General features: G+C 44.4%; 2 protein-coding genes and 1 long non-coding RNA gene across 4 annotated transcripts; 2 read left to right on the top strand and 1 right to left on the bottom strand.

Annotated features, from left to right (window-relative positions):
* Nucleotides 1–39,374: 39,374 nt before the first annotated feature.
* On the bottom strand, nt 39,375–55,211 carry SLC2A10 (solute carrier family 2 member 10). Its single transcript, XM_077335531.1, has 5 exons — nt 54,709–55,211; nt 43,726–45,114; nt 41,935–42,057; nt 40,962–41,097; nt 39,375–39,776 (listed from the first exon to the last, which is right to left on the bottom strand). The coding sequence occupies exons 1-5, from the start codon at nt 54,710–54,712 to the stop codon at nt 39,677–39,679; spliced, it is 1,752 nt and encodes a 583-aa protein (XP_077191646.1). The 5' UTR covers nt 54,713–55,211; the 3' UTR covers nt 39,375–39,676.
* Nucleotides 54,308–64,250, top strand: LOC143836346 (uncharacterized). Of its 2 annotated transcripts, none has more exons than XR_013230578.1 (4): nt 54,308–54,461; nt 57,874–58,008; nt 59,614–59,803; nt 62,631–64,250. It is a non-coding gene; the product is annotated as an uncharacterized LOC143836346 (long non-coding RNA). The 2 variants fall into 2 exon arrangements; XR_013230577.1 differs by lacking the exon at nt 54,308–54,461 and adding an exon at nt 55,191–55,420.
* A 4,159-nt stretch (nt 64,251–68,409) lies between these two features.
* On the top strand, nt 68,410–70,752 carry TP53RK (TP53 regulating kinase). The gene is made up of 2 exons (XM_077335530.1): nt 68,410–68,671; nt 70,190–70,752. Exons 1-2 carry the CDS (start codon nt 68,443–68,445, stop codon nt 70,666–70,668), a joined length of 708 nt encoding a protein of 235 aa, XP_077191645.1. The 5' UTR covers nt 68,410–68,442; the 3' UTR covers nt 70,669–70,752.
* Nucleotides 70,753–72,089: the final 1,337 nt, after the last annotated feature.

Genomic DNA, 72,089 nt, shown 5'->3' with positions numbered 1-72,089 from the left:
CCAACCCCTGCATTCACATCCCAATCACCCATCTACTGTAACCTGCCACCCCCTTGAGCCTTCACAGAATCAGCCTCTCCGTCAGATGGCTATCTAGCCTCTGTTTAAAAATGTCCAAAGATGGAGAACCCACCACCTCCCGAGGAAGCCTGTTCCTCTGAGAACTGTCTCTCAAACTGTGAGAGGCAGAGGAGCTTCCGAAATATTGTGACTGTCCATCTATATAGCGATAAGCAAAGTTTCTTACAAAGCAAAGTCTGCTGGGGCTGCAGGTCTAAATAAGCATCTTGAACAGCTGAGAGTTTTCTAGATAGCAGAATGGACTTCCTCAGTGGCGAGGACAAGCCTGGCAATTCACGACAACTGCCTTCCTTTGGCAAGGTGCAGCTGGAGCCATTTACATGTCATCATCACCCTAATAAAGGCTAGGGCCATGATGCTTGGGGGATCCATTGCCCATTTCCCCCTTGCTTCTTGGTGCTAGGTTTCAACGGCCTACCACACAGGAGCTATTAGGGAAGTGGTGAAATGTAAATGGCTGCTGAGCTGCAGCCACAAGGAAATGGAAACGGCTCCAAGGTGGGTATGTTTTAAGCTGGTCACCCAGCTGGCTGGCTAATTGTGACCTGGTTGCCAGGAAAGAACCAGAGAGTCATCTATATGGGATACACACACCTGCGTACATGCCCTTTATGCAAAGAAGGGGCAAGAAAGACCATATTTTCACACTTTTATGGGTTTGCTACATACACAGAGTTGCTAATTCCAGCCTGGAAAATTCCTGGGGATTTGAGGGTGCTACCTGGGTAAGTGGAGTCCAGGCAAGGAAGAGACCTCAGTGGAGATACGATCCCGTAAACCCACCTTTCAGGGCTGCCGTTTAATCCAGGGGAATTGATCTCTGTAGCCTTAAGATCAATTGTAATTCCAGAACTCCACGCTCCACCTGGTTATTGGCAACCCTCATCTACTACTTTTTCTTCTGAAATGATACAAGAGATTTGAACACTTGAATTGTGCAAACACAATCAATTACGGTTGTTTCAAAATCAGAGTCCAATAGCACTTTTAAGACCAACAAAGATTTATTCAAGGCATGAGCTTTTGAGTGCATGCCCTCTTCCTGTCATTGTTTGCAATCCCCCACCCCCACCCCCTGGTATTCTCAAACATTCAACAAGAAGCAAGATGCTAACAGCGTGGACTGCAGTCTGACTTCTTGCTGGCTGCCACTCCCCGTGCTGGTCCCCTCCTGCCAGAATCTCTTCCCTATAAAAATGGCATGCTGTGGATGCATTGCTTCTGCCTTCTCAGTCATGCCTGCAAAGGGATAACCCACACTGCATGAGGAACCACAAATGCAAACAAGCACATTCAAGCCCAGTCAAATGGTGGTGGAAACATTACTGGAACATTTGATGGGCTGGGGCAGAGGACCAAGGAAAAGACTGGATGACCCACACCTCCCCTCCAAGAACAGAATCATAGAATCATAGAATCATAGAATCATAGAATCATAGAATCATAGAATCATAGAATCATAGAATCATAGAGTTGGAAGGGGCCATACAGGCCATCTAGTCCAACCCCCTGCTCAACGCAGGATCAGCCCTAAGCATCCTAAAGCATCCAAGAAAAGTGTGTATCCAACCTTTGCTTGAAGACTGCCAGTGAGGGGGAGCTCACCACCTCCTAATAGGCAGCCTATTCCTAGAGTCGCCCACTCTGGGATGGGAAATACCTAGAGATTTTGGGAAAAGAGTTGAGAATGGGTGGGGAGAGGGGGACCTCAGTGTTGTATACTGCTACGGAGCTCACCCTCCAGGGGAACTGATCTCTTTACTGTGGAGATGATCTATAATTCCGGGGGATCCCCGGGTCCCACCTGGGGATTGGCATCCCTACCCAAGAATGATACCACCACTGAGAAAAACATGACCCACCATCTCCCCACCACCACGATCGTAAATCTGGGTAGTTAAATCTGTTCCATCAGCCCTCAGATCGTGATGATGGAGAGTGTTCTTATATAGTTATTTTAACAGAGATGGTTTTAAATGTAAATGCTTATATTTTTGTATGAAACTTTAAACTGTTGTTAGATGCCTTGAAACTGCCACTGGAGAGGGGAGGCCTTGAAAGATAAAAAATAAATCAATAAATGTATTGATTTAATTTTTCAAAAATGTGTATCCTGCTCCCTCTCCGCTGTATGGACTTTGGGTGGCAAACAGTATATAAAATACATCCAAAAAACCCCAAATGCAACAAACAAACTTACAAATATATAAAATGTTTAAAAAATCTATCCACTACCAAGCAGGGTAGGATGTGTGGATGGTCAAGAAACAGATCTGATATTATTGTTCTGCGAGAGGTTACCCAGCTGGCTGCATGTGTAGGAGAGGGGAATCAAACCCGACTTGCCAGATTAGAATCCACTGTTCATAACCACTACACCATGCTGGTTCCAAAAAGAGCAGCCTTGCATGCCCTGCAATACCTAGGGGGGTCCTGCAAGGCACACTCTATAGGCATCTGGTCCCACAAGATGGGGGGGGGCACTACTGAGAAGGTCCTTGCCCTTGTTGACACAAAGTGAACAATTTGTGGACTAGGGACCTTCAATAAATTCCAAGGTGAAGATCAGGGAAGGCAGAGAGGATTATGGTAGGACTGGCAGTCTGAAAGACACCAAGGCCCCAGGACATTTAAGGCTTTAAAGGTGAGTACCAATACTTTGAAGTTACACTGGAAACTAATTGGGAACCAGCGTAGCTGCTGTTGAATGGCTGTTATATGCACTGACAGGGACATTCCTGTCAGCAATCAGGCTACAGGGTTCTAGGTTCTGAAGCTTCTTCAAAGCTAGAAGTCCTATCTAGAGTGCATTACAGTGGTCCACTCTTGAGGTGACTGATGCATAAATTACTGTGTCAGGATCCTCGTGGGACAGATAAGGAGCCATTTGGCAGGCTTGGCGTGGAGGGTAAAATGCAGTCTTTGTTACTGAGGTCACATGTAAGAAACCCCCACTGCTGAACTGGGGGTAAGAACTAGGCTATAATGCACATAGCCTAGCAACCTCTGATGCAGAACTACATCGCTTGGTTGGAAGCAATGATCTCTGAACTGCCAAAGGGGTGGCCATCTAATGGTGTTCAGGTATGGCTCCCTCTCTCCTCCCCTGTTGGGAGTTATGTTGGGCAGAAAGGTATATGAGTTACACCGCCATGCTGTTTTTCCTATGTTCCCTGTATTTTTATGTCCTTTGTATTTAATTTTTAAATGGGGTTTTATTAGGGATTTTAGTGTCTATGGACTAATATTGTAACCTGCCCTGAGCCGCTTCCTGGGAGTGGTGGGAAATAACATCGAAATAATAATAATAAATGATAATAATAATATTAGCTTGGATCTGCAGTTGCCTAAAGCAGTATCCACCCCTGGCCTGCCTTCCTTTTATGAGTCAGGATGATAAATAGAGAATTATAACATTTATCCCTCTATCATGGCTTCCCTGCACATCCTTTACTTATAACTCTCTTGTTTTATTAGCTGTTAATACCGCATAGGGGAATTGGGCCTCCCAGAGTTGAGTGCGCAGAAGTTTGTGTGTGAGCAGTTCTGTGATGGGTTTGGCCCATTTCTGGTAATTATTCATCCTTAAATGTGGAAATCGTCAGGCAGCTCTGGTGTCAAGGGCTGAAACCAAAGCTCCATTAACTTAGTGATATTCCTGCATTGGGGCTGGCTATAGAACGGCGTCCTGGTAGAGCTCTGCCAGAGCCAAATACAGTGTAACAGGACTTCACAATTTTATTCAAGGGAGGGAAAAACTTAATAATCCCAAAGTATAAAATAAGACCAAGATAAAACCTTTGGTTCCTTGATTAATAACATACAATTCTGACAATTTCCAATATTTCTTAGGAGGCCCATAGAAAGGTCAGGAAAATATAAAAGCCAACAAAGCTTCTTGGGTGGATAATTAAACATGGTCAATAAAGGTTGAAGTCACTCCAATCTGTTTTGCAGTTGCAGGGTGGTAAGGCAGCCGACATGCTGTATGAAGCTGTCTGTCCATGAGGCTGGGAGTTCAGTCCCAGCAGCCAGCTCAAGGTTGACTCAGCCTTCCATACTTCCGAGGTCGGTAAAATGAGTACCCAGCTTGCTGCTGGGGGGTAAAATAGTAATGACTGGGGAAGGGAATGGCAAACCACCCTGTATTGAATCTGCCAAGAAAACGCTAGAGGGCGTCAACCCAAGGGTTAGACATGACTTGGTGGTTGCGCAGGGGATACCTTTACCTTTATTCCTTCCAAACCAACCTGGACAAAAATGGCATGCAAACTTTCTTATATATCTCCATAACACCGAGGACTAGAGAACTCATTTTTTGTAAGGAATGGGATCCAGAGAGGGGGCATGGTATATCATTGAAGGAGCATTGCCTGCCGATACCCACTAGGCACAACTCAAGCCTTTGTCGAACCTAGAAGCCTAGTGAAATAATGATGAATGAGTTGACGTATACAAAGTCTTCGGAATATTTGGAATGTTAAACAATTTCAGGTTTGTTACAGAGTGCTCTTTGTGGGGCTGCCTGTGAAGACTTTTATGAAACAATACAGTGAGAGCAGGATAATACATACCACACACAAATATATATAGCATGTATAAAAGTCATGTAGCACCCTAGAGGCCAACAAGAGTTTCATAGGATTTGTTTTCGAGAGTCAAAGCTCCCTTTGTTTGATACAAGTACGAATGGAGATCTCTGGGTCTTTATATCCTGAACAGAAGGTAGAAGAGGTGCTGTAAAGAAGGAACTGAGGATGCAGAGGTAAAATAAGCATAATAATTAATGTGATGGGAAACGCACGGGGACAGAAAATTAGTGCCTGTAGTGAGATAAGAATCTATGGTCCTCTTCAGCCCTGGGGGAGTCCATTGTTCTAAATTTATGAATGAACTATAGAATCATAGAGTTGAAAGGTACATCTAGGGTCATCCAGTCCAACCCCCTACACAGTGTAGGAACTCACAACTACCTGCCCACCCATAGTGACTCCAACTTCATGCCCCAGTGATCCCCCCACCAAAAATCTCCAGAATCCAGCCTGGCCTGGAGGATTTCCTGAATCGATGGGAGTCAATAATTTTAAATATATTTTAATTGGTTAAACATTTACTGGGTGATAAGACCATATATGATCATGTTGACCCCCCCTCCCAAATGGCTAGTGATGGTCTGCTCCTGGAGGGGATGGGAAGGGGAGAGGCACACCCAGGTCAGTGTGTCCACAACTCTGATTCCCAACCATATTCTGCATGATTGCACCACTCCTGGGTTCCCTTGAAGCCCAAAGAATGTTTCAGGGGTTTCTCAATGGTAAAAAAAGTTGAGAAAGGCTGGCCTAGTGATTTCCTATCTCCATGGCCCAGGTTCAGGGACTGTGCAGATCCCATCCTTAATTTTTATCCCAGCCCCCAGACTAAGATTCTTCCTGCCCAGTAACTCTTTGGGGAAATAGTGTTCTGAAAGCAGACGTTTTTACACCCATGGGGATGTTATTGGGAGGAAAAACAGTGTATACATCCTTATCCATGGTTCCTCAATATATTTGTGAAACAGCCTGGTGGGTGGAACGTGTCTGGCTGTCCAAGTTCAAATAGGGCTGCACCCTGATTGGCCCTCCCCCTGATTGGCCCTCCCCCTGCAGCTCCCGCACTCTGTCCCTGGACAGCAGCAGGTAAGGGGAGAGGGTCCTGGATAAAGGACTATGGTGGAGGGCCTGCGACCAAGGGCCTCCCATCCTGCTAAGCAGCCCTCACCCGCCTCACTTGATCCGGCTGTGACCTGTGGCCCAAAGCCACCTTAAGCTGCCTGGCTGGGGGCCAGGGGAGGGAACCCTTTCAAGGCCCGTTCTTAGGAACGGGCTTTGAAGCTAGTATCTAAATAAATAGCAAGTAAAAAAAAAAAAACACTGTGGCCTGGCAGTATGAGGGACACCATTCTTCAACAAACAATGACTTGTGAATTCAAACATCAAGAATCCACCACTGGTACAAACTGTACTTAGCTTACCTACTACAAACTTGAATTTTGAAGCTGAAGTTTAGTGCCAGACAATAAGCTCAGCTCTGAGGCCATCTTCCATGAGAGTTTGACCAAACGTAGTTTTATAAGCCACAGCTTCATCATTATGTCTGAATGCAGCTTGGCTCTTCATGTTATAGTTCCTGATGTGTACTTGGCCACTACTTATCACATCTGAACAGAACATGGTGACTGTAATAGCTTTCTGTTAAAAGTTAAGCTCTTTGTATTTTGTCTGTCTTTGTCAACTATCAGTGTCTGTCTGTGGCTGTTTATCACGTGGGCCCACCAGCTGACAGAGGGCATTTTACCTGAAGCCGTCTGTCACCAAACCCAACTAAGACAGAGAAGTTTGCATCTTCATAAACACAAACAGGAAGGCCCAGGCAGCTTACTGACAGATCTTTGGAGTGGTCTGCAGCCACTTGTTCTGTTTACCCAGCCCCTGATGAATTTGCTTCTTGCTAAAACGGATTGTTCATTGTGTCAATATGGGATAGCTTTCTGCTGGCTTTCCCCAGCTCAGTATTATTATGATTGTTTTAGCATAGTCACAGAACTGAACACACAGAAATGCCACACAGTTATTTTCCCGCCTAAAACAGACCAGATGGATTGATTGCAAAAAAAAAGCTTTTGGCCAAAGGTTTACAGAAAGGTATAAAGAAGAAGAAGAAGAAGAAGAAGAAGAAGAAGAAGAAGAAGAAGAAGAAGAAGAAGAAGAAGAAGAAGAAGAACAACAACAAGAACAACAACAACAACAACAACAACAACAACAACAACCGAGACCAGACGTAATCAACAGCGACCAAGGGCCCCTGCTCCCCCCCACCCCCCCTCAGAATCCCATCAACAAGCCCTGGACCTGTTTGTATCACAACTGTTTACTGTTATACTGTGTTGTGTTTGGTTGCAATTGTTGGTTATTGATGTATATGTTTTACAGACTGTTTTATGTAAGGTTCTTTGTTATAATGTAAACCACCCTGAGCCTCCGGGGAGGGCGGTATAGAAGTATGATAAATAAATAAATAAATATATAAATAAACAACAACAACAACAGACACCCTGTGAGGTGGGTGAGGCTGAGAGTGCCCTGACAGTACTGCTTGGTCAGAACAGCTTTATCTGTGCTGTGGTGAGCCCAAGGTCACCCAGCTGGCTGCATGTGGGGGAGCGCAGAATCAAACCCGGCATGCCTGATTAGAAGTCCACACTCCTAACTACTACACCAAACATTCAGCTGAAATATTCTGTCTCATATTAGGGTGTTCATTTGAGGATTGCTCTATTGGCTTCTTTCTGATGGAGCTACTGGAGTTTGGTCCTTTAAAGAAGCAGGATAAACTCTCCTGGTGTTTTTCCAGAGGCTAGCCTACCAAGGGGGTTCCAGGATGTCACGGTATACTTGTTCGCTAACACCCGTAGCACGGCAGTTTGCAATTGATTCGCTGCACTGTGCCCTCCTTTACAGTATCCATGTCATGCAGACATGGGCCCAGGCGGAGAGGAACAAGGGGGGGGGGAGATAAAGTACAACCCAAAGTTTCTGTAGCACCATTTAAAACCCAGAGACGACTGTATCATTTTACAACGCAAAGTGTGAACTGCTAGATAGGAAGCAAGCCCCTCTTCTCCTCCCCTTTCTAGGACTTTAAAAGATCCCTTTTTTCTGTCGGATTCACCCATCGCAAACTGTTTGGGCAGATTAAATGAGGTAATTGATTTTATATAAGAAGTGAGAAGAGGACTTAATATCTACATTGTTTATAGGCTCTGGCTACTGTCCAAAGGATAGCTCAGTGGTGGAGCACGTGCCCTGCATAGAGAAAGACCCAGGTTTCCTCTGTCTTCTCCAGTTACAGGGACCTCAGGCAGCAGGGATGGGAAAGGCCCCTACTCAAGAGTTGCTGCCAGGGTTTTGCTAGAGGAGCTGCCTCGGCATGAGGCAGCTTCAGTATGTTCAAAGAGTCTTGCGTGTGCAGGAGCATCCAAAACCTCTTCAATAAAAAAGGAGACTTTGGTAAATGCAGTGACACCATCTCTCATTCCTTGGGTCAAAGTTTCCTTTCTCAGTGAAAAGAACGGGCATGCTCAGTGAAGGTTGCTCGGACAATAGCCCAAGGGCAAGTTTGTTTGTAGGCCTGATACTGGGCCAAACTAGACAACACATTGACAAGAGTGAGGTAGGGGTGGCTAGCAGGGTTCCCTCTAACATGAGGAAGCCCCTCACATCTCTGCAGCAATCTGGTGCCACACAGGCTCTTGCATTGCCCACGACCGGTTTGAAGGTTACAGCATTAGTATTCTGCTAAGGATGCAAACTGCTCTGGACCTGTCAGGGAATTAATATTTCCAAGTGTGTCAGAACTTGAATTATCTCATGAACCCAGCACAGAGGGAGGACGGGCTTCAGCCTTCCCTCCCATGCTGTTTTCCTCTGCTGAATAACCTTGGGGAGCAGCTTATCCTGTTGTGGGGACAGTACGTGTACTTGGGATGCCAGCGCCCAGGTGGGACCTGGGGATCACCTGGAATTATAGCTCCTTTCCAGACTAAAGCAATCAGTTCCTCTGGAGAAAATGGCTGCTTTGGAGGGTGGACTCCATAGCATTATTCTCTACTGAGGTTCTTCCCTGCCCAAAATCCTGTCTACTCCCAGTTCTGCCCCCAGTTCCAGGTATTTCCCAACCCAGAGCTGGCAACTCTAACATGTACTGATTGCAGCACATTTCTCCTAATTGACTGGGAGGAACCTGAGTTTGAATTCAGATGGACATTTCTGGGGGTACATGGATTTCTGTCCACAGAGTTTGATTTTTCCCTCTTCTCTTTTCCTGCCACAGTCAGAAATGCCCCCCCCCCCCGCCCCCGTTTTCCGTTTTGGACAACAGGGATTTCCAAGGAACGGGCTTTGAGAGGGCATTCTGGGCTGCTCCAGAAGGAGAGAGGTGGAGGAATTGTGCTCCATGGGAGGAAACTGTTGGACCCGTGGAAATATTCATTGAGATCCAACCCGTTTTCTTCCAGGGATCATATCCAAAATGTTCTTTGACTCCAAGCCTTGATCAAAGAGGGGATTTAATGCATTAAAATTGCATTTGAATACAGAATATAAACTTCTTGCAATATGACCCAGAAAATATGTTAGAGGGTGGGTTTCGCTATTTAGAATGAAATCTTCAAAAATAATTTTCTAAACTGTTCTGATGTCAAGAGATGAAAAGGAAAGCTATGTACAGATATTATCTCACCCACTCACCTGACCAAGCTGAAGAATACCCCCCGGCATTCTTTAAATTTGTTTTGCAAGCATCACAGTCCTAGGGGTTCCCAAGACAGCAGCCACCGGTGCAACATCTACACCACTGGTCCTCAGCACTGGAACAGTCACAACAGAGATATGCTGGTGAAATGCCCTGTCATACTCATGAGTTCTTCTCCCTCCCAGATTGTGCTCAAAGTGTTTCTAAGTCCTTTACTTTTATTTATTTTTTATAATTATATTTGTATACTGCTTTGGATTTGTAAATCTTTTGACTGCTGCTTAGGATTTGTAAATAAAATTGTGGTGAGGCCAAGCATTCCAAAGAAGTAGCCCCAGTATTTCCTGTAGAAACTTAATACTATGTCAAAAATGTAGGTGCCAGGGTGTTTTTTAAAAATTTTTAATGGAGACTTTGGCAAGATGCTATAGATTGAAGCACAATCAAATTCCAGTTTTTTCCCATTTAATCATATTTACAAAAAGTCATATAAATAGCACATTTGTTTGAGTGTTCATGCTCTCAAGGCCCAGCTGACCTATGGTGAAGCTATAGGATTTCCAAGGCAAGAGACATTCAGAGGGAGTTTGCTACTCCTGTTTTTAGAAATGCAAAATCTTCACCTTCTTCCCATTCCTGTCCCGATGACAAGGGGAGAGAAAAGGGCACCTAAACAGCATATTTACATCAGAGTGATCCATGTTCAGATTCTGATCTGAATTCCCAATGGTGATGACTGCCGTAATGGGCAGTAGCTCCATCTGGCCCTAGGCTTTGTCTTCTGCTTTCTACAAATGCTTGATAGATGCCAAGAAAGGTGTTGGTGGGTGCCATAGCACCCACAGACACCATGTTGGGAACCCTTGCTTATATTATCACCCAGTGCTTTGAAGTAGACGCAGGTTGGAATGGACATATTTCCAAATGCAGTTTGTGTACTCCTATTAATGTCACTTGATGTGCCGTGTATCCCCTTCAATGGCTTCTGGGAAAACAAGGTCTTTCTCCTTTATCCACTTGACAAACACATATACAGCACTTCTTTCTCACCACGTAGCTAGATGCCTTCCTTTCTGCATGGTCCCAGCTCCCCCCTGCTGCACACTTTTTTTCCTGCTGAGAAGATTAGGAAGGATAGGAAGTCCCTGTGCTAAAGACATCCAAAGCCAAAATAAACACAGGTCAGAAGATTAAGCTGCATCAGAACTTTAAAGCTGACCCAAGTTAAACAAATGAGCTGTCATGGGTTTTTTTTTTAAGTGCAGTTGGAGAGAACTGGCACAGCGTCAAAAAATGGTTAAAGAAGCCAGTAGGTTCTGCAGTGTGAAAGCTTGAAGGTTTTGTTGTTTTAACACCACATTCTTCAAAGCCAATATTCAGGTCTAACTTTGCACAGGTTTTTCTGACTCCTTAAGTTAAAGCAAAAGAATATGGAGAGATTGTCCCACTTTTCAGGTCCCTTGGAATTTTTTCTTCTACTAATTCAACAAGGAAGGTCTGAAAGGTACTGTAACTAAGTGATTGCTGAGTACTTCCCCTACTTATGATGAATAGACAAGAATAGTGTGTAAAGAATACTGGCACAATATGTCCTTGGTATTGTGTATGTCTGTTGGGTCACTGCCTGGAGGCCATATTGTTCAGCCTATCAGCTAAGACCTTTGTCACAAGCCACATACTTTCTGCCCTTATCAAAGGTAAAGGGGGGGGTGACACCCAGATACAGGATTTTTTCAGTGGTGGCACTTCACCTGAAGAATGCCCTTTACCTTGAGGGTTAATTGGTTTCTATCTTATTCTCTTTTAGGCACTAGGCCAAAGCATTTCATTTTACTCAGGGTTTTAACTAAGGAATTGATCTTTTTGCCATTGTTTTATAGTCTGTTTCTAGCCTACTCATTTTAATCTGTTCAACATTATGTTATTTTTATGCTCTTTCAAACTATTATGGCTTTTTCATGCTTTTTAAAGAAATGTTCACAATGTTTATGGAATTTTCGGGTTTAGTTATGCTTTTGAGTTGTAGGAAGTCACCTTGAGCAGGGTTCTAGAGAGGTGGTGTAGAAATTTTACAGATGAAATAATCTGCAGAAATAATACAGATGACTCAGAATAATCAAAATGTAGTCAGCCTCCCCTAAATTAGGTGAATATAAGCCATCATTTTGTAAGTAGTAATTGACGGTACTGCTTGATCCCATTTTACACAGTTTCTACCATATATTTGCACTCGATATGTGGGAAGCACTTTCTTAGCTTTTAATCTTGACTTTGGATTCTGTGCCCACCTTATACACCATTCGTTTTCTTCTAGTGCAGGGGTAGTCAAACTGCGGCCCTCCAGATGTCCATGGACTACAATTCCCAGAAGCCCCCTGCCAGCGAATGCTGGCAGGGGGCTCCTGGGAATTGTAGTCCATGGACATCTGGAGGGCCGCAGTTTGACTACCCCTGTTCTAGTGTATTTATTCTGCAACTACAATTGAAAAAAAAAATGCATTTTTCTAAATTGGGCTGGAACATCACTTGTGACACGTAGGGAAAGTTTCCAAAATTTTGGTTTTGCCCTATCACAGCTGCCTAGTAGCATCCAGCAAGCACTTTAAATCCTCGTGGTTCAGGCCTGGCACATATCTTTTAACATTAATATGTTGAATGAAAGGGAACTTAGAGGAACAGTGATAGGACTCTTTTTTTTTTTAATTAATAAGCAGTTGTGAAGCCCTGTTTTCCATATGCAGAGCACTAGGGGATTCTCTGATGTGTTATCAGCTGCTGTGAAAAAGGGGAAGTGTCATGTAAACTCATAATATGGGGGAACATGTTGAGTGTACAGGATGCATGGCAAAAACCAGTTGACACTATCATTGCAAGCTGTGTTGTTGGCAATGTGTTGAAAATCCTCCCTTTATTTTGTTTGCATGCAGCACTGAAATCCTTTTGTGTGTGTGTGTGTGTGTGTGTGTGTTTGTGTGTCTGCTGGGGATACTGCCATTTGCCTCTTCTTTGCTTCCTCTCCAACCTCTCTTTCCAGTCAAAATCAGCAGTTAACTAAACCTCACACAGCTCCTTTTAAACTCCCCCATTTTTTTAAAATTCAGTGATCCGAGGCTAACCCTAGTCTCATATCATCAGACTCTTGCTGTTCGTCCAAAAATTAAAACATTTTAAAATGAGCAGAAAATTGAATTTTTACACTGATAAAGAGGGGAGGATGGGAGAAGGTGCACAGTGGACAGAAAGATGTAAACTTGGGCAGGGGAATGAGGTTCAAGAGGAGGCAAAAGGGTGGGGGGAAATCCAATGGAATCTGAATGCTTTTGCATTACCTTTGGCTTGGAAGTGAAATAAGGGGAAAATCTACACAAAACCACTCTCAGAAAATTCAGGGGAACAGACAAGCATGGTGAAAACAAGGGAAACCCCCATGCATAATAAATATGTCATAGTCAAGCTACTCCAACACTAGAGCTCACCTCAGAATAACTTAACCCCTTTGGCTACCAGTATCACTCTGCAACATGGAGAGTAGAACTTTACAGTGGTAAGAACATTACAGTGGTGGATGTAGGTTTTGAACCAATTGGCTTAATAAATAATTAATTTTAATTTTAAATATTAATTTAATTTTAAATATTAATTTTAGAATTTTAAAACCTAAATTAGTATTTAATCTCCCTGTGTATTTTAAATCTTTCTGTAAGCCACCCTGAGCTTCTGGAGAAGGATGGGGTAAAAATGCAACAAATAACTCAATCACTTCTCCTATTTTCTGCCTGGGAATGGATAGGTAATACAATTCTCCATGCCACTCAGCAAGATATTACTAATACCTGGCTTCCCGAGTTGTTACATGCACATTCTGGTAAGTAACTACTAAGTAAACAATTGCTTGTATTTAGCCACTGATGTAGGCTCCACCATATTCAGATGAGTTCATTCTTTGCGAGCTACCAATACATCCCAAACCAGTCAATGGGGATGTACAATGTGGTCTAGAAATCAGAAAAATCCAAATTGTGACAGAACCCATCCCATAATCCCTCAGATGCCGCACTGACACACCAGGTTCTGTGGGGTTTCCTCCATCCTTGGTGGTAGAAATGTCACCAAGTCCCATTTGATTTATGGCAACCCCATGGAGTTCTCATGGTGGCAGACATCCAGTGATGGCTTGCCACTCCCTTCCTCCCTGTCACAACTGTGGTCTGTCATCCAAATACTAGCTAGGGCCCACCCTACTTGGTTTCGGAGATCTGACAGATTTGAGCTATCCTGGGCTATCCTGCTGTATTCATTAGTGGCTCAACCTTCACTAGCACCTGATCAGTGAACCAGTATTTTGGAAACCAAATGCTGGCAAGTCTAAATTGTTACAATAGTAAACATCCTTAATTTGACTGCACTTAAACTCTGTGCCTATGATGCTGGGGCATAAACCATATAACTTGGAGGGCTATGGTGAGGATTTGTGAAACAGAAACAGAAACAGTGAGAAACAGAAATTTCAGTTGGTTATGTCCAATATTTATTGTTGATATACGTAAGGGGGAAGGGGGAGAAACACACTACAAACAGCTGCAGTGGAATGTATGCCAGACCCTTAATATTGTATCTGAAGACATTTCCAGTAACTGTGCTACAATGCTATCCAAAAACTCTTGTAAAAGTACAGGAGAACTGAGATACTTTTGAAAGCAAAACATTTATCCTCCAGAAAGACCTTGCTGTTTATCATGTAACTACATGGCATTTTAGTGCACTTTTAATTGAGTATTAAAAGTCTTTTTGACACATTCTTTAGCCTTTCACAGTATGCTCTGATTGCTCCTCTGAGGCCCTGTATGGGAGATGGTGATGAGAGCTGTTTGAAGGCAAGAATTTGACCTGAGAGAGTCATGAGTATTTGGGGACTTCTTATTACTCCATATTACTCGGGGCTCTTTTGTCGGCAGGGCATTTTATGGTTTATTAATGCTCACGGGGGGAAATGATGTTCTGATTACTAGCCATTACTGGCCCAGCCTGCTTGGTTTGAAAACACCATGTTGCTGTAAGAACATATGGCTAACTTGCCAGTTTTCCTGCCTAACTCAAAACAGCAAAGTCTGGAGCTCTTTGGGATTAATGGAGAGCACCAAGTTCTTTCCTGGGGTATTTGAATTCCTCTTTCAAAAGACTCAGGAGTTTTGTAACTGCATGGAGCAAATACGTTACATCTGGGAATTTGAGGCAGGGCACTTTGCATTAATGTTGGTCATAAATACCATGCATGGGAGAAAATAGCAATATCATGTGAGAGAAAGTTAATAACAGTCGTAAAAATAATTTTCAGCTGTAACTTGACATTGCCCCAGTCCAGAGGCTTCTCTAGAAGGGGAAATGGATTGTGTTCTTGTAGGAGACCACAAAAGCAAATAAGTGGACCTTGAACAAGAATCATAGAATGATAGAACTGGAAGGACCTCCAGGGTCATCTAGTCCAACCGCCTACTATGCAGGAACTCACAATCTGCCCACCTACAGTGACCCCAACTTCATGCCCCAGTGATTCCTTCCCCCACCAAAAATCTCCAGAATCCAGCCTGGCCTGGAGGAAATTCACCTACCATCCCATTGTGGCAATCAGCAATTCCCTGGATATGCAAGGAAGGGCCACAAGACACATCCCTTCCTGTTCACCCACTCACAATCTGCCTAAGTTCATAAAATCGCCATTTCTGTAAGATGACTAACTAGCCTCTGCTTTAAAACTTCCAAAGAAGGAGAACCCACCACCTTCCAAGGAAGCTTGTTCCACTGAGGAACTGCTCTGTCAGGAACTCGTTCCAAATGTTTAGCTGAGAATTCTTTTGAATTAATTTCAACCCATTGGTTCTAGTCCAACCCTCTGGGGAAACAGAAAACAACTCTGCTCCATCTTCTATATGACAGCCCTTCAGGTACTTGAAGACAGTTTTCATATCACCTCTTAATCGTCTTCTCTCCAGGCTAAACAGAGATCATGTCTCCTTTCACAAAATAGCATGTAAACTTGACTTGTGATTGAAATTGATAATTTCCCTTTCATGTTAGTTTTTTAAAAGAGCAGAAACATGTGGTGTAAAAGGCACAGTGGTCCTGCCTCACAGATCTTACAGCCCTTTCATTTGCTGTCCTCTCATCTATGCGGTGGTAGTGGACTTTTATTTTTATTTCTTCATTTATATATTTCTATCCTGCCCTTCTCTGAAGGCAGGAAGAGAAGAAGGGTGGGGCAACTGGATGGTAGAAAGAGATAGGCTAGGGATAGAGCTGGAATGAGAGGAGCACCATAGGCACAGATGCCTACACAGTCCACATTCTTTGGATTGGTTTGGAAGCAGAACTCTGTGGTCAGCTGATCTCGAACGCCTCCTTCCTGTGGAGTATAAGGTAAACATTTGGAATTCCATGGGCCTTAAAGATTACAGGGCCTATTCTGCACACAATAGATAATGCACTTTCAATGCACTTTAGAAGTAGATTTTCCTGTTCTGCTCAGGAAAATCCAGCTGCCAAAGCACATTGAAAGTGCATTATCCTATATGTGCGGATGAAGTGAGAATACCAGTTCAACACACTCAATGCCTGCGGTATTATAGACAAACAAATATACCTTTTGAAAACAGTCATACCCCTGTGATGCCTGCATCATCTCAACTAAGCCCAAGTTCTGCTGAAATCTGAATACAGCCGCTGTGTCCAAGCAATGTCTTCAGATTGGCATTCCACAATGCAAGGTCTCAATTACCATCCAGTCCAATTTCTCCCATTGCTGAATGCTAAAATACTTGTTCTGTCCACCAAATCCAATGTCCAACATCCAACGTCAGAATTATGTTCCTATTGTACTATTAAAATGCTAAAAACCAAACAGGAAGCTGCATTTAGAATACCGAATAAAAGACGGAATGGTTAAATGTTACTTTTCTCCACTTACCCCTGAGGCAAATTGAGGTTGTATGAACCTGCAGTTTGCATTGTATAACAAGCTATGGATGTGAAAGCTGGACCCTGAAGAAAGAAGACAGGAGGAAAATAGATGCTTTCAAATTATGGTGTTGGAAACGGAGGCTGCGAATACCATGGGCAGCCAACGTTATCAAGATAGTTTTAGAGAAGAGCAAGCCAACTATGTCATTAGAAGGGAAGGTATTACGGCTAAAACTCACTTACTTTGGACACATCATGCGATCAAACTCGCTAGAAAAATCATTAATGCTTGGCATGGTCAGTGGCAAAAGGAAATTTGGTCGCCAAAGGATCTACTGGCTTGACACGATCAAAGCCAATACAGGGATGACCATGAACCAACTAAAAGAAGCAGTCATTGACAGAAACATACGGTGAAAACCTTCCTATAGAATCACCAAGGGTCGGACATAACTGAACGGATAACATCAACATCAAAAAGAGAATTTTGTGATCTTTGTCTCATCAGTTTCTTAACACCTGCCAGTGAAAGGCAAAGATTTGTCAGGTGACGCGTACACAACTGTGACTTGTTCAGCACTGAGATAAACTTGGGTTTAAAACAATTATTGCTGCCTGCCTAGGCAGATGAGGAATTTAATGAACAAATCAGTACCTAGAGCTATTGACCAGAGTCAAAATGAAAATAATGTTGGTCACTTAGTCAAGGCCACCACAGAGAAAGCAGTATTGTCTGGCTCCAAGCTGGAGGGATTCTGGGGTCTGAAGCATTAAAATCAGGCCATTGATACGCGATAGGGTATATAGTTTGCCTGTAATACCTCACATGATCAGTGCATGTAACTGAATGGCTGGGAACTTAGTCTTGGGAGCTGGAGAACCAATACAAGACAGGTGGCACAAGGCTATGGACAAATGGTGTGACGAAGGGAAGTTTGTATGTTTATTTCAGAGTCAAATTCTGTGTTTAATGAAAGTTGATGGGATTGCAAATTGACTGTTTTCTGTCTCTCCCTGAAGCTATATGTATTTACTGTTTACAGTGTCAATTCTTTCTAGCCAAGTTCTCAAAAAGGAAATTGTGGACAAAGTAGTGAGTTCTTGATAAGGCAACTCTTCATGATTCCATTATAGCTGCAGTATACTTAGGCTAATCTAGTTTAAACCTTATATCTACTTACAACATGTGCCAAATATCTGGGGCTTTACCGAAAGTTCAGTTAGAGTGAGAAGCCATTAAAATGACAGTATGGTCCTAAGAAAGCCAAACTGGGAGAAAGCCAAACTGAACAGACCTCAGTCTGATTAAGCAGACTTCTTTAGGATTGCTCTGCAAATAAAACAAGTGGAAGAATCATATTTTGGATATTTGACACCTGACATCCTTAGTGTACTAAAAGTGATGTTTCTTAATATGTAGCAATTTGTGCATTTTGATAGGCAACTGTGTTGTTATGGCTTTATTAGCATCATTAGTTCTTTCATCAGCAGTCATTACCAGCATGGTGTAATGGTTAAGAGTGGCAGCTTCTAATCTGGAGAGTCGGGTTTGATTCCCTGCTCCTCCACATGCAGCCAGCTGGGTGACCTTGGGCCTGTCATAGCACTGAAAGAGCTGTTCTGACCAGTATCAGGTCTCTTGCAGCCTCACCTACTTCACAGGTGCCTGTTGCAGGGAGAGGAAGGAAAGGCAATTGTAAGCCACTTTGAGACCCCTTCTGGTAGAGAAAAGCAGGGTATAAAACCCGACTCTTTTTCTTCTACCAGTATTCAAAAACCTCCTTGAGTATTGAAAAGAAAGGAATAGAAGCTAATGTAGAATAGCCTTGATAATCCTTTTCTATCAAGATTATGTCCAGAGGAACCGTATCAGAAAAATGGGAGGTGGGGTAAGGTTAGATATAAATATTCCAGAAGTCTGAATGGAGAAAATGCATGAAAACTCTATTATGGTAGGATATATGGAAGAATTATTTTATCTTTCCACTATCATCTTTTGTTATATATGGTGCTTAGTTTGGCAAGCTGTCTCTGTCTTTCTCATAAATACACTGAGAATTATATAGACCACATCCTGCAAAAGAGTTTCTGTTTTATCCTATAGGCAAGAAATGTTACGGCACCAGAGAGTCTAAGGCTGGTGACAGGAGTGAGTTTTTAAGAGAAGAATGAAAAATGTGTACTCCCCTCACTTCTTTTGTCCCATTGTTGTGTTTAATCAAACACATTTTCCAGACGTTCAAAGCTTTGTGAAACTTTACAAAAATCTGTTTATTAGGAATGTCTGTGTGAGAACTGCTACCATACACAACTCTGTTTTAAAAAACAGTACTGTCTAGGTCAGCCTTTCTCAACTTTTATACCATCGAGAAAGCCCTGAAACAATGTTCAGGCTTCAAGAAATCCCAGAAGTGGCATGATGGTGCAGAATATGGTCATATGCACCCACTAGGACAGCTGGTCTGGCATTATGGGCTGCGTTGCCACTAATATGCTGATGACACCCAGCTGTGTCTCCTCATGGACAGCCACCTGGATTCTCCCCTGGATACATTCGTCAGATGTTTGGAAGCCTTTCCTGGATGGTTAGATTAGAGCTGCCTGAAACGCAACCCCTCCAAGATGGAGATCTTGTGGTTGAACAGGAAAAGGGCAGGACGGGAAGCACTTCTACCCATCTTTGTGTGGTCTCAGCTTAGCATCTTGCCCACAGCAAGGAATTTGGGAGTGATTCTGGATGCCTATCGATGGAGTCACCGGTCCCTGGAATAGCATGCACGGCATTTTACCACCTTCGCCAGGCAGGGCTACTAGCACCCTACGTGCCAACTTGGATTCTATGTGCTCCACACCTATGGACTGCATAGCTACATATGAAGATTTTGAATTGGGACTTGCTTTTGCATGCATCTAAAGTAGAGTCATGAGCCTCTTGTGGCGCAGAGTGGTAAGGCAGCTGACATGCTGTCTGTCCATGAGGTTGGGAGTTCAATCCCAGCAGCCGGCTCAAGGTTGACTCAGCCTTCGATCCTTCCGAGGTCGGTAAATGAGTACCCAGCCTGCTGGGGGGTAAATGGTAATGACTGGGGAAGGCACTGGCAAACCACTCCATATTGAGTCTGCCATGAAAACACTGGAGGGCGTCACCCCAAGGGTCAGCCATGACCCGGTGCTTGCACAGGGGATACCTTTACCTTTACTTAAAGTAGAGTCACCAGATCTAAGTGAGTAAGCATCAGGTTGTAAGCTAGTGTTTTCTTGTTTTGGGTTGTTTCTAATTATTTCCATAATAAATTTTGAATATTTTAAAAATAAAATGTCTTATTTATTTGCATCTACCACCCTGGGAACCAATGAGGTCTGACTAACCTAATCCTTGACCAATACATTCTTCCAAAAGTTGAACTCTTCATTAAGCACAATGGACCATTTATGGTTAACCTCTCAATTGTTTTGGTACAATTATTCCTCTCCCACCCCTTAACATGATGTGAAAATGCAGTAATATATTTCTGTGCTGTCCTCTGCAGGCCTTTATAATAAAAGCAAAGCTTTAACAAAAGAAGCTGAAGCTCATACAAGGGTTCGGATATATCAGAGAAGTTGCCACTGCTGAAATCTGCCATAATTATTTTGTGAGTAGGCCGATTGGTGTGGAGGGCAAAAGAGGAAGAAGATGGTCACCAGTTGATGCATGATATAGTAGTTAGAATGTCAGACTTGGGAGAGACCTGCTTTCAAAAACATGCCCTTTGCTTTAGGATGCTTTGGGCTGATCCTGCGTTGAGCAGGGGGTTGGACTAGATGGCCTTTATGGCCCCTTCCAACTCTATGATTCTATTGATTCTACCATGGAGCATTCTGGCTGACCTTAGGCCTCAGCATGACACACCTCACAAAGTTAATGTGAGGCTAGAGTGGAGAAGGAAGACCCATGTATGCTTCCCTTTTCTCTTTGGAAGGAAAGGGAGGATAAAAATATAGTGGATAGATGTAGCTTGTGAAAGGGCTCTTAAAATAACAAATGGGCTTGTCCAGATTCTCATTTTCCTTGCTTGTTTCTGTTTATTCAGGGTTCCCCCCTCCCCCGTTCCCACGTGCGTTTCACTCCCTGTAGTGCTAGATTCAGTATTACATCAGATTATGTCCAACAAAACAACCTGCAATTCAAGTCTGTAGGGGGATTTGCCAGACATAAACCGATGTAATATCTGATCGAACACTACAGGGAGCAAAACATACAAGAAAGAGAACAGCCCCCACAAAGAAACAAGAATTTACAAGTGAAGTAAATGTGTGTCGAAAAAACCTATGACTTGACCTAACCATTCACAAAAGCAAGGGATACATTTATCTGTTTATTTCAAAATGCCCCATTATCTATACAGAAACATTTCCAGAGGGTAACACAAAAAGGATTTTTTAAAAAAAAAATTGACACTAAAGAAAAGCACCCAAGAAGAATTCATAATAAACAATAAACATAAGAGTTTTTTTTAATGTGGCAGACAAAAGCAGAACTCTGACTACCCCTTCTTAGTCTCCATAGAAAATGACTAGTCTTAACCTGTCAAAACCCAAGCAGCAGAAAAAAAGCTTCTTCCATTATCTTATTCCCTGGTAATTTCTCCAGTTCTGTTGTTAGATTGGAACTGACATGGTTAAATAGAACAGAAACAAACATGCAAACAAAACTTCTCCTTTGCAGATACTGTTCTTGGATATTCGCTGAATATTCCCTAAACATTTACACATTGGCTGATATTTGTGTCTAGGGACTAGAACCATCATACTGGAGTACTGTAAGGCTGCAATTCAGGACAATCTTTCAAAACAGCCTCTATTTGACTTACTAATAACAGCTTGATTCCAGTGGTTTTGATTGCTGAGATAGGGAGTATTTGGAGATGTAGATCTTCCTCTCATCATTACTGCTAGCTACAATCAAATCTGTCAAGAAAGAAGAGTGAGTTGCCAGACTCCTAGAGACAGTGGCATTTTTAGCTGCCAACAAAGTCACAGGTAGATGCTAAGGGTGTTCTCAACAACCTAAAGATTAGGGCCATTTTAGGCCTTGGACATCTCATGAGCGCTCATGAGACATCATATATATAGGCTGCTACTCTTTATATCACAGGTAGGGTTGCCAGCTCCGGTTTGGGACATCCCTGGAGATTTTGGGGGTAAAGCCTGAAGAAGGCAGGATTTGGGGGAGGGGAGATTCTTCAGTGGGGTTTCATGACATACAGCCCACCTTCCAAAGTGGCTGTTTTCTCCAGGTGAACGGATCTGTTGCCTGGGGATCAGTTACATGGATGCATAAAGCTTCGTTATACTGGAAAAGATTGGTGGTCCTTCAAGGCAGTGGTCTGTCACAGGGGTAGTCAACCTGTGGTCCTCCAGATGTTCATGAACTACAATTCCCATGAGCCCTGCCAGAAAATGCTGGCAGGGGGTCATGGGAACTGTAGTCCATGAACATCTGGAGGATCACAGGTTGACTACCCCTGGTCTATCACATCACTGACTGCCTGGCCCTTTTAAGCTAGTTCTGAGCAGAACTGGAGAGTGGGGAAGGAGGGCTCTTGGAAATGACTTCCAGAAAGGACCTCCACCCCCATCAGCTGCATTTACTCGTATGACATTCTTATATACTTACTTCGGGTAATTTATTTTTGAAAAGTGACGTTGACAGTATTTGATGGCTGAAATTTAATGCTGCAATCTTTAAGAATGTTTGAGAGATCACATTCAATAGTGTAGTATTTGCCAGCTTTTATTAGAGATAGCTTTTGAGGATACTTATTTGACACTTGCCAAAATCAAAGCAGTCAGGAGACTCCAATGAATTTAACAAATTCAGCCTTCAAATTCTTAAGACATTTCCCCCAACGTTTGCATTTCAACGTGTTGCAGTAACAACAAAATGATCATTTCTGCTCCAGTCCTAAAACGTATGTCACTGTTTTCTACTCAGTCTCCCACAGATTATGTGGCATCCTAAGCAGGCCTATAGAAAAGCAAACCTCATGTTATTGAAAGGTACTACCAGAATTACGGATGCCAGTCCCCAGGGGGACCTGGAGATCACCCAGTTTTACAGCACAGGCAACAGAGATCAGTTCCCCGGGAGAAAATGGACATCGTGGAGGGTGGACTATATAGCATTCTATTCCACTGAGATCCCCCCTGTCCAAAATCTCACTGACTCCCAGACCCACACCCAAAAGTCTCCAAATATTTCCCAATCTTCAGGTAGCAACCCTAACCAGAATATGGGCCTTAGTATTGGAGCCTTACGTTACTCTTAAAAAATATTGTGGAAATCTCCACCTTATTCTCAAAGGGGTCCACAAAAATCAGATTGTGACACTGAGAGTGTGGTATAGTGCAGGGGTAGTCAACCTGTTGTCCTCCAGATGTTCATGGACTACAATTCCCATGAACCCCTGCCAGCATTTGCTGGCAGGGGCTCGTGGGAATTGTAGTCCATGAACATCTGGAGGACAACAGGTTGACTACTCCTGGTGTAGTGGATAAGACTTGTAATAAGACTTAAAAAACCTTGGGAGAAATGAATGACAAGTATCTGTCCAGCCACTGCTTAAAGACCACCGGTGAGGGGGAGCTCACCACCACCTTAGACAGGCAATTCCACTGCTGAGCTACTCTGACAGTAAATCCCTATGCCCACCTTCCCTTTCCCCCTGGATATCTAGCTGGTATCATTCTCCATGTAGTTTAAACCCATTACTGCGGGTCCTATCATCTGCTGCCAACAGGAACCTTCCCCTGCCCTCCTCCAAGACCGTTTATGCACTGAGAACTTCATTGCCCCAGCTCCCATGCAGGAGCACAAATCGGGGGCAGATGAGGTAACCAGGCCAAGTGCTCCCCCATGTGGGTGCAGGAAGAGGTGGGGCACGTTGCCACTCCAGACTGCAGCCTGGCATAAAACCTCCAGTGCATAAACGGTCCAAGTGACAACCTTTCAAATACTTAAAGACAGCAAACATGTCCCCTCTCGACCTCCTTTTCTCCAGGCCGAACGTTCCCAAGTCCCTCATCCTTTTTTCATAGGGCTTGGTCCCCAGCCCCCAAATCATTCTCCTCACTCTCTTCTGCACCCTCTCAATTTTGTCCATACACATATATAATCTCACCTCCCCCCCTTTCTGAGCCTTGGAGTCCAGTTGCATCAGTGTTGGGGAGTTGCTCCAGTGTTTGGGAGCTGCTGCTGGATTCCACTGTCACTAAGGCAGGACCCAAAGCAACACCATCACACAGGACTTTTGAAGAGATTTAAACTTTCCTATATATTTTTAATTTTTCGATTTTTCTGCAAACTTGGCAGGTTACAGTGGCAGGGGCAGGGGGTGGCAGGTTACAGTGGATGAGCAATAGGGTTGTGAGTGTCCTGCATTGTGCAGGGGGTTGGACTAGATGACCCAGGAGGTTCCTTCCAACTTTGTTATTCTGTGATTCCATGGCATGGCCTAACTTTGCGGAGAAATCTGCTTAGCCTCCTTGTGGCCCAAATCTGTGGATTGAGCTATCCATGGTGGGGTGTAATCAATAATTCTGGGGACTATATCAATTGGCCATGAGAAGAAACATTACAGCCCAGCAGTCATAAATGTAATGTGCAAGTACTATATCAAAACCCTGAGCTATCCTTGGAGAAAAATCACAAATTTCACGTGAGAAGACCCAGAAACAGAAAAAAGGAGATTCCTTACCGCTTTGATCCTAGTACATGAGGAGTGCTAGAGCTCCCCCTGCTGACATTAGCAGAATGTTGCAGCTATTATCCTGATGCAAAGGTAGATTCAAGTGGGTAGCCGTGTTGGTCTGAAGGAGCACAACAAAATTTGAGTCTTCTTCATGTACTACTGAACTGTGACAACACCCCATTTCTAGACCTAGAAACTGGGGAATTAAATTTCACTGCCTACTAATCCCCCTCCCCCAACTTTTTATTTTTATGATTGTGGCTTGGAACAACTTCTAGTCTTCTAGTCCAGGGGGTAAGTCAACCTGTGGTCCTCCAGATGTCCATGGACTACAGTTCCCATGAGCCCCTGCCAGGAAATGTGTTTTTTTGAACAGTAACAAGCAGCCAGCCTAATTGAGGCATGCAAGTCGGGTGGTATCAAGTCACCAAGAGGCCTAGACTTGCCTACTTGTCGGGCCTAGACTTGCCAACCTCCAGGTGGGACCTGGAGATCTCCCAGAATTGCAACTGAACTCCAGACAACAAAGATTTGTCCACCTGAAGAAAATAACTGTTTTGGAGTGTGGGTTTTCTCGCATTGGCTGAGGCCTCACCCTTCCCCAAACCCTGCCCTCCTCAGACTCTGCAACAAAATCACCAGGAATTTCCCAACCTGGAGCTGTAGTCAGACCTCGCTCCAATGAGTGCTCCCTCAAATCCCAATACAGGCCCTAAAAGAGCCCTGTCCCCCCTTCCCCCTTACTCACGTAAACCCAGCCTGGAATACTGTGGTTGCCTAACAACCACCACTGAGGGGGATCTGTTGTTTATAGCCACAGGTGCTCCGTTTATTACTTTTTAAAGCCCCCCCCCTGCTGTTTGGGGGTTTGGTTGAGATCCCATGTTTTCCTGAAAATCTGGGGCCATTTATAGATTTGTAGAAACATCTGTTCACCACTCCAGTCACCGGATTTATTTTTGTGCACTTCATTGTACAGCCAAATCCGATTGGCTAAATACCGTGTGATGTCATTCCCCGCACTACAGAATCCTAGATATGGCTGGGATTTAGCTCATCCAGGAAGAAACAGTAATCAAGTAGACATGATTGCCCTGACGAAGACAGGAAGACGGGGTGTAAATTCCGTAAATAAATAAAGTAGAAGCAGATGGGAGATAATTACGGCACCAAGCATATTGGAGGATAAAGCGAATGTTCTCGCAATCAAAATGTTTGGGAGAAAATACTTCTCTTCCCAGATTTGCTAATGCTTACCTCTCCCCTCCCCATCTCAATAGATGCATATTTTTTCATATATAGAAGGAAATGTACTTAATTTGTAAATATCAGTAAAAATAACAATAACGTACAGCAAAATGGACTTGCTGGAATGTATGTTCACTCGCTAGCAATGGCCTTCCGCCCACACAGTCCTAAACAGCAGTTGACTCAGTCTCACCCCCTCATTTGGATGCGTCCCAAGATAATTCCAGCCGTTTTGGACTGTGCGAGCACAATTCATGCCTCATTGTAATGCACCTAATAGAGCTATCCAAGTCTAAAACTTCTTGGGCCTATGTGTGTTATATCCTGTCTCTATAATGTGCAAAATAGCATAGCTGGAGGCGGTGGGGGGGAAGCGAGGGAGGGGGAGTGTCTGTTTGAAGTTGGGGGTGGATGGACGGGTAGGGCTTCATAGATTGTTCCCCAGTGAGGATTTGGACTTGACATCAAACCCCCATTACTGCAGCCCCCTGATATGGACAGATGTTGAGTTGCTGCTCAAAGGAAGTCCAAAATCCTTCCTTGGGAAATATTTGGCTCGGAAACTAAAGAAAATATTGTGGAAGGAAGGGAAATAAAAAAGCCCACTAAAGAAGATTTATCGGTACCTCCAAACACTTATGCAGCCCACCCCCTAACTTCCCACTCCCACTGTAATGGGGTTTCTGCCTCAGCAAAAAGAAGGGAAGCAGCCTCTGTTATGCTGATAGGTAGCAAATTTAGAAACTGGAGCAAGGGAATCTGATAATTGTGTTGGCTCACTTGGAAGGGACAATCAAAAAGCAGGAGAATAAAGGGCTGGATACTAAAAACTGCGAGCATAACACGTTCATAAAAGGGGGTCTTTCCCCTCCTTCAGGGGAGGTCTTATTTCAGCGGTGCCCAACTTGGTGGCCACGGCACTAGGGCACCTGCCAACACATTTTGTGGTGCCCGCCCAGTGTTTTCAGAAAGCGGGTAGGAGCAAGGTGGGGACTTTCCTCCAGCAACGTATCTGATTGGCTGCACAGATTTTTTAAAAACAAATGTTTTGCAGGCAGTTGCCACCACAGCACAAGCATCTTTAATGCTGGGCTGAAGGGAAGCTGGGGGAGCCACTTTGTGGCTGGTTCCACTCAGGCTGCTGGGTCATTCCTGGCCACCAGCTGGGTATGGCAGGTAGGGATGCCAGATCCAACCTGGGAAACTCCTAGAGATTAAGAGATAAGAGCCTGCAGAGGTCAGGGATCTCCATGGTATATAATACCATACAATCCACCCTCCAAAGCATCCATTTTCTCCGGAGGAACTAATCTTTGTAGTTTGGAAATGATTCCCTGGAAATAATTCCAGGGGATCCCCAAGTGGCACCTGGAGCCAAGCATCCCTACGGTCCATCTCTGTAGCTGCCATTTTGAAAGAATTCCAAAGGTGATCACAGGCTTTAAAAGGTAGGGGACCCCAATGGGCAACAGGGGCACTTGCCCTGGGCCCCAACACTGGGAAGGGGCCACATACTCCTACCCTCCTAAGGAGGGGGAGAAAGAAGAGAGCTGTTCTTGTGCCCCACTTTTTACTACCCAAAAGAGTCTCAAAATAGCTTATAAACATTTTCCTCTCACCACAACAGACACCCTGTGAGAGGGAGGCTGAGAGAGCTCTGAGAACTATAACTGGCCCAAGCTGGCTGCACGTGGAGGACTGATTAATTGAACCCAGTTTTCCAGATTACAGCCACTGCTCGTAACCACTACACCAAGCTGGCTCTCTTCAAATACAGCAGACTCAGCCTGTACATCTCAGCTAGCTGAATCAAGTCCAAATCGGTTCAGGCTTCTCTTATTCGGTTGGTTTGACCTCATAGGATGTTTAATTCAGCTCGGATAAGCCCAAAAAGTATTCAAATCTGCATTGATTCCAGTATTTTCAGGTTTCTCCAAGCCAAATTGCCCATCCCTATCTAGGGCTTGGGTAGTTGGCTCTTTCTTACCTTGCTGGGGCATAGGACCACCCCTTACTTTGCTTGAGAGGGGTGAGTAGACAAAGGCAGGTCAGTCTATGAAGTAAAAAACGAAGAAAACCAACCAAATGGCATTCCAGATGAAATAAAAAATGTTTTAATATGCAATGGTTTAATGTTCTGTTTTTTATTATTCCAAAGTTCTTGTAGGTAGCATAGGGTCAAGCCAGAACGGTATCTAGATAGTTATGCTGTTTTCAAAGACTAAGGCTTCCTCAGTGGCTTCCCCTCTATTGTAGTTTTCAAACAATGTACACTCATTCAAGATATCTGAGTAGAAATTGTATTCAGTATAACCTGGTCATAGGCTCTTAGAAGGTGCTGAGGATCCAGATCACTCAGATCCCCTTAGAAGGTGCTGAGGATCCAGAGCAGTGTTGTGTAGGTGGGCAGTGATTCTGGAGACCCTTGCTCAGAGCTCCAGAATCATTAACCCCACCTTCCCCGTCCTCCAGCACCTTGAGACAACACAAAAGTAGATGCCAGATTCGACAAAGTGTCATGAAAAGCACAGAGGGACAAGCTTTCCGTTGACTCCAAATTGTCTGTGTGTGTGTGTGTGTGTTTGATTTTTCTCCATTCTCCCCTATCACTGTAGCCCCCTCCCCCACCAATACTTCAGAAAATTTGGTCACAGGGATTCTGAAATCCCAGGTATTGACTTCCTTGGAATCTTAAGTGGTTGATGGGAGAAGGGAAAGGCAATGAAAAATGTGTTAATACAACCACATTCTCTCTTTAGGCTGTAGAAGGAAACCTAGTATCTTCATTAGGCTCAAATTGTAGAAAGCTGTGAAAGGAGCAAACCTTCAGATGCTAGTACCATAACACACACAAACATTAACATTAATATAAAAGCATATAAAGACAATAGGTAAAAGTCAAAATTCAGATGAGGGCATAAGAACAGTTTAAAAACAGGTAGAGGTGTGGGCAGAATTTTTGAACTACCTTTCTTAAAAGCTGGACAATTGGATGCAACAACAAATTTCTCAAGGTTGGCACTCCACAGACTTAGAATCATAAGAGTTGGAAGGACCTCCAGGGTCATCTAGTCCAACTCCCTACAGAATGCCACAAGAACCAAGCTCCTACACAATCCCTTCTGTCCACCGATTTACAATTCACAGAATTAGCATTTATGCCATATGGCTATCTAACCTCTGCTTTAAAACTTCCAAAGAAGGAGAACCCACCACCTCACGAGGAAGCCTGTTCCACTGAGAAACCGCTCTGTCAGAAACTTCTTCTGGATGTTTAGTTGAAATTCTTTTGAATTAATTTAAGCCCATTGGTTCTGGCCCGACCCTCTGGGGCAACAGAAAAGAACTCTGCTTCACCCTCTATGTGACAGCCCTTCAAATACTTGAAGATGGCCATCATATCACTTCTTAGTTGTCTTCTCTACAGGCTAAACAGACCAAGCTCCCTCAAGCTTTCCTCATAAGGGTCTCCAAACGCCTCACAATTTTTGTTGTCCCTCTCTGGACATGCTCCAGTTTGTCTACATCCTTCTTCAATTGTGGTGTCCAAAACTGAACACAGTACTCCAAGTGAGGTCTAACAAGAACGCAGTAAAGTAGTTCCATCACCTCATGTGATTTGGACACTGTACTTCTTTTGATGCAGCCTTTTTAGCCACTGAGTCACACTGCTGATTCATGTTTCGCGAATAGTGTACTAAGACCCTAGATCCTTTTCATACATACTACTGCCAAGACAGGTCTCCCCCATCCTATAAAGATGCATTTGGTTTTTCCAACCTAAATACAGAACTTTACCTTTATAACTATTGAAATAGTGAGAGCCAGTTTGGTGTAGTGGTTAGGAGTGCGGACTTCTAATCTGGTGAGCCGGGTTTGATTTTGCACTCCCCCACATGCAGCCAGCTGGATGACGTTGGGCTCGCCACAGCACTGATAAAACAGTTCTGACTAGGCAGTGATATTAGGGCTCTCTCAGCCTCAACCACCTCACAGGGTGTCTGTTGTGGGGAGAGGAAAGGGAAGGCAACTGTAAGCCGCTTTGAGCCTCCTTCAGGTAGAGAAAAGCAGCATATAAGAACCAACTCTTCTTCTTCTTCTTCTTCTTCTTCTTCTTCTTCTTCTTCTTCTTCTTCTTCTACAACAACTACTACTACTACTACTACTACTACTCATTTTAGCCCAGACTTGGTGCCACCACAAGACAGGCCTTGCCATGTGTTGCTCTCATTGAAAGGTGGAAAGTTCCTTCCGTCATCTGTGAAACTGCACATCACTATAGGGTAGCACTGACCATCTGTTCTGTGCATGCGCATGAGTAAGGACATGTGATTCAGGTCCCTTATCTGCTCAGATCAGCACTTTTAACAGTTGACCACTAGTAAGAATGAAGCCTCCCAAATTCAAATCGATCAAAAGATGCCAACAGTTCTAAAGGCCTGGAATCTGAAATTTGAAGTTAACTTTGTGTATTCAAAATGGACGCAATATTAGAACTCGGCACTTTGTATTCAAAAATTTGAATGCGGGACCATCATTTCAGCTCTAACAGCATGGATCTGCAATGGCCAATAGAATAATAGAATCATTGAGAATGTCGAGCATCTCTCCATGTTTGAAGTACGTTGAGGGCCAATTCTGGTATTGTCAGCAACAGAACACGGGCTGTTATAGAGAGCTGGCAGTGGGTTTTTAATTTTAATAAATATTAATATTTAATTCTACAACACATTTTTCCCTACAAAGCCTTGAGCATACTTTCCCTATTTTGACCCTTTTTTGGGGTGAGCTGACAGTGATGTCACTGGACACCACCACAGAGTGTCACCCTCACTGACAGAATCCTTCAAATATTCCCTCCATTATTACTGGTCTACAGAGAAGGTTGCCACATCACAGCACCTGCCATGTTGTGGAGGAATGGGGCCATAGTATTGTGAACAATGGGGTTTACATCAGCTCTTTAGAAACCAATGGGATTTGCACCTGTAGCCCTCGATTAACCAACCAGTTCAGGTATCAGGCCCATAAGCCCAGAGGACTTACTTGTTCTTACTGAGGCAAACAGATGTGTGGTGAGAATTTATCTTTCTTCCCATAATGGTTTATGGTTTTCCTGCTTGGAAGAGCCTCTCTGGACCCCATTTTGAAAACCACTTTTGAAGAGGAAGCTGGAGGAAAATTGAACTAGAATTATTGCTTACCCCTACCTATTATTAAGTTACCACTTTTGCTTACTGCTGCCTGTTATGAAACAATTGGCTGAGGTCCAGGAAGTCGCGCAGCCAGCTCAAAGCACCCCAGGGAACTTTGGTCTTGTTTTTCACAAACCAAGGCCCCTCCCAGCACCCTTGGGCATAGTAAAGAGTTTTTGAAACGTCTCACAAAAAAAGGGCTTGCGATCTGGCTCCATGGTCAACTGTTTGTTTTTAAGAGGCCAAAAGTTCCAGCAGGGGTCAAGCTTGAGGGCATGCTTGTAGTAGAATTTTAGGCCCTGGCTCCTTACTTGTTTACGGCTATGGATCCCCACAGAGAGTTTTCACAATAGAAAGCTGCCTGACAACAAGGGGAACAAACATTCAAAAGACTGCACCCAGATCTGTGGGAGGAAACTGCACTCAGCCCATTGCAGTGTCAAAAAGACCAGGATGACTTTGCCCAAGTGCTATGAGGCCATGCAAGGGGAGGGCTGAGAACTGCCCCCTTCCCTTCAAATGTTGCTATCAGGGGTACCAGCATTTCCAGCCAGCTCACTGGTTTAATATAGAATGCACAACAAAGGGACAAATCCCTTTAAGAGAAAAGGAAGAAAGGGTGGCTGCCCAGCATTGATGACATGGCTACAATTACTGCAAGGGATTTTTTAAAAGTGAAACATTTGCAATTTGCAATGCTAAAATACTTCTCATTTGATCTGGAAATGAATGCTGAAACAGACCTACAAAGCCCCCGGAGCCATTCTCTCCCACACACAGACTCCATATCATTCCTTCCTTAGTTGCCCTTGGAAAAGATATCTCTAGCCTTTTGACAAAAGACTCAGAATCTGAATCTCATCTTGTTCTTGTTGCTGTTGAAGATTGATTTCATTTAACCCATTAATATCCCACCTTTCTCCTCAGTGGGGGGTTCAAAGCAGTTTACATAATTCTCCTTTCTGCCATTTTATTCTCTCAGCAACCTTGTAGGCTAGATTAGGCTGAGAGAATTATGTATGGTTTGAGGTCAGCCAGCAAGGGGGGAGGAATTAGATGGTTAGGAAGACTTGGCAAGCATGTTGAAGCATATATTGCTAGAGATGGGCACAATCCGCATTTTTGCAGTTTAGTTTGTGATGGAACCACAAATTGATACACTGATTCACGAACCAAACTGGTTCATATTGGTTCATGAGACATTTGACCCCCTGATTTCTGCTCACTGCTGCTTTTCATGGGGAGCAGAAAGCAAGGGGTTAAATGATCGAGAAATTTCACCCCTCCACACACACACACAGACTTTCTGCTCCCTGCTAAAAGTGGCAACAAGCAGAAAGTAAGGGGTTAAATGGCTCCAAGCAGAAAACAGGTATTTAAATGGCTCGAAGCCATTTAAATCCCTGCTAGCTGCTCTTCATGAACCAACACAAACTGCATCAAAATTCATGCAAGTTTGTGGCAGCTTTTCAGTTTGTGAACATCATTTCATGAACCACAAACCACCCAAAATTCGTGATGACCGTTCGTTTGTGAGCTGGTTCATGACCAACATTATTTACTGGTGGTTTGCTTGAGCCAGCTGCTTGTTGGCTGTATGGCCAAAAGAAATTGGGTATGCTCCTTTGGTGCTGATTAGCACTTAATTGAACCCAGGGTGCCATACAGCAAGGGGGGGGAGTGTTGGCAGAGCTCATCTTTGCACAATTCTGTGCCGAAAAATTAATAACATGCCAAACAATTTCCTCTTGTAACTCTCATTTGCTAAACAGCAACAACAATGAGCCCCTCCCCCCCTCCTAAGGCTAAAAATGGCATAGGAAGAGGATTTGTGGTTACCAAAACTCATATAAGGGGAAAGAGTTGTTCACCTACTCCCTTTATACTAAAGTCCTGGTCCAAGCCCTGCAGTTTCTATTTACTGTTCCAAAAACAAACCCCACCTGGGAAGGTGCAATCATGGCTCTCTCTATATATAGAGACAAAGCAAACCAGAATACATATGCAACTCATAAAAGCTACCATTCTTTATTTCAATCACCAAGTGCCATCTAGTGGCAGCATTTAAATTTTGTCCTGGAGAGCTGTCCAATAGAGTGCTTTGGATCTCAAGCTAATACTGCAAGGTTACATTAAGGACAACACAACAACCACCACCAACAATGGAAATTAAGCAAAGAATTCTTGGCCGCTGTTAGGTTGATCAAGAAAAGCTGTTTCCCCAATATCCTTATGCATGCAAATGTTTGAAATTGGACAATTTCTCATTCCATGACACTGTGCATTACTTTGCCCATGAAGTGCAGTTATTGTGAGACAGGAGCCAGGCTGTAGTAGGGGAAATTAAATGCACAGTTGCCATTTTGGCTATGCATAGTCTGATCTTCGGCAAAGAGTGGTTGATTCAGCATTCTGTGTTTGGAATAGGTATGATTTTGTGTGTCTGTAACTGTTACTAATACATGAATCAAACCACTAGCAGCACAAGATCCTCACTTTTTTGGAGCTGTAGATCTCTCAGTCTGAAACTGTATAATTCAAGCTCAAACATTATTTACTGAAACAATTAACTCTATCTTGGCTATCCAATTGCACAGAATGCATAAGATCCCCCGAATGTCAAATCAGTGGCCACTGAGGGGAACCTCCTCATTCAGAGGCACTAAATTTCTGAATGCCAGCACCAGGAGGTAACATCAAGGGAAGTTCTTGGCCTCTGTGCCTTGTTACTGGCCTTCCAGAGGAACTTGCTGGCCACAATGAGAGACAGGATACTGGACGAGATGGACCACTGGTCTGATCCAGTGGGAATCTTCTAAATTCCAGGATTACTGGTGTGCAACTGAGAAAGGGGTGAAATCTGCTTACTATCTTGAGTGTTTCTTGGAAGAGGAGACTTGGGAGTGGCCTACCTAATGCTTTCTCAGATTGTGTGATTTTTAGGGCTCAGATGATTCTGTGCCCTGAGCTAGTTCAACCAGGAGAAACCACTTTCCTAGAATATTGCTTTATGTGGATGCTTGAAACAGCAGCTGCTGAGTTCTGGAGCTCCTCCTCTGAAAATGAATGTCTGCCAAAGACTTCCCAGGCCTTAAAGGGAGCACAATTATCTGATTGAAATGTTGCTGCAGATGGTCTCCTGAAGTGGAGATAAGAGAGACTGTAGATCACTTATCTTCTGCTGAGACTTTTCCAAAGAATGCTAGCCTAGGGACAAGATGGACCTTGGCCTAATCCAGAAGAAGCAGTAGTTCAAATGTTCTGTTGGCTTGAGTGACAATAGCTGCTTCTGTCCGACTCCTCGCCCTTACTCCTGGGCTCAATCTGCACTTACTCTTCATCAAACTCACATGCACCTCACTGTTAGTGTTCTGCAATTGCACTGCTATGCTAGAAATGTATAAATGTGTATTTCTCCAAAGAACTGCCCAGTAACGTCTGCACTCATCTTCTTTCTCATCTCATCAATGGAACTCCATTAGTCATGATTAAAATACCTACCACACCTAAACCAATTTTCTGTTTGGTGTAGTGGTTCGGTGTGCAGACTTCTAATCTGGCATGCTGGGTTCGATTCTGCACTCCCCCACATGCAGCCAGCTTGGGTTCTCCAGGATGCTGATAAAGCTGTTTTGACCGAGCAGTGATATCAGGACTCTCTCAGCCTCACCCACCTCATAGGGTGTCTGTTGTGGGGAGAGGAAAGGGAAGGCGACTATAAGGCACTTTGAGCCTCCTTCAGGTAGGGAAAAGCGGCATATAAGAACCAACTCCTCGTCCTCCTCCTCTTCTTCTTCTTCAAATCCCAGGGTCATAAAGGCACCATTTGCAATTTCTCCTAGTCAATGTAACTGCATCTTTGTCTTTTGCCTGGGAAACTCATCAAAGATCCAACCAGGGAAATCACAGGCATTATTTATGCCCTGGGACACCTCTGGGACCTTGCCTCATGTTTTGTCCCCACCAGACGAGAATATCACCTGCCTCCTAGATTTATTTTATCCATGCAACCTCATAGAGCTCTCTGTTCTAGGGGCCACAGTGCTCAACCTTAGTCTCAGCATACAAATCTGGCTACTTAAGGCAGAGTCCCTCTGTGTGTAGGCATGTCTTCTGGATAAGCCGCATACACCCAAAGCGCTGGCTGTTTTTGCAGTTTTTTCTTAGAGCTCCCCCATTGCATCATCTTGCCTGTTTTTCTCTTGTGTTAATGCTTAGTTTAATTCATGTAAAAGTGTGTTAGTTTTATTTTTTTCAGTAAAAATCATTTTCATTTTATTTTAAACCAGTCAATGTGCAACTTTCTAAGGAAAGGACCCTAGCATAAATAGGTGGAGAATCTGTTGTTACACCTCTCAGAAGCTAAATTCCCCAACTCAGTCTGAGTAACAAAGTTTTGTAGATGGAAGCACTGGAAGACCACCTCTGTTGGAGTCACTGTATGTCAATTGTGACTTGACGGCACCTATATACATAGGTGAGGAGGTAATGGAGGATTATCTCCTCTGACTCTTGTGGTTGTCAGTGAGGGAACAGGTAAACCATTGGCTGGCTAATGATGATCAAGGCAGGACGATGCTGCCTGCCAAAAAACATGACCTCATTACATTGTCAGCCCTATCCAGAAGGCTCTTACATGCTTAAGCAAGAGAGGATCCTCAGGAGTATCCTCAGGCTTCTCAAGCTCAGGAGTATCCTCAGGCTTCTCAAGCACTGGTGCCCCCTTGAGGGCAGGAGCTGAAACACCATGGCTGGCTGCAATGGGAGAGAAGATACTAATCTTGGTTATTTTGAACTCAGCCACACAAGATGAGGCTTAAATACATAAAACGAGTACTTCCCACTCCATGGTAATTCCTGCTCACTAATGTGGTAAACAGGGCCTCTTGTGGCGCAGAGTGGTAAGGCAGCCGTCTGAAAGCTTTGCCCATAAGGCTGGGAGTTCAATCCCAGCAGCCGGCTCAAGGTTGACTCAGCCTTCCATCCTTCCGAGGTCGGTAAAATGAGTACCCAGCTTGCTGGGGGGTAAACGGTAATGACTGGGGAAGGCACTGGCAAACCACCCCGTATTGAGTCTGCCATGAAAACGCTGGAGGGCGTCACCCCAAGGGTCAGACATGACTCGGTGCTCGCACAGGGGATACCTTTACCTTTACCTAATGTGGTAAACATTTGAACAGGATACTATTGATCATGAAGGTAACTAGTAACTCAGTAAGTGGTAACTGAGGCTCACTTAGGTCACTCGGTCAACTGTACCTGCAGAAAAAGAAACAGCAGGAGGGAGCTGTAACCATTATTTGGCAAGCTATATTCAGAGTCTGGAAAACGTACTTCTGAGCTTGATCCCTGTCAACCAGGAGTCGCTCAGCATGGTGTCTCTGGAGGCCTGCCTTTTGTGCAAATGCCATATACAGATAGTTGCTACTTTTCCAATAAAAGTCCCACCTGGTTATATCCCCATCAATATTTATTCACTCAGTTTGCAACAAATGGGGTCTCCTGTTACCATCTGGACAAAGATGGTGACTTCATCATCTCTCTCGCATGCACACCCTTAAATCACAAGGCGTAAGGCGAGAATACCCTGGCTGCAAAAAAGCCAGTTAACAGATGCTTTGCAGCGATGATGACTGGCTGCCTCTGGCTTCCCGTTGCTCGTCTTCAATTACTCTGTCATTATAGGAAGTGCTATTTTAGGGGTTGCAAGCCCCACGTGAAATACTTTTAACACTGTACATCTGCTGAATCCAACCTGAAATGCAGCATCTTCCACGGCTTGCACAGGAGTTGTTGGTTGGCCTGGTGTAAGCATTCAGCACAAAGGAGTAGCTATTAGGGCAGGGGTAGTCAAACTGCGGCCCTCCAGATGTCCATGGACTACAATTCCCAGGAGCCCCTGCCAGCATTTGCTGGCAGGGGCTCCTGGGAATTGTAGTCCATGGACATCTGGAGGGCCGCAGTTTAACTACCCCTGTATTAGGGTATTGGGTTAATAAATAGTATCAAGGACAACGGAGTCATAAGGATCCTGCACTGGAAGACTAGTAAGTGTGGGACTTAAGGCCCTATTTGCTGGTCAGTGGAATTGGCTAAGGAAGGTAGTACCTCTTTTTCTAGTTCCCATTATCCACCACTGGCTCAATTACCCCACTCATTAAGTATTACTTGTAGTCTAGGCCCCGTTCTGGCATTCCTAGAGCTATCTGGTTTCCTGCTGGAGCACTTGCAGTTGGGATTTTCTAGCCTGAAGTTTTCATCATCTCACTTCCTGCAGGTCTCATTGTCCAGATGGAAATCCTTGATTTCGGAGCTTTCAGGCTGCTGGATTTCCTTAACAATCTGGAGAATGGCTGCAACCCAGGAGGAGGATGCTGCAAGGCCTCAGGGAGGCCTGAATGTTCCGCATTTAAAAAGCAAATTCCCAGGTTCACGTGGCAACTACAACTTTCCACAGATTGGGCAGGAAACACAGCAGGCTTGAAGGCTTTTGGAGGAGTGATGCTGGATGTCCCAGCCTGCCTCCTATAGCAGGGGGATCACAGATTGATGGGGCAGGGCACCTTATGCATGGGGCATTGCCCCAAAGACAGTCTGTTTGCCATAGCAGGGCTAAGAAAAAGGAATACTGCCATCACACCAATGTGGTACAGACAAGTTCAGGATTAGGGTTGGGAGCTTCAGCCGCCAAAGCGCCCAACCCTATTCAGGGTTGTGCATACAGACTGGATCTTCCAAGGGATTATTCTAACATGCAACTGGATACATTTTATTTAGTGAGGGGGAAAAACCTGTCGGAACTACAGTTTTTGTGCTAACTGGGTCGAATACAGAGCTAAGTTGTTTCCAAAAAAGAAACAGTCATTTCCTGCTATTTTTCTTCCTTCCTTTTAAAATGTCCTTTTACTTATCCACCTTTGTTGCTCTTTTGTCTTTTCTTTCCTTCCAGATAAAAAGGTTCCAGTTTGTGCACCTGCAGATCCAGAGAGGCTTGTGTATCTTCCTCACAACAGAAGTCTGGAGATACTGAGACCACATGTATGGGCATGTGAGCGTGGGGAGAGTTAGCCAAGAAAAGATAAACATTAAAAGAAAAATAGGTAGATAAAAGATGTTGTCCCCAAAGAAAAAACTCAGAAGAACAAAAACAGAAGTTCTGGGTGAGAGGAATGGGTGATTAAGCCTCCCGCTTTCTGGCAATAGTCTCCTCAAATCCTCCCTCTTCTGAGCTGAACTAGTATTATTTCAGGTCCTAGATCACAACTGGGGAAAATAACAGGTGAAGAAGATAGATCAAGACGGATAGATCACTCTGGTGGATCGTGCCTTTTAGGTTGGTGAATCCACATTTAGGGATTCCTGAACTCACGTTTTAAAATGGAGGTTGTAGTGAGCTAGCTGCTGCCCAGACGCTGGATGTAGGTGATGTCATGCAGAGCGGCCACCTACGTTTGGCAAACATTTCACTGTATTCATCACGTGCGGAAATGCCCTAAGCATTCCTCTACCACCTGAATTTTTTCCCCTATCCTGCATTAGTGCTTCAAGGTAAACAGGACTGGAACCTCTTAATATGTTGTCTTGTCCTTAAACCACACATACTGTGGGACAAGTACTGTTTCTGAAGTCTATCAATACAGCTTTGCATGTTTTTGTTCCTATGATCGGCCCAATGTGTCTGACTATAGCCTTCAAAGAACAACACAAAGAACCCAATAATCACTCAGTTATAAGATCAAATGCACGATAAGATTCATATCTCAGCCAAACCTACCTCTCATGATTTTTGTGAGGATAAAATGGAATATGGATATAGTATAACCAATCCTTAGACTTTCCGCAAGCCGGAAAAGACATACAAACACTCACTTTGGCAAGAGAAATTATGGCAGAATTCTGATGTAATTCCAGAAGGTAAGAAGAGCTTTTACACTTCTGGACTCCTGGCTGTTTTGCATGCAATTTTAGCACACCACAGATCCATAGCCAAGATAGATATTACATTAGTATGCTAATGCTGCACTGGCGGCAGCAGGGCACGCAAAACAATGCATTTTAAGCAAGTGGCCAGGTGCATGCAAGATTGCATCATTACATTATTCTTGACAACAAGCATCATGCTTAGATCAGGCCTAGGTTCCAATGAGGAAAACTTGCCCCTGTCAAAACTAGGGTCTTAATGAATGCATAATTTATTAAAGAAATTCATGACAGATGCTTCTGTCCTGCGCATATCTTGGTGCACACATTGGAACATGGAACAGTTGGCGTGTCTTGAATGGATCTGTGGGTGCAGTGGTAGAAGACCAGCTTTCCTTGCATGAGGTTTCTGCTTCAGTTCTTGAAGTTTCTGGTTTAGCAGGATCCAAGAGGATAGGCAGTAGGAAAGACCTTGTCCGGAGGCCTTAAATATTTGCTGTTGTTAGTAAAATGATCTGATATAGCATAAGTTAGATTAATTTGTCTCTAATGGTTTTAGAAGCAGTTGAGTCTGGTCTAATGATCCCTAGTTAAAGTTGGCTAGTTTCATGCCATTAAAGGTTGATTGATTGAGATGACTAGTTGCTCTGGTCAGGATGACCCAAGCTAACCTGATCTCATGAGATCTCAGAAGCTAAGCAGAGTTGTCCTTGGTGAGTATTTGGTTGGCAGACCACCAAGGAAGTCCAGAGTCTATACACAGAGAAAAGCAATGGCAAACCACCTCTGAATGTCTCTTGCCGTGAAAATCCTACGGGGTTACCACGCATTGGCTATGACACGATGGCCTTTTTCACCACCACCAATAAATATTCATCCCTTTCAGGAGAGCTGGGTGTATATAAGGCCACAGACCATTATATTTTTTCACACTGAGAAATATACAGAGACAGAATCTGAATAAGTTATGCTGTATTTATCAAATACTTAAAAAAGAAATCTATTTTGCAGAACATTGGCTATAGCTCCTCTTTACAGAAACTTCTCAAGGCAAGGAAGAAACCTGGGCCTCGATTCTATGTATAAACGGAGTAACATATTTAAATAAGGTAAACTGTATTGTCACCCCAACAAACAGGGCTTGAGCAGAACAGTCCAGATTCCTTAATTGTGTAATTCCTTACTTCCAACACTAAAGTAGTAACCACTGGCACGAATGTTGCCTGTCCACAGGTGGCAATGTTCACTGATCCTCTCTCAGGAGGCACTGGAATGGTCTACTCTTTGGTAATGAGCACGTACGTGGATCTCTCTTCTGTTCCATATTGTTGGACAGAATGCATCTCCTTGAAAAAACCTGCAAAAACAATAATGGAGCAAATCAGCTGCAATTTTATTTGGTGCTTCAGGTTCCTCCTGTCAAGCCAGTGGTTCTCAACCTGGGGGTCAGGACCCCTTTGGGGGGGGGGGTCGAACGACCCTTTCACAGGGGTTGTGGCAGAGCAAGCAGCTTGATTGGGGAGGGGCATCTACACAACAGCCTTGCAGGGTAGATCAAGATACATCATTCGTCTGTCTGGAGCAGCGGAAAAGAGCGAGATCAGCATGGTGGGACAAGAGGCAGAGCTGAACTGAGAAACCCCGGGGGGGGGGGGATAATTGATATACAATCATGAACAATGGATCTGCATGCCATTGGTCAGTTTCAGTTTAATTTCTGTGAAAGGACACTTGCATAATTTTATGGTTGGGGGTTACCATAACATAAGGAACTGTATTAAAGGGTCACGGCATTAGGAAGGTTGAGAACCACTGTGTCAAGCTTTCCTCCTGATGATGGCATTCTAACTTCACGGAATTGAGACAGTAAAATTTGTTAATGTATACAAAATGCTTTGATCTATCCAAAATGGATCTTCCCAAGAGACCAATATCTATTCTATACTAAACAGTAAGGTAAAGGTAAAGGTATCCCCTGTGCAAGCACCGAGTCATGTCTGACCCTTGGGGTGACGCCCTCCAGCGTTTTCATAGCAGACTCAATACGGGGTGGTTTGCCAGTGCCTTCCCCAGTCATTACCGTTTACCCCCCAGCAAGCTGGGTACTCATTTTACCAACCTCGGAAGGATGGAAGGCTGAGTCAACCTTGAGCCGGCTGCTGGGATTGAACTCCCAGCCTTATGGGCAAAGCTTTAAGACGGCTGCCTTACCACTCTGCGCCACAGTACTTCAGCATAAATTGGGTCATGTGAGGTCAAAATTTTACACCAAGAAATATTTAAACAGAATGTTTAAATTGTCAGAATGTTTTTGAAAAACCTGCTCTGGAGCTTAAACAGGATTCCGGACAAGAAGAATCTGTATGGTTGCATCGTGCAAGAATCCAAACATTGTTTTATGTAACTCAGATCTGGGGAATATTGTTAGGTCAAGCAGTTCTCTGGAGAGGAGGCATATAAATGGTCTAAAATCAATCAATGTTATATCGCTGAGACGATATTGCCAGTTAAGCTACCCCATAGATGCCGCACTGAGACTTACCGTTTCTTTGAGAACTGATGGTCTATTTCTTCTAGAGACTGTCCTTTGGTTTCTGGTACAAAAAAGTAAATAAATATAACAGCCACCACTCCCACTAGTCCATAGAGAAGGAACATCCATGATAAGCCAATGGCTTCTGCAGGCAGAAGAAAAGCAGAACAAAGTTTAACAAGGCTTAAGTTTTAACCTGACAGAAGTTAGTATATTTATCAAATCTGAATAATCAAACAAGGCCAACACAATACTGTTTCATAGACAAAACTACAGAGGCTGGAATTCAGCTCTATAGGTGGAGAGTTCCCAGCTACTAAAAGACAGTGCTAATTAATGACTGTCAGCTATTAATGGAAGGCTTCAGATCCAGCAACAAACCATGGTTGGGTATTATGGCTTCCTGGGTGAGCAGAGCTCTACTGGCAGAAAAGTAGGAAGGTACTATTTATCTGTCTTTCCCCTCCCCATTACAGTATCCTAATTCACACAGCTTTTACTCCATGGGCGTCCCCACAACCTTTGCAACAAACGTTCCAGGGTCAGAAAAAGCTGCTGCAAGAGGAGGAGATAGTGGGCAAGACCTACATCCACCAGTGACTTCTGCTGACAGATTGAGAGATCCAACCCAAAGCTTTGGCTTTGTTTGACTGTAACATCTAAGTCACTCTTGATTATATTCCCCCAATCAAAATTTCAGTGCAAACGTTTAATTCATTAAAATGACACAACAGTACTTTTAAAATATGTTTAAGTCAAAACGCTGTGCTAAATCAGAATAAGGACAAGGTCACATTTTCTCATTTTCCCGGGAAACCCTTATCGCTGGCCATGCCATCGCCTTGGCAAACGCTCTACTGCTTGACAAAAGAAAACCCGGCATATAAGAAATGTTCCCATTCACACCCCTCTGCATCCGGCCTGATCAGGCTGGCTGTAAAGCAAACAGGTACAAGAATGTATCAACGCTCCCCGCACCTACCAATGAGGTCAAGGAACGTGAGACTGATCAGCAGATTAGCGGCCCAGCTGAAGCTGTTGCAGAAGGCAAAGGCTCTTCCTCGTATTCCGGCAGGATAGATCTCGCTGAGGACAAGCCATGTCACTGTGGCAGGGGAAAAGTCAGGGGACAAGGTGAGGAGGGGGAAGGAAACAGAACACACTGACCAATATCACTGTGCAACTGCTGACATGTGAAAATGTTGCTGTGTCAACTGGAATATCAGGTTGCCCTGGACTGGGTGGCTGAAAACACCTAGACATGAGTTTATTCAAGGTAGCTTGAAAGATGGGGGGTCTCTTCCTTGAAATCCTGCAGGCATTTGTTTCACATTCTGTTTGCCTCTGCAGGACAGATCTGCAGATCTCTGTACAATTCTTCAAACATACGAAGATTCCAAACGGGAGAGCCAATAAAAGTGAAGGCTCCATTGAGAAATGATGGGTCTCTCAAACAGCTCTTTTAAAATATTTGTCCACCTTCAGCCTTACATAACCTAGAGCTTGACTTCAGCCCGCTAATTTATGATCTTGTTGTTGTTTTTTTCCAGGAGGGAAGCCAGGAAATAAATGTAGAATTGTCGAATGGCTTCCAGACCACAACCTTAAATTGTGTTGTGTTCTTCACTGCCCCTTTATGTTACATTTCTGTTCAAGTGAGGAATACCACTAAGCTCTCACTCAAAGCATAGAGGTGGTGTCCAGAGAAAAACAAGGGCTGTCCCTTTTAGACATCACACTGGCAGCTTAGTTGAAGGTAACAATACAGAGTGCCTCTACTGACTGCAAATAAAATGAGAAAGGACACATGGTTCTGTTGCTGAACCTGCAAAATATGTGCCCCATGATATCCCAGAATCAAGCCTAACGTCTCCCATTCAAAGATCTCTAGAGCACAAAAAGGATTCTGCCTAAGATCTGGGACAACAACCGCCACAGAAAGTAATACAGGCTATATAGAGCAATGGTGTGCATTAGCATTAAGGCAGCAACAGAGGTTTAAAAGAAACAAAAAACAACACGGTTCTAATGATCATCCATGGGGAAAAATCAAGCAGGAAATGGCTCAGGGATGACAGGTGATGCTTCTTGTTTCTAGCAGCCAAAACAAGCTTCAGTAAGTTATTGAAAAAACTCTTAGCCTTTATCTCCTGAACACTTCGCCTGGGGTGGGGTGGGGTAGAAAAGGAGAAAACAGGATGGGTCACTTCAGAAACTCTGTAGATTCCCTGATTACATTTGTGTGCATCTATGGGTTTCAGAGGTACCAGTGTAATTATTCTGTTACTAGATTCAAAGGGCGTTCGTGAGAACGGGCTTTGAGAGGCCCCCCCCCATGGCCGCCCAGCAGACACATAGAGGCGGCACTGCCCCCAGGTGCGGTGTTTTTGTGCCTGGTGTGAAGGCCTGCTTCCCCCCTCCCCCTGGCAGCAGCGTGGCCTTCCCCTTGGGCCTAGAAGCATACACGGGCCTCGAGGGGAAGGCCTCCTTCTTTACTCATGATGTCCAGCTGCTTCCCCGTCGCTTTCTGGCCTGTCCTGGTGAGGGCCTAGATTGTGCCCTCACCCGATTGGCTAGAACTGCTGTCTGCGCCTTCCGATTGGCCCCTCACGCGGACTGGTCCCGCCCACTCTGCCCTTAATGAATTATGAAGAAGGGAAAGATGAACCAACACAGCTGACTGGGAAATGTGGAAGTTCAGAATCCCCAACCAGAGTCACACACATGGATGACTCTTGATGTGCTAGGAATATGAAAGCAGATGTACACTTACTTGGCCCAAATCCAATGGAGAATGCGCTCACGAAAGCCATCAAGCTTAGTAGCGTAATCCAGTTGAGAACCATCCGTTCCTTAGAAAGGGCCTCAGTAGCAGATGAGCCAGAGCTGCGTGTCTGACCTTCAGTGTAGGGAGCTAGCAGGCCTGCTTTTTCAGTGTGAGAGGAAACATTTGCCATTTCACTTCTGTGTTTATTGCTGGGAACTGTTTTGGTAAACCCTCCTGGCCTTGTGATGGCAAAAGATGGCTCTGTTTGAAACCCACCGGTGCTTGACGTCCATGGGAAGTATGACCTATTTTGCTGGGGAGATACTGGCTTTGTAGGGAAAGGATCTGAACCAAACAAAGTTCTGTTTGACCCTACTAGCATTTCGCAGTCTTTGGCCGTGTCGAATGGAATGGTGCAGCTGGTCAAGCCAATGGCTATCACTGAACAGGCCATCACTGTACACCCGGCCATCAACAGCACCCTCCGGCCGGCCTTATCTACGAAAACCATTGCAACTAAAGTAGCTACCACCTTCACCACTCCTAAGCCAACAGAAGCCAGGACAGCAGATGAGTCACTCTGAAAGCCTACAGAGCGGAAGATTTTGGAGGCATAACCAAGAATATTGGGCTGCCCTGTAAACTGCTGAAAGAGCACTAGTCCAAGGCCCACCAGAGTTCTGCTTCTCATGTTGTCCCTCGACCTCAGAAGGTCCACAAGAGAGTAATGCTTCTCTTTTGGGCACTGCGGCATTACATCTTCACCCTCTTCATTCTTCTGTAGCCCAATGAGGTTCTTGCGAGTCTCGCTGCGACATACGTTCAACGTAACCGAGTTCTTTGGGAGGAATAGGGTGCAGAAAAACTGAACTGCTGCTGGACCCACAGCCAAGCCAAACATGTATCGCCAGCCCTCTGTCATATCCGAGAAGATGTAATTCAAAGCGTATGAAAGTAAGATGCCCACTGTGATGCCGATCTCATAGAGGGAAACCAGCACACCTCGCTGATGTGCGGCCACCAGTTCAGAAACATAGATGCAACATGCTATGGATGACAAGGAGATTGCAAATCCTACAGTCATGCGCCCAAAGACAAGACAAACAAAGGACTTGGATAGTGTCAGGAGGAGGCTTCCGCACAGCAAAATCACACTGCTGACTAGTATGGCTCTCCGTCTTCCTTGTCGGTCAATGAAGATCCCGCCCACTAAAGAAGCCAGGAGAGCTCCAATGAGCAAGGAACTCACTAGGACTTCCTGTTCAAAACAGCCAAGATGGAAGTCCAGCTGCAACTGCAACAAAGCACCGGATATAATTCCGATTTCATACCCGAACATCACCCCGCCAAGGAGGGAGACGGTTGAAGACAACAGGAGGACCATCAAGGCATGCCCTACAAAAGGGGGAAAAAACATGATGAGATCTCAGCCTGCAGTTCATTCATCTTTTACATAAAATCTTACAGGAAAGGAGAACCAATGTGTTTATTAAAGAATAGTTACATCATGGGGGTTTACTTTTGTCCACACATGAAAGAATGATGGAGCTTTAAAGGAAAAGCACAGTTAAACCAGGGAATTGGGCATCTCAACCCTGGTAACACAGGGTAACACAAGATTAATGGAGAATGGACATCTGAAAGGGAAAACTGATGCAATAATTTTACACAAAGTGACCGAATAATTGATACAGCACAGTTCAGATATGTTTGTTGGCACTAAGCCCTGTTAAAATCAATTCATTAAAGTTAGCAGTGATTGACCCGACTCCCAGAACATTCAGTGGGACTCAGAATGCAACACTAAGCAGAATCATACCCTCCAAAATCCACTGAAGTCAATGGGCTAAGAAGGGCATCTCAGAAATATACTGTAAGTGACAGCTAACTTAAACTGGGTTTGCACCTTAGCCTGAGACTGACCAAACCAAATTAATGACCACCTTTCATGCGGAATGGTAGCACACTCTGTCAAATAAACTTTAAAATGTTGAACTTCAGATATTTGTTATATCACTCTTCAAATATGAAATGATGATTACTACACCATTGAGATGTCAGTGTCCTGCATAGTCCAGGGGGTTGGACTAGATGACCCATGAGGTCCCTTCCAACTCTATGATTCTATGATTCTATTCTATGATTCTACACAAATAACCTAACATCCCCCTCTGCCCAAACAGAAACTCCAGCCTTAAGTAAAAACTCAGCACCTACAGGAGTAATGAGGACCCTGGGTATGGCCTCAAAGTCTGGGTTCAGTCCTCATCTCTGATGCAGACTGGCCTTAGCCAAGCTTTATCCATGGCATGATTTCCTTACATGGCTGTGGTAAAGATAACAGAGAAGCAGCTCAACTCTGAGGCTGAAGAAGAATAACTGTTTTTATACTCCACTTTTCACTACTTGAAGGAGCAGCTTACAACTGCCTTCCCTTCCTCTCCCACAAGAGGCACCTAATTAGGGATGCCAGGCCCCAGGTGAGACCTGGAGATCCCCTGGAGAAAATGGCTGCTTTGGAGGGTGGACTCCATAGCCATATCCTCCACTGAGGTCCCACCATGGCTCCACCAACTCCTGGCTCCACCTCCAAAGCCTCCAGGTAGTTCCCAACCCAGAGCTGGCAACTCAGTGTGAAGTAGGGGGGGGGGGGATAAGAGAGCTCAGAGAGAACTGTCTAGCCCAAGAGAGACGCAAACCTGGTTCCCCAGTTAGAATCCACTGGTCTTCGCCACTGCACTAGCTCTAAGGCTCTGCTCCCAGATCATTCTCCCTTGCTGCTCTTTCTACCCCACTGCATGCCACCACCCAAGAGCTAAAGCATTTTACGTTCCTTACCACTGGCCAAGCATCTTTAAACACTGCATGCTTCCATAGGTACCATAAGGCAGTGGTCCCCAATCTTTTTATCACCGGGGACCACTCAATGCCGGGGACCACTCACTGGGGACCACACAACGCCGGGGACCACTCAATGCCTTTTACTGACGCCCGGTGGGGGGGTAGTTTACTCCTCTACTCTCAACCACTGCCCTAGCGCTCTCTGATCGCTATGGTAATGTTTAAACATCCCTTCAAAATAAGATACAGACATGCCACAACAATAGTGTTGTAAAGGGCTGGGGGGATGAAGTAAAGGGCTGGGGGGGGGGGGGGAAGGCGTCCTTCGGGGCCCACCTCCAATTAGTCGAAGGACCACATGTGGTCCGCAGCCCACAGGCTGGGGATCGCTACCATAAGGCACAATTCCTAGTGGTGTGTGGAAGAACCACCACCAGCAATGTTCTACAGGACGAGGCCCCATTCCAAATGACTCAGGAGCTTGAAAAGCTGGGGACTTGACAGACTTTGCTGCCCCAAGATCAGTTTCAGCCTCCGTGGGGCATTGGCCTTATCAACTCGTCACATTTTATTTATGGCCATTGAGACCAAAGTTTAAAGACACAATTAAAATATTGAGTGACTACAAAAGAGAAATATTGAAGCAGTAGCAGAGTTGGGTTTTACACCACACTTTTCACGGCCCAAAGGGGTCTCAAAGTGGCTTACGCCTTCCCTTTCCTTCCCCACAAAAGATCCTGCGAGGTAGGTGAGGCTGAGAGAGCTCTGACAGGACTGCTCTGTGAGAACACTGCTATCAGGGCTGTGACAAGCCCAAGGCTGCCCAGCTGGTTGCATGTGGAGGGGTGGGGAATTAAACCTGGCTTGCCAGTTTAGAAGCTGCCGCTCTTAACCACTACACCTCTTTAGCAAAAGGGGTACTTAAGGTCAGAAACATAGAACATGTGATGATTAAAACTCATCATTAAAACAGCATTGGCTACATATAAAGTCATTATGCTATTCAGATAAATCAAAGAGGAAACTTTCTGTCCTTCAGATATATCACTCAATTTAACAGCAGCTGCACAAAATTTAGCAGTGCATACTTGGCCTTATCTCCCTTAAAAATGTCTCCTTCTGCTGTGAAAGCTCTCCTCTTCTAGTTTCAGCCTTATAAGGTTCTGGGGCCAACACAGCTTCCCCCCCCCCCTTCTAAGTGGCAGTGATGAACTGCAGACCAGCTATTCAAATGCCCTTTCTGATGTTCCAGCTGGACTTTAAACTGTCAACAGCCTGCCAGCCTGAAATATGCTTTTTGCTAGTTTGCATTACTGTTTCAGCCCCCCTGCCCCAAAAGAGCAACATCTGTGATCCGTCCTCTTAGTAGCTAGGAATTCTGCAGGTAAACAAGTGCTCAGTGCTGCTATTCCACAGAGCAGGAAAAGGGCCTCTGGGCATTTTGCCATGTTTACTTCCTTTGGCTTCTCTACCACAATGCTATACTCATTTCCAGCACCACACCTCGTCTTGCCTGTATATTGGTGCACCTGTTTCATCATCTGAAGATATTTCAATGATCCAAGAGTTGCACAAACACCAGATGGCAGGCAGCAAGGCCAGTTCAATCAGAGGGAGATGGATGGAGTACATGATACATTTGCCACAGGGATGATCCTTAAAATGATATCTTGGCCCATAAGCATTCCTCCACCTACCCACCCAATATGGAACTAGGATCATGTTTTAGGTCCATCTATTCTGTTCCTGGGAATGGCTAACAGAGTTGGGGGGAATCACACTGCAGCAGAGACATTCCATATATTTCTAAAATGTTATATTACATTGTATATATTTTGCCTTTGTGAGCCACCCTGAGCCGTCAAGGAAGAGTGGCATATAAATGCAATAAATAAATGCATTTAAATATTGCAGTGGGGATAAGCAAGCCACAAAAAGAAATGACTGTTTTTTTTAAATAATTTTTAATTTTGTTTTTTGAGAATTGCACAAATGAGATATATTTGTTATTTCGAGTTACAAATTTTGAGATCACCCCGCCATTATAATATTATTGTCCAGATATATTTCTTCCTGCATATTACAAGGGGATTTTTCCAGATCTAATCCTCTCTGATCTGGATGCAGATATTGATCATTCTTCTTTCTGTTCTTTGGGGGAAAAGAAATGACTCTTGTTGTGTGACAACCAGACTTGAAAACTAATCTTTCTCAGGGTTTGATGTGAAATGTGATTTTGTTTATTTGCTTTCATTTTCAATGTAAAACACGATTTTTTAAAATTCCAAACCAGCAGCTTTGCATGTGAAACTGATGTGATACCGTCTACATATGTCTTTGTTCGTTTGCATTACTATGTCACCCGTCAAGACCCAAGACAGCTATTACTGAAGTGGTATTGAATCAGCTCTTGGCATCAAGATTTTTACAATCCCAACATGGATTCATAGACCAATGCTGTTAATCTAATCAAATAGTCTTTAACTTTCCAGTTCTGGAGTCCACCTTTAATGCTTAGGTGACAGCACTGTATTTGCTGACCTGCAACCATGTGACAGTCATATGAAAGGAAGAGAAAGAGCCAGAGTTATAACTTCAAGTGGGATGAAGGGCTGACTCTTCTCTGCACTTGGAGCATTCAAGGACTGACCAGGATGTGGCTAGGCCATTAATAAACATTTTACATAGTGTGGGGGTGGGAGCTGAAAAAAAATATCGCTCATCTCTCCTAGTATATTAACACCAATTCAGGCCATTTAAGGATCTGCCAGTGTCTTGTCTAATTTCTTCTTGATTTCCAAGTTTTCCTCCTATGAATGTGCTTGAACCACCATAGCAAAGTAGTATAATCTTTCCCCTTTGTCTTTATAAGACCAACCAGTTGTCACAGCAATACCAGCACTGATGTCATGCTGGTCGCTGAAGTGCCTATAGGACTGCTGAATGACCATCAACCACACCTTTGCTTTATCTTTTCCACTGGTAGCAATTTTATAATGTTGTGCTGTGCCATCCTATCGTATCTGGTAAAGACACTAAAGGAAGGGCCGTAGTTCAGTAGCAGAGGATCATCTTCACATGCAGATGGTCCCAAGTTCAATCCCCGGCATCTTCAATAAAAAGGAGGTGAAAGGTGTCTGCTTGTGACCTTGGAGAATCGCTTCTGTTTGACAGTACTGACCTTGACGGACCATTGGTCTGACTCACGCATTCAAGCCAGATTTCCATTTTCTGCACTGATGTGCATGAAAGGAACCATAATGACAATGTAATACTGCAACCATTTATCAGGATTCTACTCTGCCAGTGGCTAGGAGGAGAAGCACTCCGGGTCTTCCAAAATGCTACAAATTAATTATTTTTATTTTGCAAAAACACCCTTTTAACTAAAGAGGTTTTCTTTTTGAAATGCTTCAAAGGGGAAAAATTGTATAAATGAACATCTAAAATCCACAAACCTTTCCCTGCTGGACCTTTTGCAAAACCTTTTTAGAGTCAGATCTTCATATATAGTATTTGTTTTTTGCATTTAGCCAAGCTTGTTGTCTCATACTTTCCGTTTGTGAAGAGCTGTATTGATATTTGCATTCATTAGACCCAGTTTTTACCCTCTGGCTTCTACTCGTTATTCTAATCACAACATACACTGAAAAATCTTGCTGTCTACACAGCTAACTCTGTGCTGGCATAAATGATTCCTGCAATGTAGGTTAGGCAGACAATTAGCAACAATATTTATTCAGGAAGAATAAAAGAGCTTTGCCGATAACTGCAAAGGCTCATTAGTTTCCATCTGCAAACTCTATTAGGCACATATGGCGTGGTGCTGAATGCTGCGGTTGATCCAATTAGATTCTCCTAAAATTCTCATCACCTGTAGGGATGCTAATGTTTTATGAGCTTTGATTATTATGCAGCTTGCTACTCAGACAGTTTAATAAGAGAAAGCAGGAGAAAAAGATTATTTTCCTCAGCGGTTAAAGTACTGCTTCCATGGAATATCAGTGGAGATCTGTGGCAACAGCCTACTTTATGTCACTAAATGAGCATAACCGTCTGTCACAGATTCATCCCACCCCTTTCTCCACAGGGCAATTATTTTGTCCTCAGCCGGCATGGTTAACCTGGAACACCGGGTTTGATTCCCCACTCCTTCACAGAAAGCCTGCTAGGAAATCTTGGGCCAGTCACAGTTCTCTCCCAACTCTCTCAGCCCCATCTACATCACCAGGTGCCTGTTGCAGGGAGAGGAATTGATATGACTATAAGTAAGGTAGAGAAAAGTGGGGTTTAAAACTTAGGCCCCTTTCATATTACGATTCTAAAGTTATACATTATGGGCCTGATTTCAGGTAAAGTGGTGCAGGGACAGCATTTCATACAGCAAATATCATTCTGTTAACGAGCCATCTCTGAAGCCATGCTTTCCCCGCACCCTTGTTTGCCATTCCATCTTCCTCAAACTTGTGCTGTAGTGCTTGACTAATATAGAAGAAGAGTTGGTTCTTATATGCCACTTTTCTCTACCAGAAGGCGTCTTGTTAAATCTATGGATGGATATCCAGCATACATCCCTGGGTGGAACCTGGGAATCCACTGAAGTATAAGTCCGCTTTAGACTACAGAGATCAGTTCCCCTGGAGAAAATGGCTGCTTTGGAGAGTAGACTCCATAGTATTATACAACACCGAGGTCCCTCCCCATCCCAAATCCCACCCACTCCTGGCTCCACCCCCAAAGTCTCCATGTATTTTTCAACCCAGATTATTAAAATAGATAATTTATCAGTCATCTCACAGTCCCAACCTGAATGGGTTTTATTCCATGGCTGATGTTTAGCAATAAATAATAGACTTATGTTTGCAGCCAATTTGACCCTCAGGAAGCATGAGGTCTAAAAATCAATGCAACTCCACACACTCACGTTCATTCCTTGTTAAATCTATCTATTCCCTCCCTGATGTTGAAATTTATCAGTACAGAGTAGCACAAATTGAAATCTATGGCCATGAAAGGTTAGCATGAGATTCCGCATTGCCGCCATAGATATGGCTTTAGGTGGAAAAGCAGGGCATCAATATATCAGTTTCCAAACCATATTACACAGATGACTGATAGGCCGCCATAATGGGAAAAAAAAAGAGCAGCTATTTTGGACACCCCCTTTAGTACCCGAAGGAATCTCAAAGTGGCTTATGATCACCTTCCCTTTCTCTCCCCAGAACAGACACCCTGTGAGGTAATTGAGGCTGAGAGCTCAGAGTTCTAGGACTGGCTCAAGGTCACCCTGTGTGTGAAGACGTGGGGAATCTCCAGATTAGAAGCTTTTGCTCTTCACCACTACACCAAGCTAGCTTTCAAGCCAGCTAGGGACAGATGGAATCTAGCCCAGGAATTGAGAGTAAACAGTTTAGGACCCGTAGTTATACAGTGTTGTTTTGACCTTACCAAAAACTAAAACAAAACAAAAAACAAACTGATTCAAGTACAGATGGAACAGGTTGTAGTGGTTGTCATGAAGTGTCATCAAGTTGGACTTGACATATGGTGACCCCATAAAACCCCATAGGGTTTTCAAGGTAAGGGATGGCTTGCCATTGCCTGGCTCCATGTTCTATTCCTTGGCGGTCCGCATTCCTTGGCGGTCTCCCATCCAAATACTAGCCAGGGTTGACCCTGCTTAGCTTCCAAATCTGCCGAATTGGCCTAGCCTGACCTATCCATGTCACAGCTGAAGCAGATGGTACCATCTGACAGAATTTAGCCCTCATTGTTAGTGAGCATTTCCCAAAGAAGGAAATAAAGAAATTGGACTGATCCCTCATTGAGCAGGTTTTGGGCTAGAAAGCCTGTATGCCACCTTCCTGCTCTATAATTATATAATACAAAGGGGAACGTTTGTGAGATATTTTAATTCTTGAGCCTTCCTGGTATACAGCAAGCCTTTCTGATCCTGTATGAACGGGATCGGCAGGGACACTGCACAGAAAGTAAAAGCCTGCCATGTAACACTAGAAATAAGAATGGTGGAGGGCAGGATGCGCTGCTAGGGAAGGTGCATTTTGTAGCTCATGCTGCGGCATTGGAAAGCTTACAAGAAGTCTAAATTTCGACAGTCAGGGCAGTGCAGTGCAGTGCTCAGACACGGATCCATGTGCCTGTGTGTGTATGTGAGAGAGAGATGGACTCAGAATCCCCCTCTGCCCTAAAGCATACTGGATGGAAGGGCCCAGCCACTCCCCTTGGGCCTCATCTGTTTCTCAGGGTTGTTGTTGTGATGATTAAATAAGGAAGGGAGCATCCAAAGATATCACACGGAGCCCAGGCAAGACTGATCCCGCCAGATCTGGGAAGTTAAGCAGGGCTGGCCCTGGCTAGCATTTGGAACAAACTCCGAGGATTACCAGAGATATTTATGTTATTTGTATTCCCCCTCCAGTTCCATGTAAACCGCCCTGAGCCTTGGGGCGGTATATGAACAAACAAACGTGATGGGGGCAGGCAATGTCAAACTACCTCCATACATCTGTTGCCTGGTAGCTAGACAATCTTAGGATCTGCTGGCTATGTTACACACATGCCATATAATAGATCAGGGGTAGTCAAACTGTGGCCCTCCAGATGTCCATGGACTACAATTCCCAGGAGCCCCTGCCAGCATTCGCTGGCAGGGGCTCCTGGGAATTGTGGTCCATGGACATCTGGAGGGCCGCAGTTTGACTACCCCTGCAATAGATAAATAAATAAAAACAAAAAGCTGATAAAAATGCACCGACACGCCAACTGTACCAGGCTGGTCTTTATTTCTATCCAACCTCACCCTAAGAGCTACAAGAAAAGGAACATCCAGCAGAACAAAACATTAATTCTGTTTGCTGAAAGTTGTCAGTCCTTTCTCAACCAAGCTCCTAGGACCAAACAGACCTTTACAATAAGGTGCTCCTGCTCAGAATGAGCTATACATGTCTACCTCCCAATTTAAAAAATGGGACCAAAGATCCAGCTTAGGGTTACCAGATGTCCTCTTGTCTGTGGGACCCTTCTTTAAAAAACCTGATGAGAAAGACCGCTGTTGGGGTTGGGCAGCTGAGCCTGTTTGGCACTAAAGTCCCCCAGTGGAGGCAAACTTCAGCTTAAATAGTAGGGGGTACTTAAAATGAGATTTGACCATGTTGCTTGAAGTTGTCTGCCAGGAAACAGTTGTCTTGCTTTCCAAAATATGGTACCCCGAGTTCAGCGGAGAGGCCCACTTGCTGTTGTTAAGATGTACTCTGGCCGCTTCTTGAATCAAACCAGTGGTCTAGTCAGGGCGAGGCCTTTCCTATATCCTCTGCTACCTGATCCCGACTTGAACCTAACCCCTCTCCATGCTCCCACTGAGTCACTGCTGCTCTCCCTGCCTTAGCCTTTGCATTTTTCGTGCCTCTTTCCCCCTTTTGAAAGCGAGGGTGCAGTCGGTGAGGATCGAACTGAGATTCCAACTTTGAGCATCAAAGGTCGTCCTGAGAGTTCAGGGCTCAATGAACTTAGCGCATGGCAAACGCAGGAACGCCAGGCGAAGGCCTCGCTGCGCTCACCCGCCCTAACCCTCCAGCCCCCATCTGCGGGTCATATTTCCTCATAATGAAGGGCCGCTGCCTTAAAGGGGGAGCGGATGCATCTAGGACTGCAGCCTTCCAGACCAAGCCAATGCGTGGTTACTCAGAAATTACTCAACGGGGCTTCTTCTCCTAAGCGCACACAGCGTTGCAACTTGCAACTGTGCGTCCAGCGGCGCACGCTGGCTGCACAGGCTCCCCTACCTAACGTTTAGCGGAACAAATCCCGGCCGTCTGACTCCTAAAAGTAGAAAGGAGCCTACCCAACTCCCCACCGCGCAGCCGCTCCGCCCCGTTTAAAAAGTAAGGCTTGCAAAGTGAGGCGCGCCCTACCCTGCAGAGAAACTCAACAGAAACACGCTACAGAAGGGGGGGGGGGGGGGAGGGAGGGAGGAACGATCCACTGGGTTAAAAAAAAAAAACCAAAATGCAGATGGGAAAGTTAACTGCGCCTTGCCCTCCTCCATCCGGCAGCCTGGGAGAAGCGCCCCCCTCCACCTCCCACCCCTCCTGCAGAGAGGATCGCCGGCTTACTGGCTTACTTACTCACCCATGGCGACGGAAGAGGCAGCGAGAGGAGTTCAACTCCCCCAAAGTTGGCTTCCCATGGCGGGGGGAAAGGGAAAGGGAAATCCGGGCGGGCTGCTGGGAGCCGAGCCCCAGCGGGTCGACGGCGCTCTCTAGCCCTCGGCCGGCGCCCGAAGGGGAGGCATTCCAGCGCTGGTCGCTTGGCTCCCGCAGCAGGCGAGCGAGGCTGCTGGGCGTCCAGCCGCCGGGTCGGGAGGCAGCATCGCGGATGCCTTTGGAGCCGCTCGGGAGGCCGGCGCCAGGAGGACGCCCTGGGGTCCCCCGCGGAGGCCGAGGAGGGCACGGCCGTGGGAGTTTCCACCGGGATCTCTGGCCCGCCCGCCCCAAAAGTTCTCCTCCGTCGGCAAACGGGGCTGAACAGCGCCACGTTGCTCCGGCGGGATGGGGAGGGGAGCAGAGGACGCCCAGCACAACCAGGGGTTTGTCCAGCCAGCGGCAGGGCTGCCCGGGCGGGCGGGCGGGCGATGGAGGCGCGCCACTCGGTTTTTTGCACGGAGAAACTCGTCCCTCAGTCAGGTTCTCGCTCAGAGATTGCTAACCTTCTCGGTTAAGGGAAGCTTGGCCCTTGAGATTTCTTTTTCTTTTTTCTTTTTAAGGCGTGCACAAAGATAGAATTTTTAAATTGGTGTTTGCAAATAGCTCCTACACGGAAAACGTGGCAGCTATGTACAAAGGTAAACTTTGTTTACAAGGAATAAACTGACCCGAAAGGTCCTTTTACCTTGATCTTGCCCACAAAAAAAAATGATAGGGAAATGATTTGGTGCCTGCAGGTAAACGCAGTCCGGTGATAATTGTCACCAATCCAACCACTGTTTAAGGTACACCTACAATGGCTGACTTGGCATTCCTGATAGAAATATATATACCTGCAAAATGAAGGGGAACCCTATGGTTCAGCTAGGGTCAATCCTCCCCCAACAGGTATGAGCGGGTAGGAGAGCCAGATTCAGGTTGGGAAACAAAGAGATTTGGGGATGGAGCCTGGGGAGGACAGAGACCTCAGTGGGGAAGTGAATTCTAGGTCCCACCTGGAGGCTGGCATCCCTGAATCCAGCACAAATGGTTTGGTCAGTACAATTATCCTTGCAAACAGTTTGAAATAGAGCCTATCTGCGGGTGCTTGATCCTAAATGTCATCAGGTATTTGGAGGGTTTCTTTGAGGCCTGCTTTGAATGTTGTCGATGGTGGGAAATGCTGTCAAGTGTCAGTTTATTTTTTTAAATTTATTATTGAATTTCTTACACTTCACTCTCAGGGCACTGACTCATGGTGGGTTACAACATATAAAACATAAAAACCCCACAATAATAAAAACCCAATCAGAACTCCATCATACAACAGTACCAAAATTTGCAAGATGGCGGCAAAACCAATCCCACCCCCAAAACGGTACACCTGCCACAGGGGTGGCAGAGGACTATGTCCAACATTTTCCACCCATGGTATTCCCGGCCAGTGACATGACTTCCGGCGGGGGGACGGACTGCACTGGCCTAAACCATAGACCGGGCTGAAGAGCTCTGTCTTACAGGTCCTGTGGAAAGTTGGCAGCTTCCACAGGGCCCTCAGCTCTTCCAGGAGCTCATTCCACCAGGTAGGGGCCAGGACCAAAAAGGCCCTGGCCCTGGTCGAGGCCAGGTGCACTTCCCTGGGGCCGGGAATGACCAACAAGTTGGCACCTGCAGAAAGCAAAGCCCTGCGGGGGGGGGGGCATATGGCAACAGGTGGTCCCTCGGATACGTGGGCCCCAGACCACGAATGGCCTTAAAGGCTGATTTATGGTGGCCCTTCACAGAATTTTCAAAGAAAGGCATATTCAGAAGTGGTTTGCCATGATAGTCTGGACTTCCTTGATACTCTCCCAACCAAGTACTAACCAGCCCTGCTTAGCTTTGTAGACCTGATGAGATCAGGTTAGCCTGGGCCGCCAGGGTCAGGGCACTTTACATCTTACACACTGCTATGCAGAAATTAACACATGGCACTCTCATGATCATAAGCATGGGGCAGTTGTGTATGCAAGATTTTTGTTCAATACATGGGGAGTTAAGATTAGCTACTCCTTTCCCATGTATGCCACAAAACAATGAGCCTTCTGTGTAGGTATCACCATATAAATTAGCATGGGTTTGATTGTACATCCCACCCTGTGCAGAAAACATGGGACCAGTCCCCCCAATTCAAAACTAGAACCAAAAGTCACAAGGTTTAATTTGTGCTAGGGCTGTTCAGGGCTGAGCCCTAGAACCTGTTTCTGTTGTGCCCATCCCCGAAATGTGTAATATAACGAATATGAAGAGGACGCTTCTATAAGCATGAATTGCTCCCACAACTTCAGTAGCAAAAAAGAGTTGGGGTTTTATACCCCGTTTTTCACTACGCAAAAGGAGTCGGTGCAAGAACAGCTCTAAGAGAACTGTGACTGACCCAAGGTCACCCAGCTGGCTGCATGTAGAAGAGTGGGGAATCAAACCTTGTTCTGTCGCTCTTAACCACCACACCATGCTGGTTAGAACTTTCAAGTTTTGAGACCCAAAGCCAAGAATTAACCCCTTACCCCCCATCAAACCTGGAAAATGCCCAGGCTCTTGTTGTTGACACTCCTAAAGGGAAAAGTTCTGTATCTCCAGGGTACCCACTTTGTTTTATTGCTTCAGACATACAGGGCTACCTCCCTGTATCCAAGGTAGTCACTGGGAGTGATTTCTAAAGTATTAGTACAGTATGATTTGGATGGAATCAATACATTCAAATGAGGACCCAAAACAGCTTACAGCATTCTGCTACCTTCCTCCGTGTTATCCACGCAACAGCCCTATGAAGAAAGCTAGGCCAAGAGTGACTGGTCTATATCTGCCCAGCAAGCTTCCATGACTGAGCAAGGACTTGAATCTGGGTCTCTCAGAACCCAGTCCACCTGCAGCCAGCTGGGTGATTTTGGGCTAGTCATAGTCATGTAAGAGCTGTTCTTGAAGAACAATTCTGTCTGAGCTCTCACAGCCCCACCGACTTCACAGGGTGTCTGTTGTGGGGAGAGCAAGGGAAGTTGATTGTAAGCCACTATGAGACTCCTTTGAGAAACGTGAGGTATTTTTTTAATAAAGCTCTTTTTCTCTTCTTCAGACCCAGGACCGACTTTTTAATCTTCAGGTAGCAGTATGAGACTTGGCGAGCTGCAAACTTTGGACAGGAAACCACGGGACATTGGAGTCATATGACAGGAAGAGGCACCAGAGTCATGACTTCACCAGTGTCAAGGTAAGGAGCATAGACAGGACATGAATCACAAACTGAGCACCCATGGGGAGGTGCAGTGCAGTGAGGAACAAGTCCAAGACCAGATCTTCTCCATCCCTGAATGATCTCACGCTAACATCCTGCTATTTTTGCTGTCAAGTGGACAAAGTTCACTTAATGTTCCATGTAAATTTATGCACTGTTCCATGTAAACTGCCCAGAGCCACAAAGAATGGGCGGTATAAAAATCCAAGTAAATAAATTAAATAAAGTGGCTTGATGCTTGCTGTTTGTGTATGCTTGCTGTTTGTGTAGGATAAGGATGAGTTCCTGTCAAAAGGCAGCCAAATTTGGGGGGGGGGGGTTCTATAGGCCCTCACCATTTAGTATTTCAAAATCTGACTGAGGGTTGAAGAAGACCCTATAATGTGCTGGACAGAATGCTTGCATATGTAGAAGAGTTGGGGTTTACACCCTGCTTTTCACTACCTGAAGGAGTCTCAAAGTGGCTTATAAGCACCTTCCCTTCTTCTCCCTACCTGTGAGGTAGGTGGGGCTGAGAGTTCTCAGCAGCACTATTAGGACTGTGACTAGCCCAAGGTTACCTAGCTGGCTGCATGTGACGGAGTGGGGAATCAAATCTGGCTTGCCAGATTAGAAGCTGCCACTCTTGACCACTAAAACCAAGCTGGCTGTATGGACTAGCCCTTCCCCCCAAAAAATCTACTGGATACTATGGCATCTACTCCCAAGAAAGTATGCATAATGTTTCTGTTACTTGGGAATATGTTTGATGTGCTGCAGTCCCAGTCGCTTTTAGTGGTCCCGAATGAGCCCCAGGGCACTTACTACAAAGTATACATGCATAGTTATTGTGCTGGTCCCCAGTTTTCACTGGGCCCACTGTAGCTCCTGTTTTCTGAGATTTATGTGCTTTTAAAAAGGAATCTGAAGCACCCCTTTAAAATGTAAAGCACTTAAACCTATTTATGTTTGTTTTTTTTTGCAATATCACAAAAAAACCAGCAGCTTCTATCCAAAATGCTGCTGCCAGTTCCTTTTCCCAGGCTCCCGTATCTGTGCCTTTGATAGCAGCTTGTTCTGCAGACTTGCACTTACATCCCAACTGGAGAAAACAGGTTCCTCCAGGTCCTGACTTTCGGACATCAAGATGATTGTAAAAGGCACAGGAGCAAGGCAAGCTAGTTTCTCGGGTCAGTTGACAATCCTGTTCAGAACTGATGATGAGTGAGAATAAGAAGCAAAATTAATTCCATTCTCTGTGCTCTCTTGATCAGCTTTTCAAATGTGTTTACAGACAGTCTACTGACAATATAGAGATCCGTTTGTGTATTTAAATGCATAGGTCTCTTTGATGTAAAGAAGGGACTCCAAGGATTTTCTTCTTAAATGAAGACCTGCGTTGTTTTTTAATGCCAATTTTCAAAATCCTATTACAAAAACTTTAATTAGGGGGCTTAGCTCAGAGCTTTTAAATACCTTGAAGTGTGACAGTAAAAGGACTCATATATTCTTGAAGCACGTTCAGAAAGGTGACTGAAGCTGGAGACCATCTGTTCTGATCCGAAATCTGTACTACAGTGGCTTCCTTTTGTTTTCTTTCAGAATCCTATCAGATTCTAGACTTATTTAAATGTCTTCAAACCTTTCCAGATGTTTTGCAGAGTAAAAATAAACAGGCTTCACCTGTACTCATTTCAATTTCAAATGAAGCATTGAGCCACACTTCTTATTCTGAATAAATTCCCAGAGGTGTACAGATTTAGGGAACAACCCTATGCAGGTCTGCACAGAGGTAAGTCCCAATTTATTCAGTAGGGTTGACTCTTAGGAAAGGATTGCAACCCTCATCACATAATGATTTAGACATAAAAGATGAGCCAATCAGTCCCCTGTTATGTGATGTTAATACTATGTAATGTAATTTTGAATTTAACTCTCTGGACTCAGGACAAGATAGTTGCCAGCAGTGGTCCCCAATCTTTTTATCACCAGGGACCAGTTAATGCTTGACAATTTTACTGAGGCCTGGGGGAGGGTAGTCGTTTGCTGAGAGACACCGCCGCCGCCTGAGCCCCTGCTCCACTTACTTTCCCGCCGGCGCCCCGCCGCCCGATGGGGGGCGCTGTCAGCAGCAACTGCAAAGTACCATGCCGAGGGGGAGCCAGCCATGGCGGCCGCTGGAGAGCACCAAAGGTGAGCCAGCAGCAAAGTGGCAGGGCAGCCCCTGAGGCAGCAGCTGGGGAGGAGGACGAGGAGGAGCCGTGGCCCGGTACCGACTGATCCGCGGACTGGGGCCAGTCCCCGGATCGGGGGTTGGGGACCACTGGCACAGCTTGTCACTTGCAGGGATGTTTCCAGGATGCTTAGGTGGAGATGCATGGGGCCAGCAACAACTGGGAAAGTGTCAGCTATAAATTGCTAACGTGGACAGTTTTATTTCTCTAATGTTTTTGTGAACCACAACTGAACTCAAGCGGATTGATTGGCTGTTTTAGCAAAGAATTATCATATGGCTTAATTTGGATGTTGTGACGCAGTTTACTAATTTACCATCATTAGATTTTGCCTTATATCTCCACTGTTATGATGGTTGTTGATTAGTCTGAGGAAGAGTGCTTGCACTCGAAAGCTCACACCTTGAATAAATCTTTGTTGGTCGTTGTTGGCACTCTATTTTTGTTGTGCTACTTCAGACCAACACAGCTACCCACTTGAATCTTTCAAGGGAGTGGATTTTCAAAAGGTTACCGGAAGGAGATTTGAAGGGTTTGGTAACTATAGCAACTGTGTGTGCAATGCTTTTCACCATGCTCATCAGGAGTTATTATTACTATTATTATTTTGGTTACAAACTTGTGTCTTGCCCTTTTGCCCTTACAAGAGCCACCAAGGACACTAACTATTCAAAACACGCATGATGAAACTGTATTTCTGAAACCATTAGAATCAACCCACCCAAAACATGTGACTGAAACTGTTAAAAACAGTTAAAATACATAAGAGACGTAATAATAGCGGTTAGAATAGTCATTCGGATGGAGGAATTCCAAACGGAACAGAAAAGTGCTCACCCAACTGGGAGAAGACGGTAACAGAATGGGGTGGTCAAATTTCTCTGTTTATTTATTGATTAAATTTATATACCACCCTCCCTGAAGGCTCAGGGCGGTTCACATAAAACAGAAACAATACAGATAACTTATTTTAACCATAATAAAGTGATAGCAACAGGCAACAAAGAACAATAGAAAAATATGGAGAACATTAAATTAACACATACTGAAAGCCCAGTAGGGTGGGCGGAATTGTAGTGAGTGCCATAGGAAGGAGGCTCAAGTGGGGGGGGGGGCATGGGAAGGGGTGGTTCAGGTCGACCTCAAGCAAATGCCTGCAGGATAGGGATAGAATTCCAGAGTTTTGGTGCCCTGACTGAGAAGGCCCTCTCCTGTGTTGCCACCTGTCTAATTTCAAAAGGTAGGAGCACTTGAATCAGGATTTGTAATCTGAGGACTGACCATAAGTTCAGGGGAAGAGACTCAAGTAGAAGAAAAAGAACTCTTTCTTATACCCTGTGTCAGAAACCAAGTGGTTGAGACCCCGCAGACTCATTCCACAGACATCACTCTCTGGCTTCAGGATGAAGCTTTAAGTCTTTATTGGAAGAATCCGAATTCAGGATCTACACATCACCTATGCTCACAGACAGGAATCTTGGCAGGAGGAGGGGGGTCGCATAGAATATATACCTGGGCTGGGGGGGGGCAGTACGGAATGGGTTTTTGGCAGGAACTGGGTACTCACACAGGGAAGAAGGCAATAGTGTTCTTTGATCTTAAGGTGCCAAAACGGCCATCTGGTGTTTAGACTGCCTGGGGAAGGCAGCCTTGGAGTGAGGTGATAAAAGCTAAAGAGCAAGATGCGTCTTTGAAATGCAAGCAGGAGATGGGAGGGGCACAGCCCGGAGGAGATCCGGGAGCTTGAGAGGAATAAAACAACCTTAAAAGATGAATACCACAGGTCAGGAACTTCGGGTTCAAGACTCCCTGCTTTTCACTAGCTTAAGGAGTCCCAAAGCGGCTTACTATTGCTTCCCTACCTCTCCCTTCATCAGGTAGGTGGAGCTAAGAGCTCTGAGAGAACTGAGTGATCCATGGTCATCCAGCTGGACTGGGAAACCAACCCAATTCTCCACTCTTAACTACACTGGTTCTCTTGAAAATCTGGGAGATCCAGTTCACATCCCTACTTGTACCATGGAAGCTGAGTGATCTTGTGCTAGTCCCACTCTGCCCATTTGACCTACCTGACAGGGCTGTTGTGAGGATGACATGGTGGAAAGCAGAGCAGTGTAAGTTGCTTTGGGAGAAAAAGGTGAGGTACAAAGGAATTAAATATCTGAAAAATCATAGAATCATAGAATTGGAAGGGGTCATACAGGACATATAGTCCAACCCCCTGCTCAACGCAGCATCAGCCCAAAGCTAGCTTTCGCTCACAAAAGCTTATATCGTGGGGAAATATGTGGGTACCTTACTCCTGGGCTTAGATTATGTTCTACTGCTACAGACTAACTGGCTACCCACCTGAAAGCTGATGAACATAATGCCTTTGATTTTCAGAAGGATGAAAATTGGGATACCAGAGAAAGAAACTTCACAGCTCTGCCCCACACTCCAGCACAAGAAAGACATTAAAAGAAATCACATGTTTTGCAAGTGCTTTTGTAGATAAAGGATACAGAAAAATCTTGGAGGAACAAAACATTCACAATTAGAACCACTTGATTTTGCAATTAAAAAGTCACCGGGTGTTGAGTGTACAAGTGTCATGTGCAGTTTTCAGACACAGGAGTGTTCAATGCATCAACTGGGCCCAGTGCAAAAGTTTGCTATCCTATGCATCAAAGGGGACTGGACTCTTGTCATGTTTGTTGTGTCAAAGGAGTCTAGTCACATGTGCACAATGAGCAACACTTCCCAAGTCTTTCTTCAAACAACTGACATGGGTGGGAGAGCCAATATCCCCTTTGAATTGGATCAGCCTAGCTAACCATCAATGCAAGTAGATCTTAACCTTTAAGATTAGTGAAACTTTGAAGACGCCATTCTGCAGAGATCAGAAGCTGTCCTCTTGGTTTTGGTCCCCATTTGATGGAATGGTCTTCCCAGAGAGGTGAGGAAGGTTCCTGTCTTGCTTATCATTCGATAGTATGATAAGGTGACCAGATTTTAACATTGATAAAGCGGGACACCATGGACCGGGGTGGGGTGGGGGGGTCCTTGATTAAAATTTGGTCTATATGGAGCAACAAAAAGTTTCATAGAACGCAAAAATAGTATTGTAATATATATTTTTTACTTTCAGCATACGTACCTTTTGCCAGATGCTCCCAGATGTCCCTCCAAGTGGGGGACATTCTGGTCACTTTATAGTATGAGCAAAATGACACTGTTTAGAAGAGACTTTTGTATGATTTCGAGATGTTTTAATGCCTGTGGAAGTTTTCCAAATAGTTTTTATTCTATATATTTTAATCGTAGGGTTCATTTTGTTTTTGTAATATTCTTTGAGTATCTGGAGAAAGGTAGAATAAACAAGAAATCAATAACTTAATTTGCATGCACAGTAAAGAGGAACTGCTGTAGTCTTGCTATCTAGTTGCATAAGGGGCAGAAATTCAAGGTCTGTTGGTTTGAGCTCTAGGATCTGAAAAACCATGCCACGATCAGTGAGTTCTCAATGACACACAGCCCTTCATAACAAACTGTGCTATCATTCATTCGGGACTAAAGTGTTCAAATGGGAAAGGAAAGTCAACATTCCTTGAGGACCACATCAACTTGTGCATTTTGCATTGTTGAGAAATATGATGTAGCATAGAATCATCTCAACATACATCTTGGAAAGGTCTTTGTAATTAGAAAGGCAAATGATTAGCAAAGACAACAGGAAATGCAATATTGAAGGGGAAAAAACTGTGATTTTTGAAGTAAATGTTTTGTAAGGAAATACTTCGGTGGTGCATCAAAACCAATTGCTTATGTATGATTTCTTTAAAAAGTACTGGGAAATGTGTGTGTGTGTGTACTGAAATAACTTTAAAAGCGAGGGGGGATCATATTTATCTTTGCACAAAGATACAAGGTCTGATTCTATTAAAACAAAATACTTTTAAGTTGCATGGATGAAAGCCGAAAAGAGCTGAAATGATGCCAGTTATAATTAATCCTTTGTTTAGACCTCCGGTTATTAAATGTTCTATATTAACAATGCATTAAAATCAGATTATAATTTTTAAAAATTCAGTTGTGGTTTGGAGTGACATTTCAAGACACTGACGTGATAAACACTGAAAACAGTAGACTGTCAACATTTTTAAATTTTATTTCCCAAGAATAGAGATAGGAAATGTCCCTCAGCTTAGCAATTAAAAAGAAAAATTCTTATACTACAGTGTGTTATCAGCGTGGGACATCCAGATATGGAAACTTGGAACTGGAAAAGATTCCTGTAGTTGTGGACACCAGTGGTTTCTATGATACATCATACTTTGCAACATTAGGGTGACATAACTTTTCTTAAACAGAGAATGCATAATCTCTGCTGAGAAAAAGACAGTTTAAATTCTTGCAGGCAGATTATTTCCTCTCACAATTCTTCACAACACTTAAATTCTATTTGAAAACAAGCACTGATTTACTTTCAGATTGCTTAAGGTGAATGTTTTTTGGACAGATTTGGGTGGGCAGCTGTATTGGTCTGAAGCAATAACACAAATTGGAACCTTTAAGACAAACAAAGTTTAATTCTGGATATAAACTTTCTTGTACATGCCCAGAATTAAAGGTTCCACTGGACTAGAATTTTGTTTTTCAAGTAAAACATTCAGTTTCCTCAACATAATACTGGATTGCAAATAACATTTTCCCTGCCCAAATTCTTTATTTTAACTAATTTGATTGCAGTCAAAATTATACAAATGCAACCCCCAAAAGTGAAATGGTTTGCATCTTAGCTAATAAGACACAAGACCATGTTACAAATGGAATTCAAAATCATGTTACCACCAGAACTCTATTTAAATTGTCTCATAGAAGCTTTAGAGATATACAATTTAAAACATACCAATATAGCCCTTTCCAACATTAGTTTTTGTTAAATTAAACCCTTCCTATTATTATTCCAAACGAATGGTCAAAGAGCAACAACCATCACAGCTGGAATTTGAATTTGGCAAGCTTTGAAAGCTTTGGATATTACCCCAAACTAAAAGTTTTCCAGATTTCTGTTTCCAGGAACTTGTTCAATATCAATGTGCTTGCTGAGAAACAACAGAAAGTTTGCTAAGAGCATATGATGCTGCCTTATATTGATATATCAAAGCCAGTGCTATCCACTTTGATTTGCAATGGCTCTCCAGGTTTCAGACAAAAGGTCTTTCCCATCACCTCCTACCAGATCCTTTTAACCAGAGACTGAATCTTGGGACTTCTGCATGGAAAACAGATGCTCTACCACTGAGCCACAACCCTTCTCAAAATAAAAACTATGTTTTCCATGTAGCCACTGTGTTTACACTTTAAAAATAACAGTATATATTTTATTGAAACCACCTTAATTACAGAATTTGGTAGTATTTTATTCTACTGAGACTGCAATGCTTTCACAAAGTATTTGCCACTTCTTTAGTTGTTTCACATCACACTGCCTCTTGCATGAAATTAGCTCAGGCCATTGTTATCTTCTTGCCAAATCTAGAAAATGCAAGCTGTCTTCAAAGTTGAGAGCAGAAATGTTCAGCTTTCTTAAAATCTTGTGCTGGTTTTAAAACTGGCCAGCAGAGGGCTCCACAACCCTGTATCTACTCAACAGCAGTAAGTGTGGCAAAAAAATTGTCATGAAGGAAAACATTTAATAGGGGAATTACTCAGATTTCCCACAGGCACAATTAGATTTGACAGGAAGAATGAATTTTGATAGTGAATTTTGTCTCCCCTTTCTCTGTATACAAAGTGCCTTTGCATAAAGCTCACAAATTCAAATATATTTGTCATAATCAAGCACACAGCAAGACATGTTTATGCCACTGGAAAACCAGAGGTGTTGGGGTAAATGCTATTATATCATGGTATTGGATCCTAAATGGCTGTTACAACCTGGTTTTCTACAGTAACAAAACTTAAATTAACTATATTTTTACCGTAACCAAAAATAATGAATAAAGGCATTTGATAGACTAGTAAAATATGTTGAGAGTAACTTTGGTGAAGGTAGGCTTGATTGAGCCCTGACGTATATGGCCTAACTTGTGGTGTCTGTTGTGGGGAGAGGAAAGGGAAAGTGACTGTAAGCCACTTTGAGCCTCCTTCGGGTAGAGAAAAGTGGCATATAAGAACCAACGCTGCTGCTGCTTCTTCTTAGCTTGATCTCAGATCTCACAAGCTACGCAGGGACAGAGTTGGATGGGACATCCAGGGTCATCTAGTCCAACCCCCCACACACACAACATGCAGGAAATGGCCACAAGAGCCAAGCACCTACACAATCCCTTCTATCCACCCACTTACAATCTAAGGCAGGGGTAGTCAAACTGCAGCCCTCCAGATGTCCATGGACTACAATTCCCAGGAGCCCCCTGCCAGTGAACGCTGGCAGGGGGCTCTTGGGAATTGTAGTCCATGGACATCTGGAGGGGCCCAGTTTGACTACCCCTGATCTAAGGTGACAGAATTAGCATTTCTGTCAGATGACTATGTAGCCTCTGCTTAAAAACTTCCAAAGGAGAACCTACCACCTCCCGAGGAAGCCTGTTCCACTTAGGAACCGCTCAGTCTGGAACTTCTTCTGGATGTTTAGCTGAAAATCCTTTTGAATTAATTTCAGCCCACTGGTTCTGAACCAGCCCTCTGGGGCAAGAGAAGACAACTCTTCTCCATCCTTTCTGTGACAGCCCTTCAAGTAATTAACCAGAATTAGCCCTGGTTAATACTTGGATGGGAATCCACCAAGGAGGTTCAGGGTTACTACACAGAATTAAGTAATGGCAATTTACTTCTGTTTCCCTCTTGCCTTGAAAATCCTATCGAGTTCTGTCAGGCAAAAGCAGCCTGCCCTCCCAAGGGTTAATATGTACTAGGTCAAGCTGCTTTTATCTTGCAGGTGTTCCTAGTTGAGTCTAACTGCCCAGGGGCCTCTTATAATTGGCTAGTTGAGAAGCAGTGTCTCAGAATGGGAGGGGAAGAATTAGAGCAATCAGATCATTATCCAGCGGGTTCTAACAGGGGCTTGTTCTGATTGGTTCATTGTCATTGCCTGATCTGGGTAGGCCACAACCTATAATTGGCCTAATGATTAGAGAAAAGGGGGCTAGCTTGGATTTTGGAGGTCTGTGCCCATGGAATGTTGTCAGCTGTGGAGAGAAAATGTTTGAATATTGGCCTGTAAGAAAGTGAGATTGAGCCACCTAATGCAATCAATTAAAGTGTAAAGTAGTAAGCTGTTATCATTTGCTAAGTTGCTTGTTGTAGAGATTGGTGCTGTGACTAATACAGACTGAAAAACTGATATTTTTAAAATTTTGTATCTGGGTAGTTGCTCATTTGTCACTTCTCATCATCTTGCTATCCTGTCCTTTCTCCATGGAGCAATTTCTCCCATTATAACTTTACAATTCACTGAAGTAGGCTGCACTGAGAATTGTTCTAAAGCTTTTCTCTAGCCAGTCTTGTCCTCTGTTGTTGTGTGAAGACTGTTTGGACTGTACAGCACCTGGCATCAAACACACCCCAGCCTGATCCAGGACCAGCATAGGACCAGCAGCAGAATCCTGACCTGGTGGGTCCAAAACAAAACCCTGGTAACAGCATAACTCAAACTATGCATGTTTGCTCACATGTAATCCCACAAAGCTTATTCTCACGACTGCAATCTAATGCACAGTTATTTTGAAGGAAGCATCACCTGAAACTACTACAGGCTGAAAAAAAGATACACAGGAGACAATAATTGGAAACAATGCAAAAAAAAAAGGCATTTTGTCTCATAAAAAAATCCAGGCTGCTCATATTTTAGATTTAATTCTCTCTGGAGACCTGCTTTAGCAACTGCCAAAAATGGACTGTGCCACATAGTAGGCATGCCAGTTCCCAGGGGATCTCTGGGGGTCCCCTAGTAGCATTTTCAGATTAATGAGATCTGTTCGCCTGGAGGAAATGCTTTGGAAGATGAACTCCATAGTAGTATGCTCCACTGAGGTCCCTCTCCATCCCAAATCCCGCCCACTCCCGGCTCCACCCCCAAAGTCTCCAGGTCTTTCCCAACCCAGAGCTGGCAACCCCACTGCGTGCCTCCCCGTACAGAATTGTAGTTACGGCGCGTGCGCAGTCACAAACTACGCGCACGCGCACTGCGAAACTCGGCCTTTGCCTCGGCATGGCGGGACCAGGCGGGGAAGGGAGCGCGGCGGAGGCGCCTCTGGCGGGGCTGCAGCTGGTCCAGCAGGGGGCCGAAGCGAGGCTTTACCGCGGCTTGTTCTTGGGCCGGCCCACCGTCGTGAAGCTCCGCTTCCCCAAGCGCTACCGCCACCCAGCCCTGGAGGAACGGTTGAGCCGCAAACGGACAGCCCAAGAGGCCCGCTCGCTGCTCCGTTGCCGACGGGCAGGTGGGGGCGGGGCTTGCGCGGCGATTGGACGAGGGGCGAGGCGGGGGGGGGGGGGAGAGAGCGAGGTGTGCGTCACGTGCTCTGCCGCTTTTCCTCGCGCCCGACGGGCGGGCTGGTCGTTCCCGGGGGGTCCTAGGGCGGGCCGGGTACATTCCCACCCCACTCTCTTTGGGGGTTGCAAGAATAGTACTTCCGTAGCCTTATGAATATCCCCACTCCCGGTCTGGCCTCTGCAGCGGAGCCAGCATATAGGGCGCCTCCCTTGCGCTTGGCGGGCCGGGAAGGCGTCAGGGGCGGAATTCGCTTGAGTTCACATTGTGATGAACGGGGTACGCGCTGCGTGTTTGCAGTGTTCGATTTTGATTTCTAGACGGCCAGGTGTATTCCTAGCCAGTCTCACACTGCATTGCGGGGCTTCCAAGCCAAACTTGCATGGAGTCCGAAAGCTCTTGAGTCCGAGGATGCTGGAGTAGTGCTGTGCAAATGCTGGTAGATGGTATGGACTTTAGGAAGTAATGCCACCAGCCTATTTCATGTCTATGACCTTCTCACCAGTGCTGTGTCTCACCTGACTCCTTTCCCCAGCTATCCCCAACCCTTCCCTTTCCAAACTCCCATTTCCAGAATGGGTTATTGTGGTTTTGATAGCACAGCTTTAGGGATGGCTGCCTTTGAGCTCTGAGTGTGAAGCACTCAAGGAAGAAAGAGCCCACCCAAGGTTGCCCTAATACAGTCCTGTTTAACACAGGCCTGCATTCTAATATTTTGCTCTCCGTATTTATGCTCCACTTTTCAACTTTGCTAAGGACCTGGAGCAACTCACAATTTCCATATCAGATGTAACTTAAGAGATGGTTGTGTCTGTAGTCATCTTTTCTGGCCCATGATAGTAAATAATATTTCAAGTTCCGGACACTTCCCTACAGAGGAAGGGGGCAGACAAAGTTACAGGCTGACTTGGGGACTGGCTGGTGGTGGAAGACTAAGGGATATGATTTGTAATCTGGAGAACCAGGTTTGATTTCCCCCTCCACATGTAGCCAGCTGTGACCTTGGGCCATTCCCAGTCTTCTCAGAGCTCTCTCAGCTTCACTTACCCCATGAGGTGTCCATTTTGGAAGGAGGAAGGATCGGTAATTGTAAGCAACTTTTAGACAAAAAAAAAGTTCCTCTTCTGTGGATCACAGTTTGAGCGGCCATTGTCTTGCACTTGGCATTAAAAAAATCAGTGGTGATGTAAGCTAGAAGGGGAAAAGGAGACTTGCATTAGTCCCCCCAAGTTTTACTAGTTGAGGGTGGCAAAATGGGCATTATGAACTTGAGCTGCTGTTTGTACTCACTGCACAAAAAAAGTCTTTCTGATAGACTATATTTTTGGAGGTTGAGGTTACTACATGCACCCAGCACAAAGCTAAGGACTAAGGTGGAGAGCTGCATTGATTCATAGCAAAACTCTAAAGCAAAAGTCATGTGATACCTTATTTAAGACCAAAGTAATACAACACGTTTTTTTTTTAGGAATTTCTGCACCTGTGGTATACTTTGTGGATTACGTTTCCAACTGTATATATCTTGAAGATATTGTGGGATCGCTTACTGTCCGGGACCATATAATCTCTGCACAGAAATCTGGAAAGGATGTCAGCAGCCTTATAACAGTAGTAGAGAAGATAGGTGAAGTTTTGGCACGAATGCATGATGAAGATCTTATACATGGAGACCTTACAACTTCCAATATGCTTTTGCGACCACCAGCAGAAAAATTAGAGCTGGTACTAATAGATTTTGGACTGAGTTTTATTTCTGCCCTTCCTGAGGATAAGGGAGTTGATTTGTATGTCTTGGAGAAGGCTTTTCTGAGTACCCATCCAAACACAGAGCCTCTGTTTGAAGCACTTTTGAAGAGGTACTCGGCTGCATCTAAAAAATCAGCCCCTGTGATTAAAAAGCTGGATGAAGTACGTCTGAGAGGAAGAAAGAGATCCATGGTTGGATAGAAGAACACAGACAGCAGGGATTTTACTTGTACATGCTTGAACGTCTGAAAGATTTTCTATTATAATAAAATAGCTAGGTTTGTTTTCCTTGTCCTTTGTTTGTCTATTAAAGCTGCTTGTGATTCTGTGGTTAGGTAGTAATATCCTAAACACAGCTGAAGTATTTGAAGACAGAAGCACAAATAATTCCAGCTGTGGCTTTGAATTCTTCATTTTCTTCCTCAGCTAAATCAAACAGTGCTTTATACCAGGAATTCAGAGCCTCTTGTGGCGCAGAGTGGTAAGGCAGCCGTCTGAAAGCTTTGCCCATAAGGCTGGGAGTTCAATCCCAGCAGCCGGCTCAAGGTTGACTCAGCCTTCCATCCTTCCGAGGTCGGTAAAATGAGTACCCAGCTTGCTGGGGGGTAAAAGGTCATGACTGGGGAAGGCACTGGCAAACCACCCCGTACTGAGTCTGCCATGAAAACGCTAGAGGGCGTCACCCCAAGGGTCAGACATGACTTGGTGCTTGCACAGGGGATACCTTTACCTTTATACCAGGAATTCACAACATAAGCATTTCATAAGAATATAAAACAGATGCCTGACATGATTTCTGATGTACCACAATCCAGTGGTACCATTAAGATGGCTAAGCTGGTCGGTTTTAGTCTCTTGTGCTGTACAGTGGATTGTGAAATTTAAAGAGATGTCCTTAAAACACAGATTTTAGGCAGAATGCAGGTGTCCCTAAATTCATTGCAATCACTGAATTTAGGCAAGCCTGATTTTGTAGCCAAACATCAGGCACAGGCTGAATGGCTGCCACACTGAACACACTTGTGAGTTTAATGTGACTTGAGAAAATATTTCTAGGACTGTTGTATATGTAACGCCTTCCTTAGCTGGGAATAGCTTATGTGGCCTCATTTTGTTTCAGAGCATAAATCCAGTCTGTCTTTTCTCTCAAAACTGGTAATCAATTTTTATTCATGTTATGAGAACATGAAGCGCCCTTAGTTTTAGTCAGACCATTGGTCTCCTAGTCAGTATTTTCAGATTTGACTGGCAATTAGTTCTATAGAGTCTCAGATTGCAGGCTTTCATATCTGCTGCTACCTAGAATTCATGCACAGAAAGCAGGCATTCCAGCACTGAGCTTCAACTATTTCCCTAAATTTGTAGTAGTTTGGTATGGATGGGAACCTCAGTAATCTATAACTCTGATGATCACTCTTGCTTTTCAGTGATTAGCCATAGCTTTGAAATCTATTATCAAATACGCAAAATGAAACAGAAGAGATCTTTCACATCAACTGCTACATGTCAACTAGAGATGTTGGGAATGAACTGGAAATTGAACTGGGACTTTCTACATGTCAAGCAGAGGCTCTGCCACTGAGCTATGGCCCCCTCTACAGAGACATTTTCAAAGGATGTAA

The sequence above is a fragment of the Paroedura picta genome, chromosome 4, assembly GCF_049243985.1.
Source record: "Paroedura picta isolate Pp20150507F chromosome 4, Ppicta_v3.0, whole genome shotgun sequence".
Taxonomy (NCBI): Eukaryota; Metazoa; Chordata; class Lepidosauria; order Squamata; family Gekkonidae; genus Paroedura; species Paroedura picta.
This window is presented reverse-complemented; position numbering and strand designations above follow the sequence as displayed.

Bases quoted from the DNA above. Each gene is read 5' to 3' on its own strand.
- SLC2A10 (XM_077335531.1), bottom strand. The intron at 41,098-41,934 runs GTAGGTGCGGGG...TTCTGCCTGCAG, and splicing joins CACGTTCCTTGACCTCATTG to AAGCCATTGGCTTATCATGG. The intron at 39,777-40,961 runs GTAAGTCTCAGT...TTGTTTTTGCAG, and splicing joins CATCAGTTCTCAAAGAAACG to GTTTTTTCAAGGAGATGCAT.
- TP53RK (XM_077335530.1), top strand. From the start codon at position 68,443: ATGGCGGGACCAGGCGGGGAAGGGAGCGCGGCGGAGGCGCCTCTGGCG. The intron at 68,672-70,189 runs GTGGGGGCGGGG...TTTTTTTTTTAG, and splicing joins GCTCCGTTGCCGACGGGCAG to GAATTTCTGCACCTGTGGTA.